Source organism: Gymnoscopelus microlampas, assembly GCF_963454915.1.
Source record: "Gymnoscopelus microlampas genome assembly, contig: SCAFFOLD_105, whole genome shotgun sequence".
NCBI lineage: Eukaryota > Metazoa > Chordata > Actinopteri > Myctophiformes > Myctophidae > Gymnoscopelus > Gymnoscopelus microlampas.
The window spans coordinates 4,489-76,577 of record NW_028155706.1 but is presented as its reverse complement, the minus strand read 5'-3'; the positions used below and the strand labels follow the sequence as shown (position 1 = coordinate 76,577).

Here is a 72,089-nt window from a genome sequence, read left to right as displayed (position 1 = left end):
CGGTGGTTGCCGTTTTTGGTGTGTCTCCGATCGGGGGACGGTTCACGGGTCTCCAAGCAAATGCTGTAGCATTCACTACACTGATGGCTCGCAGACTGATACTTAGACAATGGAAATCAAAGAAACCTCCCTCATTCCAACAATGGGTCAAAGAGGTACTCTTTATGTTACCTCTAGAGAAATTGAGGTATAATCGTAGCGGCTCCAAAGATAGATACATTAAAACCTGGACCCCTTTTGTAGAATTTGTTGAAAACATACCTTTCACTTAAATGCATACTCCTTTATACAATTGATGACGCCCAACAAAGTCTGACCATATCAACCTCTGGCCGGAGGCCCACAAAACAGAGACGGCTGGATACAGAATATTTATTTTCTCATGTATTTTTTTATTCACCGATTTCAATAACAGAAATATCTACCTTGACTCAAAAAAGTACAACATATCTTGACGAGAGTTGAACTGTTTGACCTGTCTGTCTGTCCGTTTGTTTGTCTGTCTTGTCTTTTTCCTTTTTGGTAAGGTTTTTTTTTTTTTTTTATTATTATTATTATTATTATTATTATTTATTTTTTTCTCATTTTTTGCAATGTCCTGTCTTTTTTTTTTTGTCTTACGACCTTGGGGGGAGGGTTGGGGATTGGGGGAACAAGTTGTCATATATACGACTATTTACCTGTATCTTATGTATAAAAATGAAAAATAAAAACAAAGTGTTAAAAAAAAAAAGAAATAGGTAAGCACCTGCTGATAATAATATATGTAATAATAATAAAAAACAGAATCACACATTATGTTTTTGTTTGACAGGAAGCAATTAATGTCAAACTAGTCCAATAACAACATAGTACAATGTATGGCTGAACCTGTGAATAGACATTGGCCGGGTTTCCCTAAACTGGCTTCAGGCAACACCATCATCGTAGGTTCTCAAGTGCACAGCGTTACGTGTCTGCTGAACTAAATTCGGGAAACAGCACGCACGTAAGACCTCCTGGACGAAGCATATGTAAACTACGTAGTGCTGTCGTAGGCTACACAGCAGTTGAAACACCCTTTGCGAATATATACAGTGAAATGGATCATAAAAATACCACACACACACGCACACACACACACACACACACACACACACACACACACACACACACACACACACACACACACACACACACACACACAAGTATGCAAAATGTCCCATTTCCCAAGTTTAATATCTATTAAAATCTTTTGAAAATAGCAGATCTACAAGCTTGTGACGCATTGTGAGCTTGTAGATCTGCTATTTTCAAAAGATTTTTTAAACATTCATAAACATGGCGAGCGCAACAGCTGTCACTTTGTGAGAGGAACTGGGGACTTTCATCATAACGTTTAACTATAAAACTTCGAAATTAAGGAAACATGTATAGCTCAGCATCATTTATATACCCGGTCATATGCTTAACATTTAATTTAACGCTGTGCTCTTGAGAACCTACGACGATGGTGTTTCCTGAAGCCAGTTTAGATAGCACATAGCACACAACCAGCTGCTACTAATGAGGGTAGAGCGTAGATTTTGCCGGTCCCAGCTGTGCTGGAGGCTCTTACACAAGCTGCGTATCCTACGCACGACCTGAAATCACTTTAGGAAAACCCGGCTCTTACGTGCCTGCTAAGGTACTGCGCAGCCTGTGTGGACGCATGTAGACCCTTCGTAGGACCTACGCAGCATCTCTACGCAGCATCTCTACGCAGCATCTCTTTGGGCAATGACATGTATGAATGGTGATAGTCCTTTAACAGAAACAGTAATGGTGTAACTTACATTACAGATTTAAAGTTTATAGGCTGACCCATGGAGGTGTCACTTCTCATAGACAGACAGCTAGGTGCAGGGGACACTCTCTCCGGTTTTGCAAAGTGAACGTCACTGAAACAAAGCATAAATGTATGTCAACCAAAACATCAACAATAACAATGATGATGATGATCTAGTTGTGTAGGCAACCATTAAAATACACAACTAGATGTTACCAGATGTTACTACAAGTTTCCAGTCACTTTTCATGGACACATAACTGACAGAAGAAGGTGACACCCACACCCCCACCCACCCCATCAGTTCTTCTTCTCCAAATAAAAAATAACTGGAAAAAACACGTCCCCCTCACACATTCAAAGTACAATATCAGTCACCAGTTAGGGGCTCAGTGTCTTGCTCAAGAACACCTCGACAGATTGCCGGGGCTCGAATGGGACCTTCTGTTTCCTAGGCGGGCTCTCTATTCATTCAGCAATGGCCGCCCCAAAACATACAAGGTTTCAACTTGACAGCGACAATATCTAAGAAGTGAATTATGTGGGATAAGGAATAAAGAAAAATAAATAAACCCTGAACATGCTGTGGTCCAACCTGTTTTCTGGGATCCTGGTGACTGTGTTGAAGTTATCATGTGGAGCCATAGACGGTTCACTCTCCACAACAACATCACTGCTGGCAGACATCTCTGTTCTCTGCCCTTCAGTCTCCTGGATGATGCTGTGAATAACATTGTTTATGTTTTAGTGTTCATACAAACAATATATTTAATCTCATTCTGTATCCCCAAAATGACGAAGAGATTTCATACAAACATGAAATCTAAACCTCCACTGGTCTGAGGCCATAGCACCAACATAATCTGCTATACTAGATGTAAATAGACTACATGCAGTACCTCTAGGCAACCAATAGGTGTCCTACCAGACCACAGGATCTAAATCAAACGACCATGCTGTTATTACTTTACTTATTACTTTACTTTATTTATTTATAAAAGAACTCAAAGTACAGCGGTGGTTGGATGTGGATGTTGTATTATTGTATTATTAACATACTCTACCATGTTTAGAATAATGTTTTATTCACTACAAAACGTGTGGATTTCTATTCAGTTTTAAGATGTTGACTCTTTCAACACGTTCAAAAGAAACGTTACATTTTTATGATACAATTATATATTGACAGTAAAACTGCCAATTTTTAACCTCTGTTTAACAAATAAAATACTACATTCACAAATACGAAAGGACCCCATGCAACTTCCCCAGAAGTAACGTGATTTCCAGTTCTGGGAAAAGTACAAAATGTTTTTTAAAGTATCTAGGTATTTAAAGGCTGCATGTCTTTACTGTTTCATACAAGTAAGATTCCACAAACAATGGGATGGATGTAATGCTTTATTCATTGATATAAACAACGTTAAGCTTTGACGAAGTGAGCTCCACCCACTTCCTCAAACAACATCTGCCGTCGGGGACGCGCAGGAAGCCAGTCAAACCGGGGAGGCAGATAATATGGAACACCGGATCACACAGGTTCATTCACAACTCACCTGATTCGGATGCTATCAATGCATTGAATGGGACATTATCACCTTTTATTAGACCACTACGCTATCATTGAAGATTTTTTTCTGGTCTAATTCGGTCTAATTCGGGTCTAATTCGGTTCTATTTGACCAATATAAATCAACCTTTTTTCGGGTCTAATTCGGTCTAATTCGGTTCTATTTAAGGTTCTAAGTTAAGTTCCAATGAAAGATGGCCTTTCAAGAACTAATGAAGGATAAATCATTTGTACTGTTTTAACTTTGATAACATAAAAACGAACATATATTTACATAAATAATAATTATGAAAAGGGATAGAGCTGTCCAAAATAAAAAATAAAATAAAAATATAGCTGCAAGCAGCGATAATACGGGGCCAGTGAATAGAGAGAGAGAGAGAGAGACATGGAAACGGAATAGATTGAAGAGAGAGAGTGTGACATGGAAACAATAGATTGATGAGAGAGAGAGATGGAAACATAATGGTTTGATTGGACATCTCAACCTACTGCCATTAACAGGATTCGAACTCTCAACCTTCAGACTAATAGGCTGCAACACTACCTATAGTACTATAGCTTTGTCCAGGCTGATATTGTCTGTTGAAGATCATAAACTCTTGCCTTCTTTCATGAACCAAGCCCCTGTTTCACTAACACTAAGATCACTCGTTCACAAACCATTTACCAATGAAGAAATTGTACATCTCCTCAGAACCAAAACTAGTGAAAGTAGCCGATCTACAAGCTCACAAACCATGAAAAGTTGTGAGATTGTAGATCAGCTATTTTCAGATAAAGTATGTCATGCGTTGAAAAAACGTACTCTCAAATAAGCATTTCAGGTTATCTTTACCATTTGCACATGTATTCATTGATACAGTCATGTTGTTTGCAATTCAACTTAAATTAAGTCTGCATCAAGTGAGGCTTGAACTGGCGACCTTGAGATTGTGAGGCATTCATTTAAGGGAGACGCCATTGGCCCAACAGACTATGAAAAAGGAGATCACACATATGATACAGTTTCACGCAAATAGCTGAAAAATCCTGGGTTTAAGTGTTTTTCAAACTGCTCAAAATTGCGGACAATCTAAGGGCGGAGCTTACTGGTCAAAGCGATAGATGTGTTCCTCATGAGTCAAGGCACAAGTGTAAGCAAGTTTCACGACTTTCGGCCAAACGAGGCATGACTTTTGCCTGTTTAAAGTTTGCATTTTCAAAAAATTGCTATAGAGCCCCCCTTTGGCCAATTGGAGTGAGATTGGTTTCAGTGATATTTGGAATGACTCTCTACATTACTGCAACGTTTCAAAGAAATGTGAGTCTTGCATGTATGTGTTAGGGGCAGATGAATAATTTTCATAAAACTGCAATAGTTAAAATCTATTTCCTCCTGGGATTTTTGAGCAATCTGCACGAAACGTTTAACACTTGAACTTTGGACCACTGCCTACAAAAATTTCCAACGGATTTTCCATAAGTGAAAAAATGCAGAAGTTAGGAGCCAATGACTGTTTTTCATATAATTCAAAATGGTGGGCGATCTAAAGGTCAGAGGTCAAAAGTCAGACCACGAAAGTTGTCGGGCATGAAGAGACGCATGTGTGTATCGAAGTTTCATGGTTGTAGGTCAAACAGGGCATGAGTTGTACCTGTTCAAAGTTGGCACTTTCAATTGAGTGCTATAGCGCCACCCTTTGACGAATGACTGTGAGAATTATTTCTTGGTAGTTTTTCATGAGCATCTACCATATGGCCGAGTTTCGTAAAAGGCGTATGCACGGTTAAGCCAGAACTGGCAAAAACAAGTATTTTTCAAACTTCACGACTTTCGGCCAAACGAGGCATGACTTATGCCTGTTTAAAGTCTTCCTTTTCAAAAAATTGCTATAGCGCCCCCTTTTGGCCAATTGGAGTAAGATTGGTTTCAGTGATATTTGGAATGACCCTGTACATTTCTGCAAAGTTTCAAAGAAATGTGAGTCTGCATGTATGTTTTAGGCACAGATGAATAATTTTCATAAAACTGTAATAGTTAAAATCTATCTCCTCCTGGGATTTTTGAGCAATCTGCACGAAATTTTTAACACTTGAACTTTGGACCACTGCCTACAAAAATGTCCAACGGATTTTCCATAAGTGAAAAAATGCAGAAGTTAGGAGCCAATGACTGTTTTTCATATAATTCAAAATGGTGGGAGATCTAAAGGTCAGAGGTCAAAAGTCAGAGGGTGAAAGTTGTTCAGCATGAGGAGACGCATATGTGTATCCAAGTTTCATGGCTGTAGGTCAAACAGGGCATGAGTTGTACCTGTTCAAAGTTGTAATGTTCAATTGAGTGCTATAGCGCCACCTTTTGACGAAAGATTGTGAGAATTATTTCTTGATCGTTTTTCATAACCATCTACCATATGGCCGAGTTTCGTAAAAAGCGACAGCACAGTTAAGCCAGAACTAAGATTAGCCTTGAATTGAGAGGGAGCGAAAAACAATTCGTAATATAGCTGCAAGCAGCGATAATACGGGGCCAGTGAGAGAGAGACAGACAGACATGGAAACTGGAGAGAGAGAGAGAGAGAGAGAGAGAGAGAGAGAGAGAGAGAGAGAGAGAGAGAGATGGAAACTGGAGAGAGAGAGAGAGAGAGAGAGAGAGAGAGAGAGAGAGAGAGAGAGAGAGAGAGAGAGAGAGAGAGCCATGGAAACGGAATAGATTGAAGAGAGATTGATGGGAGAGAGAGATATGGAAACAGAATGGATAGATTGGACATCTCAACCTATTGCCATTAACAGGAATCGAACTCTCAACCTTCGGACTAGGATAAGGATAATTCCTTTTAACAGGTCGTTCATGAAAGTCCTTGTGGTCTTGTTTCCAATGAGAACCTGTGAACAATTAGGGGTTAAGAGTCTTGCTCAAGGACAAATTTAATTTCATCGACGCATATGCTGGTATGGCCTGGAATCGAACCTGGGGCAACCAGGGGCCTGTTCCTCAAAAGGGAATTAGAGCTTAAGCCTGGCTTTAACACCTATCCTGGCTTAATTTAGTTAGGATTAGGGCTGAATCGGTTCCTCAAAAGCTGAATTAGCTTGAAGATTAGTTTAGCCAGTTCACCCTGGCTAAGTTTAGCCATGACCCGATTCCTCAAAAGAGAATTGAAGCAAGCCTACCTTAGTTACCATGGCAATTTAGCTGTGAAGTTAGCCTGGTCAGGAGCAGGCTAACAGCCAAGCTTACTTAATCCAGTGCCTTTGTTCTTCAAGTTTTTCCACAGTTAATTCAACACATGTGTTTGTATGGACTAATTTGAATGACCCTGCATTCAAATAAAATGAAATAAATACAATAAGATATAATCAAATGAATTATATTACTGAAATAGTGTGTGACCATGAATCATAATTGTTTCACAATGACTCAAGTGATATGGCATTGTCACTCTATTAACACTATAGTTCATATTGTTGTTAGATGTTTGATAATATATTACAGATTTTTAAAAATATTATACAAAATGTCTGATATATATATATATATGTATATATATATATATATATATATATATATATATATATATATATATATATATATATATATATATATTAGTATTAGTAATTATTAGTTACGGGTTTAAAAGAGCCTCTTCACTGAATGTAAGTGAGGAGCATATTTTAAATTATCAATTTCTAGTCAATATGGAGGAACATTTTTTTTATTTCTTGTCCACTTTTGGAGTTACATCATGATGGCAAGGTAACTACACAACCCAAACCTCGACCAAAGTGGTCTTGCAAATGTGGGGTTATTGCGCGTCAAACCCCCCCCCCCCTTCTCCGTGCGTCCCGTCGCGCGTCCCGTCACGGCCCCCGTCGCGGTCACCCCCCCGCGCCCCCCCCCCCCCCCCCCCCCTTCTCCGTGCGTCCCGTCGCGGTCAACCCTCGTCCCCGGGCGTCCCGTTGCCCACCCGAGCCCCGTTCCGTCGCAACACACACACACACACACACACACACACACACACACACACACACACACACACACACACACACACACACACACACACACACACACACACACACACACACACACTTTGCCACGCTTTCTCCCTGGATCTATTTACTGCGGTCGCGTTTCCTTTATTGCTTCATACATTTTACTTCCTTGTACGATTTCATGAGCTGCTGCAGTGCTGCTGTACAGCCACAGAGAAGAACGCCACTCTGGTTTTGGCTCCATGATTGGTCAAGTTCAAGGATTCTGCTATCGACTTTCATGGTCTTTTATAGAAATACGTGAAGCTTGGCTTCATTATCCTGGCTGGACATAGCCTGCCTTGACAAGGCCTAGCTCGACAAAGTCGCTCCTTTTCAGCCTGGCTTTGCTTCGAGGAACGGAATAAACGAGGCTTATATGGACCCGACTTTGTCAAGTCTGGATTTGGCTTAAGTCCAGGCTTAGTTTATTCACCTTTTGAGGAACAGGCCCCAGGGCCTCTGGTTCCCTAGGCGTGCTCACTAACCACCCAGCTATGGCCGCCCCATGATAGGCTAGTAGGCTGCAACACTACCTATAGTGCTATAGCTTTGTCCAGGCTGATGTTGTCTGTTGAAGATCATAAACTCTTGCCTTCTGTCATGAACCAAGCCAACACTAAGATCACTCGTTCACAAACCATTTACCAATAGAGAAATTGTATGTCTCCTCGCTACCGAAAACAGTGAAAGCAGCCGATCTACAAGCTCAGAAACACGTTGCTATCTGAAAAGTTTTGAGATTGTAGATCGGCTATTTTCAGAATGAAGTATGTCATACGTTGAAAAAACGTACTCTCAAATAAGCATTTCAGGTTATCTTTACCATTTGCACATGAATTCATTGATACAGTCATGTTGTTTGCAATTCAACTTAAATTAAGTCTGCATCAAGTGAGGCTTGAACTGGCGACCTTGAGATTGTGAGGCATTCATTTAAGGGAGACGCCATTGGCCCAACAGACAAGTAACTGTGAAAAAGGAGATCACACAGATGATACAGTTTCACGCAAATAGCTGAAAAATCCTGGGTTTAAGTGTTTTTCAAACTGCTCAAAATTGCGGACAATCTAAGGGCGGAGCTTACTGGTCAAAGCGATAGATGTGTTCCTCATGAGTCAAGGCACAAGTGTAAGCAAGTTTCACGACTTTCGGCCAAGCGAGGCATGACTTTTGCCTGTTTAAAGTCTGCCTTTTCAAAAAATTGCTATAGCGCCCCCTTTTGGCCAATTGGAGTGAGATTGGTTTCAGTGATATTTGGAATGACCCTGTATATTTCTGCAAAGTTTCAAAGAAATGTGAGTCTGCATGTATGTTTTAGGCACAGATGAATAATTTTCATAAAACTGTAATAGTTAAAATCTATCTCCTCCTGGGATTTTTGAGCAATCTGCACGAAACATTTTACACATGAACTCTGGACCACTGCCTACAAAAATTTCCAACGGATTTTCCATAAGTGAAAAAATGCAGAAGTTAGGAGCCAATGACTGTTTTTCATATAATTCAAAATGGTGGGCGATCTAAAGGTCAGAGGTCAAAAGTCAGACCACGAAAGTTGTCGGGCATGAAGAGACGCATGTGTGTATCGAAGTTTCATGGTTGTAGGTCAAACAGGGCATGAGTTGTACCTGTTCAAAGTTGGCACTTTCAATTGAGTGCTATAGCGCCACCCTTTGACGAATGAGTGTGAGAATTATTTCTTGGTAGTTTTTCATGAGCATCTACCATATGGCCGAGTTTCGTAAAAAGCGTATGCACGGTTAAGCCAGAACTGGCAAAAACAAGTATTTTTCAAACTGCTCAAAATTGCGGAAAATCTAAGGGCGGAGCTTAATGGTCAAATCGATACGTGTGTTCCTCATGAGTCAAGGCACATGTGTAAGCAAGTTTCACGACTTTCGGCCAAACGAGGCATGACTTATGCCTGTTTAAAGTCTGCCTTTTCAAAAAATTGCTATAGCGCCCCCTTTTGGCCAATTGGAGTAAGATTGGTTTCAGTGATATTTGGAATGACCCTGTACATTTCTGCAAAGTTTCAAAGAAATGTGAGTCTGCATGTATGTTTTAGGCACAGATGAATAATTTTCATAAAACTGCAATAGTTAAAATCTATGGAATCCTGGGATTTTTGAGCAATTTACACGCAACCTTTTACACATGAACTTTGGACCTCTGCCGATAAAACGATAGGAGTGGATTTTTTCTAAGTGAAAAAATGCAGAAGTTAGGAGCCAATGACTGTTTTTCATATAATTCAAAATGGTGGGAGATCTAAAGGTCAGAGGTCAAAAGTCAGAGTGTGAAAGTTGTTAAGCATGAGGAGACGCATATGTGTATCCAAGTTTCATGGCTGTAGGTCAAACAGGGCATGAATTGTACCTGGTCAAAGTTGGCATTTTCAATTGAGTGCTATAGCGCCACCTTTGGACGAAAGATTGTGAGAATTATTTTTTGATCGTTTTTCATGACCATCTACCATATGGCCGAGTTTCGTAAAAACCGACAGCGCGGTTCAGCCAGAACTGCGAAAAGTGGCAGAAGTGACAGAATAATGCGAATAACAATACGTGTCCAGAGCAGAGCTCTGGCCCCGTAATAAAAAATGTTTTTTTAAAATATATTTCTTTTTTCCGTGGGGGTCCGCGGACCCCCTGCTGGGCCACTGACCCCCTGGGAGTGTTGGGACCCCCGGGGACTCCCCTGGAACATGGCGGACCCCTTCGGCTGTTTTTTTTTTCTTCATGAGGGTGGTTGCTTGTTTCTGTCGCTTGTTTTTGAAACCTGGCATCCCGACTGGCAACCCTGGTGTGTTTACCCTTACCAGATGCAGTAACGGAGCGCGCTGTAGTTGTTTTCCACGCTCGCGCTAATGAAACACTAAACGGAGAAGCTTATGATTGTGAGGTTGAGCGTGAATGTATTAGCATTGTAGTCACCTGAATTGAGCGTTGAAGCAGAAGACACGGTGAAGGAGAGGTGAAGGAGCCGCTTCTGTTGTTGTTATTCTGGCGATGGAGAGAGCTGCGGAGTTTCAATGGCGGCCGTTCGTGTTGTTTCGGCGAAACCCGTCGGCGTTCGGTGTCGGTGGTGCGCACGGTAAACGGTACGAAGCTGTTTCCCCTTCCGTTTTGTCCGAAATGTGGTGAGTAGAATTAATTATGTTGCGAGGTGGAAAATGTGTAGTGAGCAATGAGAGGTGCCCTACGCCACCCGTAAATTCCGCGCGCCCGCCGTGGCGACAGTGGTGGCGAGATATGGTGTGTCGGTGTTGTGTTTACTCGATTATTATAATCGCGCGGAAGTCACTCGCCGATTATATAAGTAGATTGAATGGGCGAAGTAGGCGACCTACTTACCTACCCGCGATTTATCAGACCATTCATTGGGTGTTATCAAGACATACTGACTGACTTAAATAGTTCAGTTTCGGTTTTGGTTTTGGTTGTTTTGGTTTCGGACCATGACGGAGGCGCGCAGTCTCAGGCGAGCTGGAGCCCCGCGAAGGACCACCGAGGGAGCTAAAGCGACCGAGTTGCCGTCCTGAGCAGTCCGACGCTCGCCTGAGCCTACTCAGCGCCGTTGGAGTTATGTACCGATAGGCACAGAATCGTAAATATTGTTGTGGGGACTGCTCCGCCTCCAAAGTAGGTCAGTAGCTCCTGATTACGCCCAATGAATGGTCTGACAAATCGCGGGCAGGTCCGTGTATCGCCTACTCGTCACCTACTCGCCCATTCAATGGTCTGATAAAACGTGATAATCTCCCATTCAATGCATTGATAGCATTAGAAGCCGGTGCACAACTAGAAAAAGTGCTCCTCGGAGCACAGGTCTCCGCCAGGTCAGGTAGGTTATTATGGGCCAGCAATGTTGGGAATCGGCCAATCAGGATGGAATATAAAAAAATGGACAGAACCATCTTGCTCACGTGACTATAGAGATAATGTGTACCGATTTGCATGATGTTTGGACACAATTTGTAGGAGTAATATAAGAAAGAAAACTGTTGCAAAAATTGGCCTAAAGGTGGCGCTATAATAGGGCAATGTTAAAAGGGTGGCATTTGTTCCTCAACGTAGTGTGAATGTGCGTGCAAAGTTTCACTGCAATCGGACGCTGCATTCATGATTTGCGGCATTTTGTTCAAAACGGGCCACTCCTGCAAACTTTAGATGTCAATTTTAGCCAAACAGGATGGAATATGAAAAATCTAACAGATCCGTCTGGATCACATGACTATAGAGATCATGTGTACCGATTTGCGTGAAATTTGAATAAAATCTAAAGGCTTACAATCAAATTTTTTTTTTTACATAAGTCGGCCTCCTGGTGGTGCTATAAAAGGCAAATGTGAAAAATGCAGGGCAAAGGTTTTTCCTTGGCCTCTAGAGTGTGCATACAAAGTTTTACACAGATCGGTGCAGTTATAGGCAAAAACACAAATCGGCCTGTTATAGCGCCACCATGAGGCCGATTTTAAAATTTTCAAGTGGCATTTCTTCCATGGCGTAGTGGGAATGTGTGTGCAAAGTTTCACGGAAATTGCATGCTGTGTTCATTTTTAGAGGCATTTTGTTCCAAATGGAGCACTCCTGCAAACTTTGGAAGTCAATTTTAGTCAATCAGGATAGAAATTGAAAAATCTGAAAAACTTGTTTTGTTTAATGACTATAGAGATACTGTGTACCGATTTGCGTGATGTTTGGACAAAATCTATAGGAGTACTGTCAAGAAATGTGTTTTGCACAAATCGGCCTCCTGGTGCCGCTATAACAGGCCCCTGTGAAAAATTTGCAGAGGTTCTGCTCTGGCATCCATGGAGTGTGTGTGCACAGTTTCGCTGCGAGCAAGCCAATGGTGCCGGAGATTAGCTGTACACAGACAGATCGAATGACGGACGAACGGACGGACGGACGGACAGGGGGTAAAACATACTCTCTCGCCATGCCTTTCGGCCTGGCGGAGACAATAAAAACTTTCAACGGGAGCTGTGGAAAGCCTGCTGAGGCGTGGCCTTGATACAAGACAGTCTTGGAGTTTTGTTCAAAATAGTCTTTGCACGTTTTCCCTTTTTGGTCCATGCATCTACATAAATGTTCTGATTTCAAATGTAAAGTGCTTACCTCATGGCCAAGGATGTTAAAATTATGTACGGGCCCTTAAAAGTACCCGTATCTTCCGTATTGTTCAATAAAAAGCATTTAAATCCGATCGATGGCCATTTTCTTCGCCTTTCAACGGCACAACCCTACTGGTTTGGAGGTGTATTGCACTCTGATACATTATAACTCTATGAGAAAATGGCCATCAATCGGATTAAAATGCTTTTCATTGAACAATAAGGAAGACACGGGTACTTCTAAGGACCCGTACATAATCATAACATCCATGACCATGGGTTAAGCACTTTATATTTGAAATTTGAACGTTTATGTAGATGTACGGACCAAAAAGGGAGAAAATACAAAGACTATTTTGAAACAACTCCAAGACGGTCATATCATTATGACCGATTACGGTCTTGATCCAAATGTCATAGCCTACTCTATGTTTTACAGGACAGGCTACTAAAGCTACATGTCACTTAAAGCATTAAACATTCATAATGGTCAACATGTTCTGCTGTCTTCTACATATTGTGGTGATGACATAACCACCACAGAGAGAGAGAGAGAGAGAGAGAGAGAGAGAGAGAGAGAGAGAGAGAGAGAGAGAGAGAGAGAGAGAGAGAGCGGAACTCTCTGAGTGTGTATTAAAAAGTGTTTGTGTGTGAACTAACAACAACCAGGTGGTTGTTGTAGTATAATAAAAGTTCTTACCTTACATTAATCTGTAAGCTTGGGTTCTTTATTTGCTTTGTTGTGTCGTGTTAATGTCGAGACTGTTTCCTCGTGTTAAAAATGGCTCTGTGTGTCTACTTACTTTAGTTTCTGTTTCATAGTTGATCCGCCCCCTCAGTAGCTGACAGTACATATTTGGTCAACACAGTCTTACTGCCTTTAAACATAGACCCCTTAACAGACGACGTCACACTGATAAGAACCAGTATGCGTGCAACCAGTATGCGCGCAATGAAACCCATTCTATCAGGTCTCGCTAGGACGCGCCTCACTAGCCAACAGTGTTGGGATAGTTACTAAAACATAGTAATATGTTACTTATTACATATTACTTGTTTAAAAAGTAATGTAGTTACTTTACTTATTACTCCCTGCCAAAAGTACCTAGTTACTTATTACTTTAGTTACTTTTTTTTTCTCGCCCCCAGTAATTTGCATCCTTTCTCCCCAAAAGTCTGACTTTGCATTTTCAACATTAGCAGTTGTTTTTTTTCTCTTTTCTGCAGCCTACATTGTAAAATCCTCATTGTACACTCATTTGAATTATATTAACACTAAGACTTTTACAGTGTATGAATTCATAACTTACAGACTAAATGAAAACCATTTGACGACTATGAATTGAATACTAAGGACCTCAATGGAAACAAGTATTTTAAATGTATTTAATGTATTTTTTGCCTAATAAAATATTCAAATTCAAACACCTGGGCTCAAACAGATAATGACTCATCATGAGACACAATCTGCGTCAGACAGAAAACAGACGTCAAACAGTCAGTGACCTATAGTATATATATATATATTGAAAATAGCCGACCTACAAGCTTACGGCGCATCTTCATCGGTTAACAAGTCGCTTATAATAAGCAGACATGGCAACACTGTTTGTTCCGGTTTAAGGGCGGCCCGCCCTTCCGCAGCTGATAATAATTCACACAGACAAGTGCGCAACGTTTCCGTATCCGCTCTAGACCGGATCAGCAAGCAGCCTGCATAGCAACTCGATCCCAACCAGTCTATCATTATATCAATGGACCAAAAACAACACAGGATCAAATAAACACACTCAAACCCAGAGTACCACCGAGGCTCGTGAAAAAAAGTAATAAGTTACTTTTTGAAAAAAAGTAAAGGTAATATTATTACTCAAAACGTGAAAGTAATTAGTTACGTTACTAGTTACTGGGAAAAGGTAATAATATTACTTTAAGTTACATATTACTTTAGTTACTTCCCAACACTGCTAGCCAACACACAAGAGGGGGTTGGGGGTGTGCTGAAACCAGCGCACCCCGAAAAAACAGGTTGAGAATTGATTGCGTGAAACAATCACCTGTGTGTCCAGTCTCAATGTTGGTAAACAAATAATTGGTCTATACAAACAAACATATAGCCTACACCTCCCAACAAAGAACACAATGATAAGGGTAATAATAATAATAATAATAATAATAATAACTAGAAAAAGTGCTCCTCGGAGCACAAGTCTCCGCCAGCAGACTTGTGTTGGGAATGTTGGGAATGTTCTAATTCTTATGTCCTAATTCTTACAAAAAATAGAACATGTTACTGTGTCATAGTAACATGACACAAGTGTCCTATCCGTCTGTATAACTGTCCTATCCGTCCTGTCTGTATAACTGTCCTATCCGTCCTGTCTGTATAAGTGTCCTATCCGTCCTGTCTATGTAAGTGTCCTATCTGTCCTGTCTGTGTAAGTGTCCTATCCAATTGTTACAGTATCCGCCATTGCTCAGCCATTTCGTGATTATTCCTGTCTTACCTCACTTTGAAAGAGGCTAAGACTCTTTCAAAGTGACACATGTATTTATAGGCCGTTATACGTCACTAGCCAATCAGATCACACTATTTCACCGTATTGTCACGTGTCACGTGAGGCTTGACCAATGTTAGCTTGGCTGACGGAAAGTGAAAACAAAGTCTCCTGGCGGAGACAATAATAATAATAAATATAGCTGCAAGCAGCAATGAGCGGTTTCGAGAATAATGGCAGACTGGCAGACTGGCAGACTGACAGAGTGGCAGACTGGCAGACTGGCAGACTGTGACAGAGTGGCAGACTGGCAGACTGGCAGACTGTGACAGAGTGGCAGACTGGCAGACTGTGACAGACTGTGGCAGACTGGCAGACAGACAGACTGTGGCAGACTGGCAGACTGGCAGACAGACAGACAGTGACAGAGTGGCAGACTGGCAGACTGTGACAGAGTGGCAGACTGGCAGACTGTGACAGAGTGGCAGACTGGCAGACTGGCAGACTGTGACAGAGTGGCAGACTGGCAGACTGGCAGACTGTGACAGAGTGGCAGACTGGCAGACAGACAGACAGACAGACTGTGACAGAGTGGCAGACTGGCAGACTGGCAGACAGACAGACAGTGACAGACTGGCAGACTGGCAGACAGACAGACAGACAGTGACAGAGTGAGAGAGAGAAAGAGAGAGAGAGAGAGAGAGAGAGAGAGGAAAGAGAGAGAGAGAGGGAGAGAGAGAGAGAGAGAGGGAGAGAGAGAGAGAGGCAGTGAGAAAGAGAGGCAGTAAGAGAGAGAGCGAGAGAGAAGAAGTGAACATGCATTAATTAACAAAGTCATGATTTTTGTTCAGTAAATTATATTTGGACCGGTTAAATTGGGGTTTGAACCAGGGACCTATAGACTTGTGGGTAGACAGTGTAAAGGATAAGGATAATTCCAGGTCCGTTCATGAAAGTCCTTGCGGTCTTGTTTCCAATGAGGGCCTGTGAGCAATTAGGGATTAAGAGTCTTGCTCAGGGACAAATTTCATTTCATCGACGCATTTGCTGGCCTGGCCTGGAATCGTACCTGGGGCAACCGGGGCCTCTGGCTTCTTAGGTGGGCTCACTAACCACTCAGCTATGGCCACAGTACAGACTGAGCCATTGGATAGACAGAATTGGATTTCATATGTGGTAAGTTATCATACAGCATGGGTTGCTTATTATATACATACAAGCTCATAACGCGTCACATTGTAGATCGGCTGTATGTGGTTACTGTAGGTGTTGTATTAATAATTACATCTGCAAAGTAACAAGTAACTAAAGCTGTCATCTGCTGTAATTGTAGTAGAGTAGAGTAGTAAAGTAAAAGTACCTAAAAATTGTACTGTGCATGTGGCAGGTGTGATTGGTGATGAGTGAGAGCAGGTGAGAGGGGTGGATCCAATCCATGGGAATAGGGGGAATTCCAAATGATGATCACCTCAACGCATTCTTGGGGACAGGGATCGAACCAGCGACCTATGGATTCACAGGCTGCCTCTCCTCATTGAGCTAAAGATATGGCCTCCCTGATGGTGTCTGTTGATATCTATAGGTTTTTCCGTCCTATAGGTTCTTCCGGTGTGAGATTGTAGATCAGCTATTTTCACAAGAAAGTATGTCATACATAAAAAACAACTACTCTCAAAAGCATTTCATGTTATTGTTTAAAAATTGCACATGTCTGAATTAACAGGGTCATGTTTTGTACAATGCAATTTAAATGTAAACTGTGACGAGTGGGGTTTGAACCATGGACCTCTGGCACATGAGACTAACAGTGTATTGATCAAGCTATTCAATGCACAGCCTTAGTCAGTGAAAAAGGAGAATCCAACAAAACAAAACAAAAGAGGGAATGAAGTACGTCATACATTGAAAATAACTACTCTCAATAAGCATTTCATTTATCAATTGCATGTTTATTCATTGATACAATCATGTTGTGTGCAATGCAATTGAGTTGAAGTCTGCATGACGTGGGATTTGAACCGGCGACTCTGTGGTATCAAGGCAGATGATTAAGCCATTGGGCCAACAGACCTGTATTAATGAAAAGGGAGTTCACACACATGACACACTTTCACGCAAATTGCTCAGAAATCCTTGGTTTAAATGTTTTTCAAACTGCTCAATATATTTCGGAATGGAAACTAGTGGAAAATAGTCGATCTACAAGCTCACAACGCGTTTTTTTCACAAGAAAGTATGTCATACATAAAAAACAACTACTCTCAAAAGCATTTTGTGTTATTGTCTAAACATTGCACATGCCTGAATTAACAGGGTCATGTTTTGTACAATGCAATTTAAATGTGAACTGTATTAAGTGGGATTTGAACCAGGGACCTTCGGCACATGAGACTCACACTCTACTGGTGGAGCTATCCAATACACAGCCTTAGACAGTGAAAAGGGAGAATCCAACAAAACAAAACAAAAGCGCGAATGAAGTACGTCATACATTGAAAATAACTACTTTCAAGTATGCATTTCTCGTCATCTTTAACAATTGCACATGTATTCATTGATATAGTCATGTTGTGTGCAATGCAATTATAATGAAGTCTACCTGAGGTGGGATTCGAACCGGCTACCCTATGGTTTCAAGGTAGATGATTAAGCGATCAAGCTATTGAACCAACACACCTGAACCTGTGAAAAAGGGCCTCAAACATGTATTTGACACAGTTTCACGCAAATTGCTCAGAAATCCTGGATTTAAATGTTTTTCAAACTGCTCAAAATTGCAGACAATCTAAGGGCAGAGCTTACTGGTCAAAGTGATACATGTGTTCCTCATGAGTCAAGGCACATGTGTAAGCAGGTTTAACGGCTGTCGGCCAAACGAGGCATGACTTTTGCCTGTTTAAAGTTTGCATTTAAAAAAAATTGCTATAGCGCCCCCCTTTGACCAATTGGAGTAAGATTGGTTTCAGTGATACTTGGAATGACCCTCTACAATATTGGAAAGTGTCAAACAAATGTGAGTCTGCATGTATGTGTTAGGGGCAGATGAATAATTGTCATAAAAGCTGCAATTTTCATTGGCTTATAAAAGCTTAACGTTTTCACTTATGGAAAATCCGCTTGCTTAGTTCTGTCGGCATTGGTCCAAAGTTCATGTGTAGACAGTTTCGTACAGATTGCTCAAAACTCCCAGGAGGAGTTTGATTTTTACTGCTTTTTACTGCTTTTCATAGAATTCGAAATGGTGGGAGATCTAAAGGTCAGAGGTCAAAAGTCAAACAGTGAAAGTTGTTAGGCATGAGGAGACGCATGTGTGTATCAAAGTTTCATGGCTGTAGGTCAAACAGGGCATGAGCTGTACCTGTTCAAAGTTGGCATTTTCAATTGAGTGCTACAGCGCCACCCTTTGGCCAATGGTTGTGAGTTTCGGGTTTTCGCCGTTTGGCATAGCCCTCTACCATATTGCCAAGTTTCGTAAAAAGTGACCACGCGGTTAGGCCAGAACTGGCAAAAGCGGCGGAATAATAATAATAGTGAAAGCCAAGCAATGCAATAAGGCTTCGAAGCCTTACAGGCTCTCGAAACCTTAATAATAATAAATCCATTCTCGTTCACAACACCTTAATTACTTATAGTTATTAATTACTACTGATGGTTCCAAAGTCTGGATTTCTCACTAAAGGTCACAAGGGCTGTGCAGGTAGACCAAATGTGGGCACCCCTGCTGACACACAGTCACAGCAGCTTATTTACAGTGTAGCCTAGGCAGAGACAATAACTTAATAAAAAGACTGGCCAAACAAAGTTAACAAGAAAATAGGGAATAGAAATAAACACTAAACTAAACTAAGAAATACAACAAACCAAGAATTTAAGAGACTGAAACAGGCAAAAGGCCCTGGTACTTCTCCCTTGGTGTTGTTACTTGGCCTCAAGCCAAACTAACCACTCCCTCTCCCCCTGCAGCCTCCTTCTTATAGGAGGTGAAACAAGCCAAACCAGTTTCAATAAACAAATATTGTTTAAAACACTTTGCAGTCCTTGTGTTCTTAACAAGATATCCTGTTATATTAGTATTATTAGTATATACAATGTTTGATACCAAGGATAGTACAATGACATCACAAACAATAGGAAGTGTGCGTATATAGCCTTTAGCCCTTTTTACCGTCTATGCTTTAGCCGAAGCCCTCACACAAGAAGGTGACATCACTGCCGAATCCTTGTGGTATCTTTTGTTCTACATTTTCTAACCAACCTCATTTTATAATCTGCAGTGACAGTGTCGCTTGTCAAAAATAACTGATCTACAAGCTCTAGCTCTAGCAGCACAGAGCCCATCCAAACGTGTGTCCTGCCCACCCAATCAAAATGTAAATCTTTAGGACAATGGAAAAACTATGCTATAGCCACTATGCGCAATGGACTTGAGGAACTTGGGGGTATGAGGGTATGGAGGCGTCATCATCAAACTGTTGTGTTGTATGCCCAGTATCTCACAATAACACTAACCTGGATGTAATTCTGTCTTCAGTTAACGCTAATTTGTGTTTTTCTTTTCGTGTTTGATACTTTTTTTTTCACGCACACGCACACGCACACGCACACGCGCACACGCACACACACACACACACACACACACACACACACACACACACACACACACACACACCGAAATAAGCAACTAGGTCTATGAAATGCAGCATGGAGAGACATAATAGGGCTCTGACGATGTGTTCAGAAGTGAGGAAGCTCTATACCAAGAAGACAGGAATCACACTCACAGTAGGCCTACACATACATGATCATAGGGGCTGATTGAACACAAAGCTTTTCCTGTGTAAGAGATTATATATCAATGATAAATAGATTACCACTGGAAAGATGTTCATTTTAAAGTACACGTCTGGAAAAGTGATATCATGTATGAAAAGCTGTTATAGATGGAAACATAACATGATGTGTGTGAAGCGGACACGCAGAGTCACACACACATTCACAGAGTTGCAGATCTAATACCGTTAATGATGAGGATCATAATAGTATGAATAACGTAATTTAATCAACATGATTGATTATGCTGAAGTGTGAACTGAACTAAATACATTGCATACAAGTGTCAGTGACAAAATGAGCTATATTTATTATTTGATTATTATTCTTTTGAAGGCTAGAGAAACAGTAACTCGGTGAAACGTTAATCTGGACATACTGTACGGTAGGTCAAGACAGAGGATGTGACCAATGCTTATGAAAGCAGAAGTCAGGTAAACATGATCTCCCCTTAACTTCGGCCTGGCGTAGATAATAACAGCCACTTATGCTCTCTTGGGTCCCTGGGATCTTGGGCTCCTGGCTGGGCCTGGGCTTGGTAGGCCTGTTCAGTAATCCATCCTTGCTACTAGCATACAGACACACCAGAGTGGGACAATACAGTGAAAAGATTAATCCACCACAGAGGACTGAAGTGTCTCTGTGCAACCACAGGGTTGTGACTCTCATCACCTTGTCAAACACATCAAACAGCTTCTCTCTGCAAACGTTTTATTATAATACATTTAACAACAACATTAACATCAAGTGTAAACCGTCTTTCTTCTGAGTGGTTCAGCGATATAGAAGTGTACACATTACACTTCATAGCTGTGATATACGCTCATCATCATACCACAGCTCTCAAACAATCAGATTGTCATTTAAGATAATTGCATAAACACTATTAAAAACAAAAAAAATGCTGTAAAGTTATTTGAAAGTTAATCGTGTATACTCTGCCATACTAACGATATAAAAGATAACAAGTGTTTTTATGTTATGCTATTGATGAGAGAATGCTTCAAAAACTAAGTAAGACTTCATAAAAGTACAAAATAAGGAACTGTTACTTCATGTTTAATTTGAACAATGCATAACAAATAGTAATTTTTGATTGCTGTAGAAGAATTGAAACTGACTGAGAGAGAGAGAGAGAGAGCAGCATACAGAAGAATGTTTTTAGTGCTGAAATGTCTGCATCCATCATTTCTCCCTGCTGAATAAAGAGATCATAATGGACTAAGTTTGTGGAAAGATACCAAAAGGTCAATATGGGGTGCCAGACGAAACCTTTAAAGTAGCACTAGTGAACAATAAAGTAAAATGTGAAAGATGAGTTGTGTGGTTTAGTGAAAGCTGTTAAATTCATTTAAATACATGACCCTGTTCTTACTGTAAACTGTATAAATGATTATGATTATAAATACACATGAGCCCTGCTACTGCTTTTGCTGCTGCTCCAGTTAGGTAGGATCATTACCTTCTCACTCAGTGCCTCTTAATTCGACTGCTCACGGCACACCAGTAGTATGTAATTGTCTCAAACGTTGTACATATGGAAGTCAAGTGTTGGGACATTCAATAGGCTAGCTTTCATCCTTTCAACTATCATCACTTTTTGTTTTACTTTGAATAAAGGTCAGATTGTTGCCCACATTTTGGCCAGTGGGCGGCTGGCTCCACTGTGTACATGCGCCATCTACAGGCAGCTAGAGAGAGCACATGCCCCCATTCACATCAGCAGAGCTCCACTGGAAACTGAGCAGCTTCAGATTCCACATCTGAAGCGGCTGGGGGCTTACAGGTAGTAACTGCATGGAAGATAGTGGTGTGTGGGGGGCTTGGGGGTTATGACAATGTGGGGGTTATGGGAGTGGGGGTTATGGAGGCAGGGGTGTTGGGGTGTAAGGGAGTGGATGCTATGGGAGTGGGGGGGGGTATGGACTTGAGGGACTTGGGGGTATGAGGGTATGGAGGTGGGTTGGGGGCTTTGGGGTGTGAGCTGGTGGTTGGGGGGTATGGGGAGTTGTGGAGGTGGGGGAGTTGGGGGGTGTGCAGGGCGCTTTTTTCTAGTCATTTGAACGGATAGCAGTGTCACATTGACTCCAGCATTCTTACCACTGGCTTATTTCTCCATCAAACCTTTGTGGTGAGTGCCAACTGCCCAGTATCTCATAACCCTAACCTGGATTGCACTTCTGTCTTCACTGAAGCCCCATTTTATACTCTAAAAAATGTTCAACATGCAACGCATTGTGAGATTGTAGATGGCTAGTTTCACTATCAAAAATAAATAAATAAAAATAATAAAATAAAATAAAATACATTTCATTGACTGACTGACTGACTGACAGTTTTTGCCTGTAATGACAGGCCCAAAATAGGGACACCAGGTTAAAAGAGGGTAGGCTATAAGTATAAACATACTGGATGACTCTGTCTATCCATGGTGCCCAGCAAAAATAAGACCATTACTGCGTCAAAGGTAATCAACAAACTATACTATAGAAAATTGTCAAATAGTTACAAAGAAAAGGCAAAAACTAATGGCAAATGACAATAGCCGAGCTTGTAGATCTGCCATTTTTCGTGGCCTGAAAAGTTTGAGAACCATTGGTTTAGAGCCCGGTTCTCAACGTGGGGTCCGGGGACCACCAGGAGTCCAAATGGACCCTTTATTGGTCTGTAATGCAGAAATGGACCAAATGGACCCGTAAGAGTCTGTAACTCTGTAACTCTGAGACTGTGAGAGAATGAAATGGACCCGTAAGGGTCCAATTGGTCACAAGTTGGATAAACATTCATGGTGGGTGTGACTTATATCAAGGTTCAAGGTTCAACTTTATTGTCAACAATACCAATTACAAGTAAAAGACACGTGAAATTCATTGTGCGTTAAAAACCAACACAGCAGCTACAGTCTCAGGAACACCACATTCAAGACTCAATGTCAAGGTGTTATATGTTAAAACTAAGCTGCTTAATACAATCATTATATAAGATCTAAACTACCCAAGTGCAAAAAGCTCAAGTGCAAACTGCGTTGTCATAGGTCCAATGCATTAGCCACAGACATATGGCCATAACGTCCGGGCCATGTAGTGTTCAGTGTGTGTTTGTGGCACCGCTAAAACGCAAATGTGAACAATGGACTTTTATTGAAATTATTTCCTAATTACAGTGGCATCTAAAACAGCCAAACACAACAATAAAATGCCTATCTAAAAACAAACTAAAAAGGGCCCACTAACTAAAAATAGAATAAAACAACAAAAACAAGCAGTGAAGAATAAAATGATGGGTAGAGCACAGCAGGTAGGGGTCTTCACACACCTCCTCAGCCCCTGTGGAGGACAAAAAGACTGGGGCAGATCACTGGTATACTGGCTATTTAAGCTTGTCGTAGTGGCATAGCCACACCATGTAGGCCAGGCGCTGTATAGTTAGAGACCTACCGACGAGGCAGAGTCATAGACCCTGCCGCTGCGGTTGTTGCGTGTACAGCACTGACGTCTCCCCACGGCACGGTGTGTGTCTGTCTGCTGGTCCGGTCCGCTCTCCCTCTGTTTCTCCTCGCCGTCGCACCTGCGACCTGGCCATCCTCGGGCAGCCTCCCACGGACAAGGTCCTCCCGCAGGCAGGCAGGGCACACCCCGCCGGCCGCATAGCAGTTTAGGGGGTCGTGGCTCCCACTGGCCCCCCACCGACTGGGGTGTCCCTGCCCCCCCAAACCCCAGTCCGTGATAGCCGCCCGTGCTCAGGCCAGGCCGCAGCGCTTGGCTTCCTTCATCTCCCACAGCAACCTCTCCCTCTCTCAGTTGCTCACTTCCTCTAAATATTTCTTCTGTCTCATATTATATAAGTCTCTTAATCAGGCTGCCACACCCAGAATCAGGTGCAGGTCCTTATCATTCAGCCTATAGGGTTAGTGCAGGTCAGTGGAAAGAAATATAAAAACATGCAACTCAACACACTCAGAAATAAATCATAGCAAAAGTAAATATAACAAAACTCAAAGCATATATCACTCGGAAAACAATTATCTCACTGAAAAAATATTAACCATAGAAAATATAACACAAAATCACATAATAAACCAAAAACACAAAGCACAATCACATTTTCCACCGGCTCACATGTTCATAAGTCTTAGTTTATTGTTTGTCTTAGTTGTTTCCACATTCTACCCAAGGCTTCTTTCTGCCAGCAGTAACAGCAGGCGATAGTTTTGAAGAGATGTTGGCTCGAGCGAGCCGTGGCAGTTGCTAGGCAGATTCATTGAGCAGTTTATTGGGTGGAGGCCGATGTTCAGAACTCAGAACTCTTTGGTGGCAGTATGAATTACTTTTGTCCTCCAATCTTGAATACCAGTCATTTCGCCCTTTCCGCACTTCGCCCAAAAAGTCGGACATTTCGCCCGGACACTTCGCCCCCAAAATGCGGACATTTCGCCCGGACATTTCGCCAATTTTTGCGGACATTTCGCCCGGACATTCCGCCCATAGATAGTGAAGCTAGCTGGCCGTTTGTGTGCGAGAATGAGAGAGGGTTATGGTTAGATAAAATCTCTCTCTCTCTCTCTCTCTCTCTCTCTCTCTCTCTCTCTCTCTCTCTCTCTCTCTCTCTCTCTCTCTCTCTCTCTGTGTGTGTGTGTGTCCCTTTTAAGGACCCCAATTGACATAGATGCACACTCATGATTTCAATTTATAGAAAACATCTTGAAGTTTTAGTAGATGTTTAGATTTTACTTCCATCTAATTTTTCCTTGCCTAGAGGTCAACATAAGTAAAAAGTGGTTCATCTTACCCCGTTCTCCATATACCGCTGTGAATGCGGAGCAAATAAAAAACAAAATGCCAATCAAAAGACAGGATATAGCTAAACTGTCCATGCATCATTATGTTTTTTATTAATTTCTGAAGCCTTTAGGAATAACATTCCTAAATCTAATTTGTTTTCAAGTGTAATCATTCAGAAAGAATGATTCAAGCCAAATCTAACAATTACAACAATTTAGGCTGGGGATAGATTATATTATCGACTCAGTGGCCTGTTTTTCAGTGCATTGTTTGATTGATTTACGTGTCATGCTTGATTCCTCAGACGAAGATCCAGCAGAATCTAAATGTTTGTATTCTGTCAGTTCTGGACTGGGTTGTAGACATGTTTTAGGCCTATTTGTAAAACAAGCCAACGGTGTCTGTTTCTCATGACATAGGAACAGTGGAGATGACTTCTGACGTGCAGCAGCGGTGAACAGGTTTGCCAGGAGTCATACACACACACACACGCTAAGACAGGAGAAAAGGAACATTTACATTTGCAATACTTTTTATTCTCACAGAGGCAGGTCACATTCCATTCCTTTGTCTTGAAATTTCAATAGACCTAGATCCAGGAGGTGCGGAATGGGCCATCTGCCGCCAATTAAAGCAATTAAAGTACACAGATAGCTGGTGATCAGTTAAGGCGTTTGTACCTTTTCCTATGCAAACTGCCATCAATCAAACAGTAGAACAAGTTGTAAACGGAGCTATGCACAATATAATTGCAGGGCGAAATGTCTGGGCGAAGTGTCTGGGGGTGGGCGGGCGAAATGTCTGGGGGTGGGCGAAATGTCTGGGAAAAACGTCTGGGGAGGGCGAAATGTCCGGGCGAAATGTCTGGGGGTGGGCGAAATGTCCGCTCAAAAACGGGGGCGAAATGGTTTTAGGGCGAAATGTCTGGTTACCCCAATCTTCCTTTGTATCAGCAAGCCAAAAAAAGGTTTGTGTTCGGTTGGAATCTCAGTGAAGTATCATCTTACCACATAAAGGCTATAGGACTTCTTGCTAAAGTCAACAGACAGAGAAAATAGAATCAGTTCCACTGTGAACTTATCAGCCAGTCTCTCTGTCTCTCTCTCTGTCTCTCTCTCTGTCTCTCTCTCTCTCTCTCTCTCTCTCTCTCTCTCTCTCTCTCCCAGCAAGAGTTTTTTTTCACAGCAATCCAGTGTTAGTCGATGATTTGTATGGATGGGTATCATTATGATTTTATTCATTGATTCCACATTTCGGTTCCATGATGGATAAAAAAAGGTAAATAGTGTACTATTACTACAGCAAACTGTATTCGTAGTATCTGAGCCAATGCTGAAACTTTATTGTCCTGGAATATTTAATTAACCAAACACAATTATCCCTTAAAGTAATGTTAAAAGTGTTTCGTTCAAAGGCTAAAGCACTATATTCTGATCATAATCATTGCTATTGAGTATTTTCAGGTGGGTGGCCACATTTCTGCCAATCAGGAAAGAGAACCCATTCATTAGCTTCAATGTTATAGTATTCCGGTTCCAATTTGGTCTGCTCATTTATTTGTGTCATCTTCCATCTTCATCAAAAAGAAAATAACTTTCAGTAACTTAAAGGGATATTTCACTTTCGTCTACTCACGCTTCTGTGAACACCCCAGACCGTTTTCTAGTTGCTTGATTCAGTATTTAGATATTTGATATTAATTTTGTCAAACACGCCCCCCTTCCTAAACAAACCCATTGTAACTTCAAACTCCATTTTAACCATGATAGATTCATCGAAAACACCCATCCTTAAGGTTCTGGTGACTTATACTGCCATCCTAATATGTATAAAAATCAATAAAATACAATTTCACAGAGGCTTCTTTGTACATATACTGTTATGTCTACCATCTTCAAGTAGTGAACATTTATGAACAAGTAATGTTCATAAATAAAATAATAATAACATAAAAAACAGACATGGAATATTTTTTTTCGCAAAGATGTGATTCTGAAGATATTCACAATAAGTGAAAAATATAATGAGCTTTTCCCCATGTTGACAACAATGAAAATACAATATTGTCCTGCTTAAAATGGGCAGCAAACATGAGAGCAGGATATGATCAATTAACCCAAAATATTAAACTGAATGGTTATTTACCTCCATCGTGTGGACTTATAGAAAACTACATCTACTCTTACTGTTTTATGTGTACTAGATTTGAACCACAGAACGGAGTGATGCATTATGTCAGGGCTTGGCAACCTTAGGCACGGGTGCCTGGCACAGGGGAGGGTGATCACTGGCACACTTGAGGCTTTTTCTTTTAAGATAAAATATAAAAAATGTAATGTAGTCAATTAAATTAAGTCCCTTCACATCTGTATGCAAATTACATCCTGCACATAATTCTACATTCATTCACTCATTCAAACTCTAAACTCTAACTGGGGAGGGAGTCTGATGCTCATTACAATGTCCTGATGTGAAAGAAAATATCTGTTGGACATATTTTATTTTGATGTGCTGTCATAATTACATTTAATGTTGATTGACTATCAAGAAAAAACATGACACTTCATGTCAAAAAGGTTGCCGACCCCTGCATTATGGGAACCAATCAAACATTACCAACAGTCTCCTCAACATTTACACTGATTTGAGGATGATTGTGTTTTGGTGTCAGAGACACACAGCAGGGGTTCACATTTCACAATCTTTTCAATTTCAAGGATCCTCAGTAAAATCCTCAGTGTTTCTCTTAGTCTGAGAGTGTACAAATGGATAAGGGTTAATCTGGACCCTTTTTGGTCCCCGGACCCAATGATTTGAACCAGTGTGAAAGCATACATTCTAGAATAGATTCTGCAACAAAGAAGCATCTTCCATAGAAACCATCCGTTCTGTGTAAATGAAAACAATTGTTCAATACATTTATAAAACAAAGAACAATCAATTATTTTAAAAATAAGTCTTTGAGAACTGTTAATTGTAGTTATGCCACCGAATCCCCTGAACAATCGAAAACCCATTGAAAACATGGACACTACCTTTGATGCCAATGGTCTGCATATTGTTCATCTGAATGTGAACAGTCTTGCTGGGCCTACACTCAAACTGGCCCAAATCAGAAATACTTGAGGGGTGCTTAGCCAAGGAGAACAGTGCTGAGACAATTCTTATTGGAGATTGGAACAAGGACATGCTCCGGAAAGAAGCATCCGTCTTCAAATCCTTCAGTAGGTTTTGTGATCTGCACGGCCTCCATCAGCTAATTACTCAACCTACAAGGGTGTGTGATTTTACTAAAACCACCATAGATCTCATCAGACGGGTCCAAAATCTCCAAGAGTGGGATTATTGTATGCGGGCTAAGTGATCATTATTTGATCTTTTATACCCGTAAAAACAAAAACCTAAGGCCGGTTGTCACAAAACAGTCGTATTTAGATCCCTTAAAACCTAGGCTACTCTAGTGAGGCCTTTGATCACGGACTGGAGAGACTGGACTGGTCCGATAAACTCAGCAGTACACAGGTAGACGAATCATGGCTTGGCTTAAAAACCAAATTCCTATCAATATTGAATAGCATGGCTCCCATGAGAACCATCAGGGTTAACCTTATTTTTAACTCTATGGGGTTAACCCATTAAGACCAGGAACGCATCTGTGTCATTTTAAGATTTCTTTGGCTATTCAAAAAATAGCAGATCTACAAGCTAGATATGTGTTAAGACGATCATTTTTAACTCTGATCTGTGCTTCTGGGGGGTCCCTGGAACAACATATTTTGGGATGGGGGTTCCGCAGCCAAATATATATCATTTTGGGTGATCCTTGACATGGAAAAGTATAGCAACGTTAGGATTTAGAAGACATTTGTAGAATTCCGAGAAGCAAAGATTTGAGTTACAAATGTTTGCTTAAAAAAAAAATATATATATATATATATATATATATATATATATATATATATATATACATATATATATATATATATATATATATATACATATATATACATATATATATATATATATATATATATATATATATATACATATATATATATATATATATATATATATATATATATATATATATATATATATATATATATATATATATATATATATATATACATACATATATATATATTCAAAGATTTGCACAAATTTTCCACAATTTTTCAAAAAATAGCAGATCTACAAGCTCATGGCGCGGCACTCAGTGCTGAAACATCGATATGATATGCCGCCAAATGCAATATATAATGTACATTATGTACAAAATGAACCACTCCTCCACTCACGTGCACACATGAAATTAAAGGTTCTGAAATGGTTCTTTAAAAGGCTATAGTACAACAAAGAACCATCACTTACCAAAGAACCATTTTATTAAGTGAATGGTTCTTCCTCCCAAACTTTTTAGCTGAAGACCCAAAAGAGAAATTAGATGTTTGCCCGGGACCCAAACAAGTGAAAATAGCAGATCTATATATATATATATATATATATATATATATATATATATATATATATATATAAACGAAAAAACATCACATGGATGCACCTGGGACGTATCATCAGTGTTGTAGCCTGGGGTCATAGGATGTTTCGGGTCTCGCAACATACATCCTCGCCCAGGTGACCCAGCCAGGGTTGATCAAGCCCCGACTTACGTCCCAGGTAGCTACCCACGGTCAGTCCTAAATAGGGAAAGACAGGGCCACTCAATACGCTTGTCCGAAACTACTCTGCCAGGAATGGGGGAGAGCGGAGGCTCTGGCACGTGGAGGGGCTAGGCTCTGTGGATGGCCTCCTGGCCGGGCTCCTCCTCCGTCTCACCAGGTCCAGGACCTGAGCGTTGCACCAGACTCCCCCGCTCCAAACATTTCATTCTGGTGTGATGGTGTCTTGGCCCGTGGTGGTACTGCAGGCTCCCTTTGCGTCTTGCTTGAATGGTCCTCCTAAAGGCCTCACCGTGGATTTGTTGGGCTTCTTCCTCACGGAAGACACAGACTGGGGCGCCAACCCAAACTGCTCCCGGATGCCGTCTACATTCCGGCTGTCACCCGTCTCTCCGGTGTTCACCAATCTATTCCTGGTTGTCACGTAGTCTATAAATTCCTATGAGCCACTATAAATAGAATAACTATAACGAAAAAACATCACATGGATGCACCTGGGACATATCATCAGTGTTGTAGCCTGGGGTCATAGGATGCTTCGGGTATATATATATATATATATATATATATATATATATATATATATATATATATATATATGTAGGAAACGAAAACAAAAGGGGGATATTTACTCACAAACTATATTAATTGGTCTGTGACCCAAACATGGGTTTGGGAAACAGTGATGTAGAGAACAGTTCTAGAACCAAACATTTTACCAAGAGGAATCATTTCTGATGGTTCTTTGAGGCACCGTTAACCACCTAGCATCCCAATTTTGGGCATATCTTAATAGGCAATACGCGCACAACGCGACACATTGCGATGCGTTGTGAGCCATTATTGATTAAGAGATTTGGTGTTGAGGGAACAAGGAGCCCTGGGAGAAACCAGTTAATGAAGTGGGTTTAAGTACTAAAGGGTTGATTCTAGAACCATTAAGTTCTTGATAGTCAGACATTGTTGTGACAGTATGTTACATTATTCAGAGTTTTCAAACTGAGATTAACAATTAACGGAACAGTTTATTCTTCTCACAATCACTGGAGCACTACTGGTCCTTTCTCACCTTAATATGTGTGTTAATCAAAGTAGGAATAGAACATAGGAAACTACTATATGTAAGGTTGCTATTGTGCACTGTAAAAACACATGTATGAATCAAAATGTTATAGCATGATTGAGCATAGCATAAACAGGTGATCGTAATCTTGTTACAATTCACTGTAAAAGAAAACCTGGGAACTGCCAAAAGACAGCACCAAAACATGAAGACAATGATGACTTTGGGTAAAGGTGATGGACGCAAGGAAAGTAATCGGCCTGCTACCGAGAGGCTCCGACAGCAAACGCAAGAAGGTCATGGCATTGGCATGGCATGGACGGTGGTGGGTAAAGTCCTTGAAATTTGAATATTCCTCGTAGAAGTCAGGAAAGGTGCATGAGGACCTTTTAGGTATTTTTTAGTGTCTATGTACAAAGTAAAGTCCTGTCCTGTGGTCCTCAGATTGAACTGCTCTGTATCTTTTGGTAAAAGCTGTTGTGGATGCTCCAGAAATCGTCTGGCGTTGCAGATAGTGGGACTGGGACCCCCAGGTCTGTGTACAACATGGGCAGGTCTAGTTCATCTGACTCTGAAACTAAACAAAGCAGAAAAAAGCTGTCAGGATTGCACACAAAATCAACAGACACTTTTGATATGCAACTCTGACCAATCATCTGGCAGCATTATTTACCTGAGGAAGTGTCACTGCTGCCTTGGCTCCCAGGGGCTGCTTGGCCAGTGAATGCTGTTGTCCCAGTTGCTGAAAGAGCAATGCTAGAGTCAGTATGGTTGCATTTTGGCTGGGCATTGACCAATGTTTTGGATTAGTAACACAATCTGAAAACGCTGAATATTAGGCCAACATACCTGACAATGACAAAAGCATGCTAGTAACCAGGAAGGAGAATAAAAGCCAAACCTACCTTAATAAATTTGTTGTATTCTGGAAGATCGGAGGGTGGAGAAAGAAGGGGGAAACAAACAAACATGAGTCTGGCACGTTTAGGATGATACAGTTTTCAAATGGTGTTAGATCTCCAAGTACCTGGAGTTTTGTGACTGCACACTTTTTGTTTGTGCTGACCTTTAATTCAATTTCCATCAAGCAAATAAATGGCACTGTATTGTTTTAATCTTTGCTTTGTAAACCTTTTTTGTTGTACAACTTTAGTATGAAGATACTGTGTGACTCTGAAAACACCTCCAGTGACAAAACAGCAAAACATTTCTAGTCGTGGTATTGCTGACATCAACCGCTCAATGTCAGATTCACTCATGTATGAGTATGAGTTATCATAGGAAATGACTCTAGTTCCAATCAGTTCTTAATGAATGAAAACACATTCTGGAAGATCAGAGGGTGGAGAAAGAAGTGGGAAACAAACAAACATGAGTCTGGCACGTTTAGGATGATACTGTTTTCAAATGGTGTTTTCCAAAGCTTTGTGACTGCACACTTTTTGTTTGTGCTGACTTTAAATTCAATTTCCATCAAGCCAATAAATGTCACTGTTTTGTTTTACAACAACTTTAGTATCCCTACAAGTTACAACACTAGCATGCTAACCATACAAGCTAAGCACAAGATACTGTGTGACTCTGAAAAAAACTCCAGTGACAAAAGAGAAAATACATAATTTGAAGGAGAGTTTAATCCAAAATACTCTTACAGAATGAGTATTATGTAAGGTGGAAGTAAAGCATCTGCCAAAAACAACTGTTATAATTTGTGGTATCACAGTAAGGTTATATATAATCTTACCGTGGCTGAGGCTTCGTAGTCGTTTTGCTGACTTCACATGTTCCATCCCAGATTCACTCCTATATTTGAGATCTATGAAGCAGATAAACATTCAATCAGCATGGTTGCTCGAACTTTCTCCACAGAGGCATACATTAATGAATGAAATTACTTTTGCCTTTTGCTTGAATCTAGTTTAAAAAAAGAACAGAAAAAGACCACACTTTCATAAAAACAACTCAAAGGCATGCTTAAGAGAGATCATCTTTGTGTAGCAGTAGTGGCTCAGAGCCTCTGCCTGATAACCTAAAAGTCTAATATCTCCCCCGGCCTATAGACGAATCCACAGAGTTATATCATTAGTGTGCTGTAAATCTACTTTAAATGGAATTACAGTACATTATCAGTAGTGTAAAAGTGTATTATTAAAACACTTGTATCATATTAATAATACTTTTCAAATGTACTTTTTAAGTGTCCCATTTAGTTTATTTAAAATGTATTAAAGTATATTTTTAGTATGGATGTACTATTTTGTGACAAGTGACAAGATGGTGACAAAAACGGAACAGTTGATTATGTCATAATCACATGACTGCAAATTTGAAAGGCAGAGCCAATGGCTCTGCTGAAAGGTAACCCTGTGACTCTGACCAATCACAGGGAAGCCAGTGCAGCATGCAGTCTCAGGATTGATGAGACGAATGTATTTAAATTATTCTACACTTTAATAAAGCATATTAATAGTATATTAAAAAGGATTTGCAAATAATCATACTTTTTAACTACACTAAAGCTAATTTTAAAATGACCTTACATTAAAATAAGCATACTTAAGTACATTTCTAACTGAGTAAAATTAAAGGGCACTTTCATAAAGCATACTTATAGTATGTTACACAAGGCGTGAAAATAAGTGTACTTTTCATAAGTGCACTAAATTAACACAATAGGTATTTGCAATTTGGTATAATTTTTAAAAGTGCACTAAAATACAACTTAAAATTATTATAGTGCATTTTGTATTATTACAATTAAATAAACATATAATGAAGTTAAATTAAAGTATACTTTAATGAAGCATAGAAATAGTGTATTATAACATTCTTAAACTACACTTAATTCCTAATATAAGTATTCATAAGTTAGTATACTTTTTCAAAGTACACTGGCATATCATTTTAATATACTAACATTAAAGTACAGTTATTTTAAGTATATTTAAATACATTTCTAATTGAGTGCAATTAAAGTACACTAAAATAAAGTATGCTAACAGTGTATTACAAATGTCTGAAAAATAAATGTACTTATGTTAAGTATACTAAAAGCACACTTATAAGCATTAGTAGTTTATTATACTTTTTCAAAGTACTCTGGCATACAACTTTCAATGTTCTTACATTAAAGTACACTTATTTTAAGTATATTAAATACATTTCTAATGGAGTGCAATTAAAGTACACTTAAACAAAGTATACTGACAGTGTATTACAAATGACTGAAAATAAATGTATTCTTCTTAAGTACACTAAAAGCTCACTTATAGGTATTAGTAATTTAATATACTATCTCAAAGTACACTGATATACAACTTTTTAATATACTTACATTAAATTACACTTCTTTTTAGTACATTAAAATACATTTGCAATGGAGTGCAATTATAGTACACTATATTAGACTAACAGTGTATTACAAATGACTTTACTATAAATACACTTTTCTTAAGTACACTAAAAGTACACTATTAAGCAGTTTCAATTTAGTGTACTTTTAAAAAGTGTGCTTACATTTAATTAATACTTTGCATAAAGTACACTTTGGATAAATACATTAAAAATACATTTCAAGTATTCCATAATTAGTATAATTATTTTTAGTACATTGAAGTTGAACTTAATTACATCTTTTTTTAAGTATACTTTGTATAAGTTTATTTTTAATATGCTTTTAAGTACAAAAATCCAAAGTATACTTTTAATAATATTAGTACACTTATATTATATTTTGCATATAATAAAGTATACTACTTTTTTACCTGGGATACCATGAGTTATCATAGGAAATTACTCTAGTTCTAATCAGTTCTTTATTTATTCAATGAATAAAAACACATTCTGGAAGATCGGAGGGGGGAGAAAGAAGTGGCAAACAAACAAACGTGAGTCTGGCACGTTTAAGATGATACTGTTTTCAAATGGTGTTTTCCAAAGCTTTGTGACTGCACATTTTTTGTTTGTGCTGACCTTAAATTCAATTTTCATCAAGCCAATACATGGCACTGTTTTGTTTTACTACAACTTTAGTATCCCTACTAGTTACAACACTAGCATGCTAACCATACAAGCTAAGCACAAGATACTGTGTGACTCTGAAAACACCTCCAGTGACAAAACAGCAAATACATCATTTGAAGGAGAGTTTTATCCAAAACACTCTTACAGAATGAGTATTATTTAAGGTGGAAGTAAAGCCTCTGCCAAAACCAACTGTTATAATTTGTGGTATCACAGTAACGTTATATATAATCTTACCATGGAGGAACTGGCTTTGCATTCGTATTACTTTGTCGACGAGGCTTTGTCGTAGTGTTGCTGACGTCGCCCCCTCCATCTCAGATGCACTTACATTTTTGAGATCTATGAAGCAGATAAACATTCAATCAGCATGGTGGCTCCAACTTTCTCCACAGAGGCATACATTAACGAATGAAATTACTTTTGCCTTTTGCTTGAATCTAGTTTAAAAAAAAGAACAGAAAAAGACCACACTTTCATAAAAACAACTCAAAGGTATGCTTAAGAAAGATCATCTTTGTGTAGCAGTAGTGGCTCAGAGCCTCTGCCTGATGAACTAAAAGTTTAATATCTTCCCCGGCCTATAGACGAATCCACAGAGTGGCGATCATAACTGCGGTGTCAAGCGGGTGCCTCTCCGCACCACGACACCGCAGCTACAGGCGCAGTGCTCTGTGGATTCGTCTATAGGGCCTGGCAAAAAACCCAAAAGGGGGCGTCAACATGTACCACATGGAAGCGGGGGCCATGTTTTGGGTCAGAGACTACATACTAATGATACAGATTGACGTGGATCACAGTGTTTGTGATGGAGCTTGTAAACAGTGACTCTTCCTTGCTATTACATACTTTATTGACTTACAATGGTGCAGACTTGCTCAGTTTATAAGTCCTATAACAGTCGCGTTGAGGGAATGAGGTAGATAAAGGAGTTCGATTTTTCAGCTTTCCTTGCTTATAATGTCACATTACATCAATTCTCCGAAAACAGCTGCATAGGATGGAATCCAATTTTGACTGAGCCTGGCCGATGCTGTACGGGCCACATGCGCGCGTGCGCACAAAATTCGTATTAATTAATTCTCATTTTTGCCTTCAATTTTCTCAAAATATTAAGTCAGGTGTCTTTGAGATTGTCACGTCCCGTTGATTCCCAAATATAAACTATAATTCAAACGACCATAAAACAACTGTTACAACACACTGTCCCAGCCTTTACTATTACCATAATACTGTGTTGATAATCTACTGGTTCCGTGTCAACTTCCGTGGGTGCGCAAGTGAGCGCACACACACACACACACACACACACACACACACACACACACACACACACACACACACACACACACACAGGATTGTAATCCCTGAAGCTGAACAACACGCTTGGTTAATCGATAACATCAAATGGAACTCCCCACAATAATCGAGTAGCCTACTGGACAGCTGTCCTGCAATTTCTTTTCCCGAACGCGCCAATACTGTCATAACCCTCCAATAACACTCTGCTGTGTTGAGAGACGGAATCAGACGTTGCTTGAACTTGATACTTTTCTCTTTTGAAAAAGAACTAGACACTTTTTGGATTGTGATGACATTATCAGGGGTTTCAACTTTTTGTATCGGCAAAAGATTAAAAGGAAAACGAACCACGGACCAATTTCAATACTTTTTACACCCACCCTTCGTTTGTTGTACAAACGGGTGAAACAAACAAACAAACAAACAAACAAAAACTTCCAGTTGGCAGGGAACATGGAGGGTTTTGGTAAGAAAAATATGTTTTTTTTAACGTCTGTATAGACATCAGGTGATCTTTCACATCAGAAAGTTTTATGAGGTCACCTTTCTCTTGTTCAGGTTGTAGATGTGTGGAGACATTCTTTAAGTCAGAATGCTCCAGACTGCCATGCTGGAACATCTCATCTTCATTTATAACATCCATCTTCCTCCTCTTACATGCAACCTCCTGATGCTCTTCAGACTCACCATCCACAAACGATTCCTTTTAAGAATAATGATCACAAGCTTATTTAGTTATGCATTTGATCTAAATTTGACAGACATGGATTTGATTGCAAATATAGACTAAATACAGTACACACAGACACATAATGGTTCTTTAAAAGAACATATGGTTCCACGAAGAACCATCACCTCCTAAAGAAACATTTTATTTAGTGAAAGGTTCTTTGTGTTCCTCTTATGGTTCTAGAGAAGAGAAACATCATGATTTGTCAAATAACCATTTTTGATGGCACCTTTAACCACTTAAACCCTAGCATTCCAATTTTAGGCATGTCTTAATACAGTAGGTGAACATTCGTCATAAATAGCAGATCTACAAGCTCACAACAAGTCACAATGCAACGTGTTGTGAGCTTGTAGTTCTGGGAAAAAAGAGCGGTATATAGGGTTTAAGTGGTGATGGGAACTAACTATAACCATTTAAATAAATGGTTATTTAATGAACTTTGTCTGAAATAGTTCTTCTATGGCATACCGCTAAAGATAATTTTCGTCTCCAGTTAGCACTTTTTTTTCCTGTGTAGCTCTACATTCTAACCAGTTTCATAATTATGTTTCAAAGCAAAAGAGAAGCTGTTACACAGCACACATTAAAGCCCTAATAACCCCACAGGTGTGTACAAACATTACTTTCACCTCTTTGATGTCCTCCATTCTCCCAGAGTTCTCCTCCCACTGTGAGAGTCTTGTGTCTTCATTGACCTGGACCAGGGTGTGTTTCTGCAGTGCTGGAGCAGTGTAGTGATGCCTGACATGCTTCTCACAGTAGGAGGCGCTACATGTCACACAGGTCTTGACGGCTCTGAGCTTGAGGCTGGAGCAGATATCACAAGCTACATCTCCAGGTCCAGCCTGTGGCAGAGTGGGACAGGCTGGACTAAAGCCTTTCTGCTGATGAACCTGCAGCATCCAGTTCAAGGCTACGTTAACAGAGAGTCCAGGACGGGTTGGGTAACTCTTGTTACACAGTAGGCACACATAGTCTCCTGTAGGGCCTGGCTGGGACCAGTGAATATTGATGCAATGCTCGCAGTAACTGTGTCCACAGGGAATGGAGACAGGATTTGTCAGAATGGAAGAACACAAACTGCACCTGACGTAGTCTGAGGTCAACAGACTGGAGCTGCACTCACTGAGAGAGGGGAGAGAAGTGTTCGAGAGATTGTTTGATTGCGTTTGTTTGTAAAACATCTTTGTATGACATTCTACAAAAAGTAATACTGTCCTCTAGTATCAGCTTCATGTGGAATAGGGATTGATCATTGAGCTATGGGGTTGACAGATGTCAGTCATCAATATTAGTGGTTAAAATTGTCAGGTAAGATAACGTAATGGCTTTGTAGAAAAGGTAAACAAACATGACATCTAAAATTAAGGCATCAATGGGAAGGTTTGATGTACAATAAATGGCTGAACCTGTGAATAGAGAATGACATGTATTAATGGTGGTATAGTCCTTTAACAGAAACATAGTAATGGTGTAACTTACTTTAGGCATTCTCTAAAGTTAATAGGCTGACCCATGGACTTGTCACTCCTCATAGACAGACAGCTAGGTGCGGGGGACGCTCCCACACTGAAACAAAGCAGAAATTATTATCAATATTATTATGTGATTAATATGTAGTTGTGCAGGCATTAGACAACCATTTAGTTTCTATAAGTGTGAAGCATTTTTGTTCATTCTCACCCTAAGTCTGGAGTAGTGATTTCTCTTTTAAAGTTACCAGGGTGATCCATGGACCAGTCACTTCTCATAGACAGACAGCTAGGTGCAGGGGACGGTCCCACACTGAAACAAAGCAGAAATGTATGCTGGTAACCAAAACATCAACAATAACTATTATTCATAGTATTATTATTTATTATCTAGTTTCTATGACTGCAAAGTATGTTTGTTCATTCTCACCCTGAGTCAGGAGTAGTTAGTTCTCTTTTAAAGTTACCAGGGTGATCCATGGACCAGTCACTTTTCATGGACACAGTACTGAGAGCAGGAGACACCCCTCTACCCTGCTTCATCCTGTGTGTGACACACACACACACACGCACGCACACACACACACACACACACACACACACACACACACACACACACACACACACACACACACACACACACACACACACACACACACACACACACACACACACACACACACACACACACACACACACACACACACACACACACACACAGAGAGAGCTCTAATACACAGGAAGGCTTTCCTCTACATATGCTGATGTATTTCCTATTGCTTCTTCAGCCAATCAGTCCCCCGGGGGCTGGGGCTATGGGATTTAAACTCCTGCATGTTGCGTTGCAACGTAAACAAATGTTTACAAATGTTAACTTAGCTATGTTTGCTTGTAAAGCTGTGTCCACCAGTATGTATGACCAAAGATGGTATTTTTGTTTTGAGTAACACTGCCCTCTAGTGTCTCAGCTTCATGTGGAACAGGGAGTGACCATTGAGCTATGGGATTGACAGTTGTTAGTCTCAGTCATTAATATTAGAGGTTGAAATAGGTTTGCACTTGCTGATGTAATCACTTATGTTTCTGTTTGACAGGAAGCAATTCATGTCAGACAAGTACAATAAAAATATAGTACAATATATGGCTGAACCTGTGAATAGACAATGACATGTATGAATGGTGTAGTACTTTAACAGAAACAGTAATGGTTTAACTTACATTACAGATTTAAAGTTAATAGGATGACCCATGGACGTGTCACTTCTCATAGACAGACAGCTAGGTGCAGGGGACGCTCTCTCTGGTTTTGCAAAGTGAACCTCACTGAAACAAAGCATACATGTATGTCAACCAAAACATCAACAATAACAATGATGATGATGATGATGATCTAGATGATCCATTTGCCTACACAACTAGATGTTACCAGATGTTACTACAAGTTTCCAGGCTGATCCATTGACCTGTCACTTTTCATGGACACAATACAATGGAGCCCCATGGCTTAAATGAAAGAGTAGATCTCAGCTCGTTTCTATGTTTTTAAAGTTTTCTCTTTGCCCTGTATAAACATGTGTATCTCTTAAAGGCTGTGCTGCCCTGTATGTCGACAGTCTATGTTTCACTCCATGTTTACATTCCTGATCTTTCAAAGTATTCTACAACAGCCCGTTCAGGTTGTGCCTATTGTGAATTTGCAAAGCTAGTTTGTATAGCTTGTCTTCTATAGATAACCCTAACCCTGTACATATGGGAGTCTTTTTGCACCATTGTGTTTTTTTGGTGGATTTATGGGACCCTTTATAGTACATCTTGGATGTTGTGTACTCCTCTTCTTCTCCCAATAAGAAAATAACTGGAAAAAACAGGTCCCCTTGACACATTCGATGAACAATATCAGTCACCAGTTAGGGGTTCAGTGTCTCAGGGACACCTCGACAGATTGCCGGGGCTCGAATGGGACCTTCTGTTTCCCAGGCAGGCTCTCTATCCATTCAGCTATGACCGCCCCAAAACATACAAGGTTTAAACCCAACAGCGATGATATTGAAGAAGTGCATTATGTGGGAAATGGAATAAAGTAAAAGAAATAAACCCTGAACATGTTGTGGTCCAACCTGTTTTCTGGGATCCTGGTGACTGTGTTGAAGTTATCATGTGGAGCCATAGACGGTTCACTCTTCACAACAACATCACTGCTGGCAGACATCTCTGTTCTCTGTCCTTCAGTCTCCTGGATGATGCTGTGAATAACATTGTTTATGTTTTCATCATCATCATCATCATCATTATAATCATTATTATCAGTACCACTGTTTATGATTATTCAATGTTTTACTCAGAGGGATGATGCTGTGAATAACATTGTATCTGTTTTTATTATCATTATTATCATTACCGGTGTTCTGATTATTCAATGTTAAACTAAAAAATATATATATATATAATTGTGTCCAACCTGCCATTCTTGTCATCAGAATTTTCATGATCCATGACTTCAGTGGTCCTCAACTTAATAGTTAACACTGTCTGTCAACACCGTACGCACACGCACACGCACACGCACACGCACACACACACATACACATTGACTAATTAATTTATGGTTGAAGACAATACCTGTCTATAACAGTGTTCATACAAACAATATTTGTAATCTCACTCTGTATTCCCAAAATGAGATTGATGTACAGAGATTATACAAACATTAAATCTAAACCTGGTATGAGGCCATAGCACCAACATATCGGCTATAATAGACAACATGCTGTACCTCTAGTCAACCAATAGGTGTCCTACCAGACCACGGGATCTAAATCAAACAACCATGCTGTTGTTACTATATTACTTTACTTTATTTATGTATAAAATAACTCAAACTACAGCGGTGGATGGACGTGGATGTTGTATTATTGTATCATTAACATACTCTACCATGTTTAGAATAATGTTTTATTCACTACAAAACGTGTGGGTTTCTATTCAGTTTTAAGATGTTGACTTTTTCAACACTTTCAAAAGAGACATTATATTTTTATGATAAAATGATATATTGACAGTAAAACTGTCCATTTTAGAATAAAAATAAAATGAAAAATGGAATACTGCATTCACAAATACAAAAGGACTGACATAATACCATAAAGAAAACGTCACCCCATGCAACTTCCCCAGAAGTAATGTGATTTCCAGTGGTAGGCAAAGTACTAAATTCTTTTACTTTACTAAATACTGCAATGTAAAACACTGTGACAAGTAAAAGTCCGGTAATCAAAATGTACTTGAGTAGGCCTAAAAGTACAAAAGTATTGGCATCAAAATGTACCAAAAATAAAAATGCTCAATACGCAGAATGTCCCATTTCACAAGTTTTCATGTCTAAAATGTATACAAATATTTCAAAAATAGCAGATCTACAAGCTCGACATGTTGTGAGCTTGTAGATCGGCTATTTTCAAATAGCCGAATTATACATAGGGCTAAGTGTGTGTTTTGTAATAATAATCAAAATCTACAAAGTGACTAGTAACTAGTAGTTTTCAAATAGTGGAGTTAAAAGTACATTTGCCTCTGAGATGTAGTGGAATAGAATTACAAGTATTGACAAATGCAAATACTCCAGTAAAGTAAAAGTACCTAAAAATGTATTTAAGTACACGTACTTGAGTAAATGTACTCAGTTACTTTCCACCACTGGTGATTTCCAGTAAACTGCAGAAGGGTAGACTAGGATCATGTTGCTGATCCAGTCTGGGTCTAGAGCGGATACGGAAACAGTGTGTGCATGTATGTGTGAGTGTAAATTAGAGGCTACAATAGGCGGGCTCTAGACCGGATCACACTGGTTCATTCACAATGAAAACTTTCAACGAGAGCTGTGGAAAGCCTGGTGAGGCGTGAACTTGATACAAGACAGTCTTGAATTTTGCTCTAAATAGTCTTTGCACGTTCTCCCTTTTTGGTCCGTACATCTACATAAATGTTCTGATTTCAAATATAAAGTGCTTACCTCATGGCCACGGATGTTATAATTATATACGGGCTCTTAGAGGTACCCGTATCTTCCGTATTGTTCAATAAAAAGCATTTTAATCCGATCGGTGGCCATTTTCTTCGTATCCTTTCAACTGCACAACCCTATTGGTTGGGAGGTATATTGCACTCTGATGCATTATAACTCTATGAGAAAATGGCCATCGATCGGATTTAAATGCTTTTCATTGAATAATAAGGAAGATGCGGGTACTTCTGAGAACCCGTACATTATTGTAACATCCGTGGCCATGGGGTAAGCACTTTATATTTGAAATCTGAATGTTTTTGTAGATGTACACGGAAAAAATGCAAAAACTATTTTGAAAATCATTATTTATGACCGATTACGGTCTTGATCCAAGGCGGTGACACGAGGTTCTAGACTCTTGTTTTGTGGAGTGACAGTCAGTTGTAATTACATAGCATGTATGTATGTTGTAGATGTATGGACCAAAAAGGGAGAAAATGCAAAGACTATTTTGAAAAAACTCCAAGATGGTCATATCATCATGTCTTGATCTAAATGACATAGCCTACTGTATGTAGGCAACTACAGGGCAGGCTAGTACATGTCACTTATAGCATTAGATAAACATTCATAATGGTCAACATGTTCTGTTCTGTCTTCTACATAATTGTGAATACAATGGAGAGAGAGAGAGAGAGAGAGAGAGAGAGAGAGAGAGAGAGAGAGAGAGAGAGAGAGAGAGAGAGAGAGAGAGAGAGAGAGAGAGCGGGAGAGAGAGCGTGAGATCGAGAGGAAGAGTGGGGGAGGGTAATAAAGTGGAACTCTGAGTGTGTATTAAAAAGTTTTTTTTGTGTGAACCAACAACAACCAAGTGGTTGTTGTTGTATAATAAAACATCTTACCTTACATTAATCTGTAAGCTTGGGTCCTTTATTTTCTTTGTTGTGTCGTGTTAATGTCGAGACTGTTGTTGTGTCCTCGTGTTAAAAATGGCTCTGTGTGTCTACTTACTTTAGTTTCTGTTTCATAGTTGATCCGCCTCTTTGTACAGGTAGCTGACACTCCATATATGGTCAACACATTCCCGTTCACAACACCTTAATTACTTAGTTCAGGGCCCTATGGTTCCAAAGTCTGGATTTCTCACCAAAGGTCACAAGGGCTGTGCAGGTAGACCAAATGTGGACCCCTGCTGACACACAGTCACAGCAGCTTATCTACAGTGTAGCCTAGGCAGAGACAATAACTTAATAAAAAGACTGGCCAAACAAAGTTAACAAGAAAATAGGGAATAGAAATAAACACTAAACTAAACTAAGAAATACAACAAACCAAGAACTTAAGAGACTGAAACAGGCAAAAGGCCCTGGTACTTCTCCCTTGGTGTTGTTACTTGGCCTCAAGCCAAACTAACCCCTCCCTCTCCCCCTGCAGCCTCCTTCTTATAGGAGGTGAAACAAGCCAAACCAGTTTCAATAAACACATATTGTTTAAAACACTTTGCAGTCCTTGTGTTCTTAACAATGCATAAAGATATCCTGTTATATTAGTAGTATTAGTATATACAGTGGGTGACCATTGACTTTGTCGTTTTTTTTCATTCTTCTCATGCGTTTCATGCAGGGCATGTATGATTTCCACTCTGTGCCACTAGGGGCAGCAGCGGTCTACTGCCTACAGCCCACAGCAGACAGCAAGAATATATTTGTTACTAGTTACTGTATATCCTCTCCAAACTGTACATACATTACTTTACACTTTTGTATTATGTTTTGACACTTGCTTTGGAAAATGTAAACGTATGTTTTATCATGCCAATAGCTCATTTGAATAGCAAAATTGTTTGTTTTGGGGTTTTTAGGCACTGTTTTTCCTAGAAAGACAGAGAAAGATCCTGTATGTTGCTTACAGTACAAGATGTGACATTTATATTAAGCAAAATATTAAGCAAATAAAGTTAGATAGCATGATGCTGCGCTTAACATTAGTTTAATTTTAACGTCTTAATTGATAAAACGAGACGGGAAAATAAACGTATTTTTTTCTCTTGCCAATAGATTGGGTTTTCTGTTCAGCGTCGGGCAGTCAGGAACGCATCTCTGTCATTTTAGAAATGTTCAGACACACATTGGTTTCTGTCTGTCTGTCTCAAAAGTCTGTGGAGAGAGAGAGAGAGACAGACAGACAGACGTCTTATATGTTTTTTTTTCTCGCATCAATTGTTGTGTAGTAATATTCCAACATTTTCATCTATAAATGAAACAGCCCAGCTAGTGTAGCGGTTAAAACTGATGTCCGGTGATTTTTCGACCCGTGTTCGAATCCCACGCGATGAGCATACAAATTATTCATTCTCTTCTATTAGTTTGTATTGGCCAGTGCGTTATATATATATAATGTATGTATAATGGATTAATATTCATAAAACCAACAGACAGACTTTTATTTTAAAACATAGCAGATCTACAAGCTCGCAAAGCATCATGGTGCAACACTTTGTGAGCTTGTAGATCGGCTATTTCCACTACTACTTTATGGGACACTGCTCTCTCTCTCTCTCTCTCTCTCTTTAGTTTGATGAACATTGAACCTCATAATAACATCACTCCGTTCGCGACTGCATACAGAACGTGTGTCGGCTCTGATGTTTATTAGACAGCATGGACCTCCGCTCAGGTCCTGGAATCCAGAGCCTTATGTCAAGACTTGGCTGCGAGCACATCGCACGGCAGAAAGCACAAAAACCAAAGTGGCACAGCCTGTCATGTCAGATAACCCCGAGCCACTTTGGCAGTTTTTATAAGACAGGGGTTATTGGCGTCTTTTTGGTTTGTTTTATTTTATTTCCTCGTTTATAATTATTTCCTCCTCAATATTGTTTAAGAATTAATGTGCTATCCATGACATGCTGTCACCAGTTTACCAGTTCACTGTCTGTTATTTAATGATGATCGAATATTGGCTAAATGTTTACAATTTCTTCTGTCCAAACAATGAAAAGCACTTAGAAAAGGCAAGTGAGTCTCTCTTTAATTAAGCATGATGAGCCATGTGTTTTCCACAAAACAATTGAATATCATTGAATATAATGGCACCCTTGTCATACTACTATGTTATTATAGCTTTCAGTTGGCCACCACAGGCACAGACAGTGCGTTTTAGCGCAGCGCGGCCTGGCGCAGCGCGGCGGAGTGGTTGCGTGCGGGGGGTCGGGGGGCTTTCGTGGGAGGGGGGGACGGGTGGATCAGAGCTTAACCCTAAAACCGAAATAAAGTAACAAAAAAAACTCCAATCCGCTCAAGAACCGCGCTCCCCCACTTCCAAAATTAGCACTAGCCTACAACACTGGCCCAGTCTCTTGCCAAACCGGTTATGTTAATGTATGCAGCCTATTCCAAATAAGCCAAGTGAGGAACTCTGCTATCAGGTTCCCCCTCCCCCCTACAGTACCTCTGTAGGCCTATCTCTTCTATCAAAGTATTTGTTCAGATACAAATTCAGAGCGGCCAATTTTGATATTTTTAATGCGCCTACATGAAGTTAGAGGGATGGGCAGAAATGGTGTAGGGTGTAGGCTATTTTCAACTGTTAATGGGTTTTTCTTTCTTCACAAATGAATTCTACTTTGTTGTACAACAGTGTACATATTTTTCACCCTTCATACTTCATACCAGTAACCTGTAAACTGATTGTATGACATTCTGTATAGTAGTGTGTATATCTGTCTGTCTCTTATATGTCAACATGATTTGTGTGCATGGGGATCTCATCTTAAACAAGCTACGTGCTTAACTGAGCTATCCAGTTTAGTAGACCTTGTATTGCGAATTTGTACTTCCATGTACTGTTATGTACTGCCATGTACTGTTCTCATGTCTTACTAAATAAAGAACATCAATCAATCAATCAATCAATCCCATAAAAGCTCACAAAGTGTTGCATCATGATTTGAATTCCGACTGAAAACGCCACCCTTGCGTCTCCGTGTGTACAACCAAATACGCATCTTTCCTGCACCGATGACGCTTGGGGCTTTTACAGCGCTGCTCCTACACTACCACGCACCGTCAGCAACAAGTGGACATGGAGTAAATGTACTTAGTTACTTTCCGCTTAGTTACTTTCACGTGCATATAAATGAGCCACGCGGTTTTATAAGAATGAAAACAAACGCCTCGCTGTTGGCCATGGATCACATGACGGTCGTCTGTTACGGTCATGGATGAACTCAAAATGTTACTTGAGTTCAATCAAAGTAAAAGTACAAAAGTATTGGCAAATATACTTAAAGTACTGAAATATTTGAAAATAGCTGATCTACAAGCTCACAATGCGTCGCAATGCGTTGTGAGCTTGTAGATCGGCCATTTTCAAATAGACTATGTGAAATAGGGCAAATAATGTATGTTTTATAATGTAATGATTTATATCTGCAAAGTAACTAGTAACTAAAGCGTTCAAATAATGGTAGTGGAGTAAAAGTACAATATTTTCCTCTGAGATGTAGTGGAGTAGAAGTAAAAGTAAAAATAGCAGATCAGCATGCTTATAGCGTGGGATTCGAACCCGGGTCGTAAAATCACGCGATATCAGTTTTAACCGCTACACTAACTAGACTATTTCATTTACAGAGGAAAGAGGTAGAATGATACTATACAGAAATTGATGCGAGAAAAAAAAACATAAGACGTCTGTCTGTCTGTCTCTCTCTCTCTCTCTACGGACTTTTGAGACAGACAGACAGACAGACAGACAGACAGACAGACAGACAGACAGACAGACAGACAGACAGACAGAAACCAATGTGTGTCTGAACATTTCTAAAATGACAGAGATGCGTTCCTGACTGCCCGACGCTGAACAGAAAACCCAATTTAAACGCTCTAAGCACACGTAATTATTGCTAGTTATTATTATTATTATTATTATTATTATTATTAATATAAGACATCTATCTGTCTGTCTGTCTGTCTGTCTGTCTGTCTGTCTGTCTGTATGTATGTATGTATGTCTGTCTGTCTGTCTCTCTGTCACAAAAAAAGTGACTCCAAAGCGGCACCTTGTGGTAGTATTTGGAACTTAAATTTACTGCAAAGCGGGTGAGGCAAATGAGTGAAGTGATTCTCTTATGAAAAGCGACAAAGTCAATGGTCACCCACTGTACAATGTTTGGGACCACAATCTATACACTGTAAAGTCCTCAGTGTTAATGTAACCCTGAGAGTGTACAAATGGAACCAGATGGACTTGTACGGGTCCATTTGGTTCCATTTGTACACACCAGTAAGGGTCCCGATGCTGAGAAACAGTTACACTGTGTAGGTTCAGCCGACATGCCAGCCTCCCCCAACCAGCTGATGTTGATACCAAGGATAGTACAATGACATCACAAACAATAGGAAGTGTGCGTTTTACGGTCTATGCTTTAGCCGAAGCCCTCACACAAGAAGGTGACATCACTGCCGAATCCTTGTGGTATCTTTTGTTCTACATTTTCTAACCAACCTCATTTTATAATCTGCAGTGACAGTGTCGCTTGTCAAAAATAACGGATCTACAAGCTCTAGCTCTAGCAGCACAGAGCCCATCCAAACGTGTGTCCTGCCCACCCAATCAAAATGTAAATCTTTAGGACAATGGAAAAACTATGCTATAGCCACTATGCGCAATGGACTTGAGGAACTTGGGGGTATGAGGGTATGGAGGCGTCATCATCAAACTTTTGTATTGTATGCCCAGTATCTCACAATAACACTAACCTGGATGTAATTCTGTCTTCAGTTAACGCTAATTTGCGTTTTTCTTTTCGGGTTTGTTACTTTTTTCACACACACACACACACACACACACACACACACACACACACACACACACACACACACACACACACACACACACACACACACACACACACACACACACACACACACACACACACACACACACACGCCAGCTTTGGGAATGTGGTGCGTTTGTGTACCGGAAGTTGAGAGCTGGTTAAGTCCCGGGAAAGACGCACTGTGATTGCCCAGTAGTCACTTTGAGTGGCAGTTGGGGCAAACACAGTGAGTGGGGCAAACGCAGTCCCCACCAATATTATTTACGATTCTGTCCCTATCGGTATATAACTCGGACGGAGCTTAGTCGACTAGCAGACCATCGGCTGGTCGTTGCGGGCACTCGCACCTGGAGGTGCTCGGGCGCAACTCCTCAGCCTCAAGGTCTGCTGAGTCGGCGCGCCTCCGTCATGGTCCAAAACTATAAAGTTGTCCGCGGATGACTGAAAAAGTTTATCCCAAGCGGGAGTCGATCCCACACTCCCAGTGGTAGTGGGTTGGGAGTCTAATGATTAGCGAGGTGCGCCACTGTGGTCAGTGCCGAGATTGGGTATTTTGGTTGTATTAGAATGTGACGTCTTAACTCTTCTATTGTAGAAGAAAGAAGTCCCCGCCCGCGCCCCCGCCCAAAAGGGGGAGCCTCGCCATACGCACCACACTTAGATAGCTGGCCACACACACACACACACACACACACACACACACACACACACACACACACACACACACACACACACACACACACACACACACACACACACACACACACACACACACACACAGAAATAAGCAACTAGGTCTATGAAATGCAGCATGGAGAGACATAATAGGGCTCTGACGATGTGTTCAGAAGTGAGGAAGCTCTATACCAAGAAGACAGGAATCACACTCACAGTACACATACATGATCATAGGGGCTGATTGAACACAACGCTTTTTCTGTGTAAGAGATTATATATCAATGATAAATAGGTTACCACTGGAAAGACATTCTAAAGTACACGTCTGGAAAAGTGATATCATGTATGAAAAGCTATTATAATTGGAAACATAACATGATGTGTGTGAAGCGGACACGCAGAGTCGCACACACATTCACAGAGTTGCAGATCTAATACCGTTAATGATGAGGATCATAATTTTATGAATAACGTAATTTAATCAACATGATTGATTATGCTGAAATGTGAACTGAACTAAATACATTGCATACAAGTGTCAGTGACAAAATGAGCTATATTTATTATTTGATTATTATTCTTTTGAAGGCTAGAGAAACAGTAACTCGGTGAAACGTTAATCTGGACATACTGTACGGTAGGTCAAGACAGAGGATATGACCAATGCTCACGAAAGCAGAAGTCAGGTAAACATGATCTCCCCTTAACTTCGGCCTGGCGTAGATAATAACAGCCACTTATGCTCTCTTGGGTCCCTGGGATCTTGGGCTCCTGGGCCTGGGCTTGGTAGGCCTGTTCAGTAATCCATCCTTGCTACTAGCATACAGACACACCAGAGTGGGACAATACAGTGAAAAGATGAATCCACCACAGAGGACTGAAGTGTCTCTGTGCAACCACAGTGTTGTGACTCTCATCACCTTGTCAAACACATCAAACAGCTTCTCTCTGCAAACGTTTTATTATAATACATTTAACAACAACATTAACATCAAGTGTAAACCGTCTTTCTTCTGAGTGGTTCAGCGATATAGAAGTGTACACATTACACTTCATAGCTGTGATATATGCTCATCATCATACCACAGCTCTCAAACAATCAGATTGTCATTTAAGATAATTGCATAAACACTATTAAAAAAAAAAAATGCTGTAAAGTTATTTGAAAGTTAATTGCGTATACTCTGCCATACTAAATATATAAAAGATAACAAGTGTTTTTATGTTATGCTATTGATGAGAGAATGCTTCAAAAACTAAGTAAGACTTAGTAAAGTAAAGTAAAGTACATAATAAGGAACTGTTACTTCGTGTTTAATTTGAACAATGCATAACAAATAGTCATTTTTGATTGCTGTAGAAGAATTGAAACTGACTGAGAGAGAGCAGCATACAGAAGAATGTTTTTAGTGCTGAAATGTCTGCATCCATCATTTCTCCCTGCTGAATAAAGAGATCATAATGGACTAAGTTTGTGGAAAGATACCAAAAGGTCAATATGGGGTGCCAGACGGAACCTTTAAAGTAGCTCTAGTGAGAGCTTCAAGTAAAATGTGAAAGATGAGTTGCGTGGTTTAGTGAAAGCTGTTAAATCCATTTAAATACATGACACTGTCTTTACTGTAAACTGTATAAATGATTATAAATACACATGAGCCCTGCTACTGCTTTTGCTGCTGCTCCAGTTAGGTAGGATCATTACCTTCTCACTCAGTGCATCTTAATTCGACTCCTCACGGCACACCAGTAGTGTTTATTGTCTCAAACGTTGTACAAATGGAAGTCAAGTGTTGGGACATTCAATAGGCTAGCTTTCATCCTTTCAACTATCATCACTTTTTGTTTTACTTTGAATAAAGGTAAGATTGTTGCCCACATTTTGGCCAGTAGGCGGCTGGCTCCACTGTGTGTACATGCGCCATCTACAGGCAGCTAGAGAGAGCACATTCATATCAACAGAGCTGCACTGGAAACCGAGCAGCTTCAGATTCCACATCTGAAGCGGCTGGGGGCTTACAGGTAGTAACTGCATGGAAGATGGTGGTGTGTGGGGCGGCTTGGGGGTTATGACAATGTGGGGGTTATGGGAGTGGGGGTTATGGAGGCAGGGGGGTTGGGGTGTAAGGGAGTGGATGCTATGGGAGTGGGGGGGGGTATGGACTTGAGGGACTTGGGGGTATGAGGGTATGGAGGTTGGTTGGGGGCTTTGGGGTGTGAGCTGGTGGTTGGGGGGTATGGGGAGTTGTGGAGGTGGGGGAGTTGGTTGGGGTGCTTTTTTCTAGTCATTTGAATGGATAGCAGTGTCACATTGACTCCAGCATTCACTGGCTTATTTCTCCATCAGACTTTTGTGGTGAGTGCCCAGTATCTCATAACACTAACCTGGATTGTACTTCTGTCTTCACTGAAGCCCTATTTTATACTCTAAAGAATGTTCAACATGCAACGCATTGTGAGATTATAGATGGCTAGTTTCACTATTAAAAATAAAATAAATAAAATCTATTTCATTGACTGACTGACTGTAATGACAGGCCCAAAATAGAGACACCAGGTTAAAAGAGGGTAGGCTTTAAGTATAAACATACTGGATGACTCTGTCTATCTATAGTGCCCAGCAAAAATAAGACCATTACTGCATCAAAAGTAATCAACAAACTAAACTATAGAAAATTGTCAAATAGTTACAAAGAAAAGGCAAAAACCAAAGAAAAGAAAAGGCCAGGCCGCAGCGCTTGGCTTCCTTCATCTCCCACAGCAACCTCTCCCTCTCTCAGTTGCTCACTTCCTCTAAATATTTCTTCTGTCTCATATTATATAAGTCTCTTAATCAGGCTGCCACACCCAGAATCAGGTGCAGGTCCTTATCATTCAGCCCATAGGGTTAGTGCAGGTCAGTGGAAAGAAATATAAAAACATGCAACTCAACACACTCAGAAATAAATCATAGCAAAAGTAAATATAACAAAACTCAAAGCATATATCACTCGGAAAACAATTATCTCACTGAAAAAATATTAACCATAGAAAATATAACACAAAATCACATAATAAACCAAAAACACAAAGCACAATCACATTTTCCACCGGCTCACATGTTCATAAGTCTTAGTTTATTGTTTGTCTTAGTTGTTTCCACATTCTACCCAAGGCTTCTTTCTGCCAGCAGTAACAGCAGGCGATAGTTTTGAAGAGATGTTGGCTCGAGCGAGCCGTGGCAGTTGCTAGGCAGATTCATTGAGCAGTTTATTGGGTGGAGGCCGATGTTCAGAACTCAGAACTCTTTGGTGGCAGTATGAATTACTTTTGTCCTCCAATCTTCCTTTGTATCAGCAAGCCAAAAAAAGGTTTGTGTTCGGTTGGAATCTCAGTGAAGTATCATCTTACCACATAAAGGCTATAGGACTTCTTGCTAAAGTCAACAGACAGAGAAAATAGAATCAGTTCCACTGTGAACTTATCAGCCAGTCTCTCTGTCTCTCTCTCTGTGTCTCTCTCTCTCTCTCTCTCTCTCTCTCTCTCTCTCTCTCTCCCAGCAAGAGTTCTTTTTCACAGCAATCCAGTGTTAGTCGATGATTTGTATGGATGGGTATCATTATGATTTTATTCATTGATTCCACATTTCGGTTCCATGATGGATAAAAAAAGGTAAATAGTGTACTATTACTACAGCAAACTGTATTCGTAGTATCTGAGCCAATGCTGAAACTTTATTGTCCTGGAATATTTAATTAACCAAACACAATTATCCCTTAAAGTAATGTTAAAAGTGTTTCGTTCAAAGGCTAAAGCACTATATTCTGATCATAATCATTGCTATTGAGTATTTTCAGGTGGGTGGCCACATTTCTGCCAATCAGGAAAGAGAACCCATTCATTAGCTTCAATGTTATAGTATTCCGGTTCCAATTTGGTCTGCTCATTTATTTGTGTCATCTTCCATCTTCATCAAAAAGAAAATAACTTTCAGTAACTTAAAGGGATATTTCACTTTCGTCTACTCACGCTTCTGTGAACACCCCAGACCGTTTTCTAGTTGCTTGATTCAGTATTTAGATATTTGATATTCATTTTGTCAAACACGCCCCCCTTCCTAAACAAACCCATTGTAACTTCAAACTCCATTTTAACCATGATAGATTCATCGAAAACACCCATCCTTAAGGTTCTGGTGACTTATACTGCCATCCTAATATGTGAGGGGTCATGTTTTTTCAATTACTTTATTTTTTTCCTTAATTAAAAAAAATCAATAAAATACAATTTCACAGAGGCTTCTTTGTACATATACTGTTATGTCTACCATCTTCAAGTAGTGAACATTTATGAACAAGTAATGTTCATAAATAAAATAATAATAACATAAAAAACAGACATGGAATATTTTTTTTCGCAAAGATGTGATTCTGAAGATATTCACAATAAGTGAAAAATATAATGAGCTTTTCCCCATGTTGACAACAATGAAAATACAATATTGTCCTGCTTAAAATGGGCAGCAAACATGAGAGCAGGATATGATCAATTAACCCAAAATATTAAACTGAATGGTTATTTACCTCCATCGTGTGGACTTATAGAAAACTACATCTACTCTTACTGTTTTATGTGTACTAGATTTGAACCACAGAATGGAGTGATGCATTATGTCAGGGCTTGGCAACCTTAGGCACGGGTGCCACCTTTGGCACAGGGGAGGGTGATCACTGGCACACTTGAGGCTTTTTCTTTTAAGATAAAATATAAAAAATGTAATGTAGTCAATGAAATTAAGTCCCTTCACATCTGTATGCAAATTACATCCTGCACATAATTCTACATTCATTCACTCATTCAAACTCTAAACTCTAACTGGGGAGGGAGTCTGATGCTCATTACAATGTCCTGATGTGAAAGAAAATATCTGTTGGACATATTTTATTTTGATGTGCTGTCATAATTACATTTAATGTTGATTGACTATCAAGAAAAAACATGACACTTCATGTCAAAAAGGTTGCCGACCCCTGCATTATGGGAACCAATCAAACATTACCAACAGTCTCCTCAACATTTACACTGATTTGAGGATGATTGTGTTTTGGTGTCAGAGACACACAGCAGGGGTTCACATTTCACAATCTTTTCAATTTCAAGGATCCTCAGTAAAATCCTCAGTGTTTCTCTTAGTCTGAGAGTGTACAAATGGATAAGGGTTAATCTGGACCCTTTTTGGTCCCCGGACCCAATGATTTGAACCAGTGTGAAAGCATACATTCTAGAATAGATTCTGCAACAAAGAAGCATCTTCCATAGAAACCATCCGTTCTGTGTAAATGAAAACAATTGTTCAATACATTTATAAAACAAAGAACAATCAATTATTTTAAAAATAAGTCTTTGAGAACTGTTAATTGTAGTTATGCCACCGAATCCCCTGCACAATCGAAATCCCATTGAAAACATGGACACTACCTTTGATGCCAATGGTCTGCATATTGTTCATCTGAATGTGAACAGTCTTTGCTGGGCCTACACTCAAACTGGCCCAAATCAGAAATACTTGAGGGGTGCTTAGCCAAGGAGGACAGTGCTGAGACAATTCTTATTGGAGATTGGAACAAGGACATGCTCCGGAAAGAAGCATCCGTCTTCAAATCCTTCTGTAGGTTTTGTGATCTGCACGGCCTCCGTCAGCTAATTACTCAACCTACAAGGGTGTGTGATTTTACTAAAACCACCATAGATCTCATCGGACGGGTCCAAAATCTCCAAGAGTGGGATTATTGTATGCGGGCTAAGTGATCATTATTTGATCTTTTATACCCGTAAAAACAAAAACCTAAGGCCGGTTGTCACAAAACAGTCGTATTTAGATCCCTTAAAACCTAGGCTACTCTAGGGAGGCCTTTGATCACGGACTGGAGAGACTGGGCTGGTCCGATAAACTCAGCAGTACACAGGTAGACGAATCATGGCTTGGCTTCAAAACCAAATTCCTATCAATATTGAATAGCATGGCTCCCATGAGAACCATCAGGGTTAACCTTATTTTTAACTCTATGGGGTTAACCCATTAAGACCAGGAACGCATCTGTGTCATTTTAAGATTTCTTTGGCTATTCAAAAAATAGCAGATCTACAAGCTAGATATGTGTTAAGACGATCATTTTTAACTCTGATCTGTGCTTCTGGGGGGTCCCTGGAACAACATATTTTGGGATGGGGGTTCCGCAGCCAAATATATATCATTTTGGGTGATCCTTGACATGGAAAAGTATAGCAACGTTAGGATTTAGAAGACATTTGTAGAATTCCGAGAAGCAAAGATTTGAGTTACAAATGTTTGCTTAAAAAAAATATATATATACATATATATATACATATATATATATATACATATATATATATATATATATATATATATATATATATATATATATATATATATATATATATATATATATATATATATATACATACATATATATATATTCAAAGATTTGCACAAATTTTCCACAATTTTTCAAAAAATAGCAGATCTACAAGCTCATGGCGCGGCACTCAGTGCCGCACCATGAGCTTGAAACATCGATATGATATGCCGCCAAATGCAATATATAATGTACATTATGTACAAAATGAACCACTCCTCCACTCACGTGCACACATGAAATTAAAGGTTCTGAAATGGTTCTTTAAAAGGCTATAGTACAACAAAGAACCATCACTTACCAAAGAACCATTTTATTAAGTGAATGGTTCTTCCTCATAATGGATCTAGAGCAGTGGTTCCCAAACTTTTTAGCTGAAGACCCAAAAGAGAAATTAGATGTTTGCCCGGGACCCAAACAAGTGAAAATAGCAGATCTATATATATATATATATATATATATATATATATATATATATATATATATATATATATATAAACGAAAAAACATCACATGGATGCACCTGGGACGTATCATCAGTGTTGTAGCCTGGGGTCATAGGATGTTTCGGGTCTCGCAACATACATCCTCGCCCAGGTGACCCAGCCAGGGTTGATCAAGCCCCGACTTACGTCCCAGGTAGCTACCCACGGTCAGTCCTAAATAGGGAAAGACAGGGCCACTCAATACGCTTGTCCGAAACTACTCTGCCAGGAATGGGGGAGAGCGGAGGCTCTGGCACGTGGAGGGGCTAGGCTCTGTGGATGGCCTCCTGGCCGGGCTCCTCCTCCGTCTCACCAGGTCCAGGACCTGAGCGTTGCACCAGACTCCCCCGCTCCAAACATTTCATTCTGGTGTGATGGTGTCTTGGCCCGTGGTGGTACTGCAGGCTCCCTTTGCGTCTTGCTTGAATGGTCCTCCTAAAGGCCTCACCGTGGATTTGTTGGGCTTCTTCCTCACGGAAGACACAGACTGGGGCGCCAACCCAAACTGCTCCCGGATGCCGTCTACATTCCGGCTGTCACCCGTCTCTCCGGTGTTCACCAATCTATTCCTGGTTGTCACGTAGTCTATAAATTCCTATGAGCCACTATAAATAGAATAACTATAACGAAAAAACATCACATGGATGCACCTGGGACATATCATCAGTGTTGTAGCCTGGGGTCATAGGATGCTTCGGGTATATATATATATATATATATATATATGTAGCAAATATGCCTACTTACTGGTCGTAACTTCAGCATGGTACAGGACGTAATAATCCATAAATCATATAAATATAATTTATGAATTATTACAATATATATAATATATTGAAACTTACGTCACTGTAATAGTAACGTGAATTCTTGTCAGACTTGCAATAAATATCCCAATAGTATTACTGTAAACAGAGAAATAAGAAATGACACACGCCTTCTTAATAACCGTAGTCTCCAAATTTATTAAGGTAAATAACTACACAAAATTGATCCAAAATGTCAATGCATTTCCTTGTACGTCATAACTAAGTGATCTATGTGTTCTTTCATTCAACGTTTAATGACAGGCTGGCGCTGTCATCAAAGGTCATGACTTAGACCTATTGTAGACCATATTTTGAGAGAGGCCGGTATGTAACACCTTCTCCATCAATATATGTCAACTAGAGGACCAGTTAGATAACTTAGAACCAAAAGCAAAGTATTAGTTCACCCACTGAAATGAGGGCTTAAGTTTTAGTAGTTAAAGTGTAACATAGGATATCGTGTGGGAGAGGAAAGAATTGAACAGAAATTAACTACCACGCTGCCTGGAAAAATGACATATCATGGGGCCCTTTAGGAAGAAAGAGACCGACACATACATACAGCCTATCATCAATTGTTTGCCATAACGTCATGTGTTCAGAGTCATACGACCTGGGAGTCCTTTTGTGACAGTCTTTTCCAGAGTCCAGTGAGCGGTCAATGTCTGCCAGGGGTACGGTGGGAGAGCTAGAGTGTCCGGGCGCTGCGGCCCTCACTCTCTCTCCCCCCCCCTGGGCCTTTGGGATCAAGTCAGGCTGGGTTGAGGAGTAGCAGCGAGGAGAAGCAGGAAGAGAGTGAGAACTGGCTGACCAGTGCTTCTTATAGTTAGAAGGAGGAGTCTCCATCCTTCTTGGCCCATTGGGGGGGCGTGTTAGAGGCAGCTGTGCGGGTGGCCACTTCCCTTATTACAGTATGAAAACTACATTTCTCTGCTAACTTTCTTGGGGACCTTCTACTACTACATTCGGCCGGATATTGGAAATCACGATGAATTTAGAATTGTCTAGGTACTAGACGTGAAGGCTTTACGTCAAATAGAAAGCAGGATAAGCATCAAAGTGTAATTAACAAGGAAAGCATCCCTTTAAAACACCAAAGTACATATTATTGTTGTGGTCACAATACAGGACAATAATTATATATATTTTAACGTCACAGAACATAACACGTAATCAGTTTATTCACATTTCTTTTGCTCACTGATACTTGTGTGTTCCGTGGGTCTGTGTGTATGATATTGTGAGCGCTTGCCAAGACATTCTTCCAGGTCATAAAAGTTGCAGGTTACATCCTTATCTTGAAGGTTCAGGACAGAGAGCGAGGGAGAGAGAGAACCAACTAGGAAGTGTGTCTTTGCAGACATTCAAGTGAGCAATAAAGGTCTCTCCTTATCTCAAAGCCTGTTGTATCCTCAGGGAATCTGTGTTCCCTCTGGATGAAAAGGGGGGGGGTGGGAGAAGATGAGCCAAGGGGTCCATTTGGTTATGACAACCGAAAATCATTTTAATTAGCTTTCTTATGTCCATACCTTGGCCGATACTACTACAGAACACCCCTTTGTTATCAAGCTCAGACGAAACAAAACGTTGACGTCACGACCTTCGATAACACAAAATAAAAGGTTAGAGGACAAGTCACAGCACATATGATGATATGGGTTCTATTACCCATTTCTAGATGACACACACAACATATGCAATGGTTCCTTTCTTCACCCAACTGGGGCTAGGCTTGTTGGCATTTGGTTAAGGAAATAGTATTTTCACAATGTCTTTGTCCCATTGTCCTAGTGGGGAGGAGAGGGAGAGAGAGAGTGTGGGTGTGTGTGAGATGGCATGGCTGTCTCTTACATCCATTTCCTGTATGTCATGAATAACACAGGCCTCCCTCCCATTTACGTCCAAGGAGTGGGGAAGCTGGAGGCAGAAGGAGAGAGCTTTAGTAGACTGGTAACAGGAGATCTGGCTGACATTCCTTCCTTATCTCTACGGCCCTGTGGGGGCTCAGTGTTCCGGGGACCGCTGGGGTGAAACCAGTCACTGTGATCATAGGTCAACAGGGGTCCTGAGCCTTGCTTCTAGTCTTTATGCTGTGTCAGCGTGTGGGGGCGGGAGCCCGATACATCTCTTCAGCATCCAAACATGCACCCTTCTGCATAAGTCCAATTCTGGGATGGTCTGATATTGCTGTGATCACTGCCGAAATCCATCATCATGGTTGCTGGATCTGTGATATCATCAAGGATTCATCAGTCTATGAAGACAAAGAAAAAGAAAAAGCAGCAGGGCAAAAACCCAATATGGGACGCGGCCCAGAGATCTTCCGGCCTCTGTGATCCGTAATCATCTGTACATGTCATTATGGCAACACTTCACACATAAAGTCACACATACCAAGGTTGAGAAGCACAGAGGTGAAAAGCAAGAGGATGTCTAGAATTTAGGGGTCTATACCTATACCTAATATCTATTGTATACCTTTCTACTTTCCTTATTCAGAGTACAGGCTGCTCTTTGTGTGGGACCATGATAATGGTACATCATACTAGGGGGGACACATATAAAGGGGCATGCATAGTACTCGTGTCTATGGTGTTGCCTCTGAGAGAAACATTAACCTTGTAGTGGAAGGATGAAGCAAAACAGATGTCTACGCCTATCAACTTCTACACTAGAGGACTAAATGACCTTCCCTGACTTTTATGGAAAACGGGCAGGGGGTAGCATGCAGTCAGAGTGGCTTTTGTGAAAGTGGGCCTACTTCAATGAGTTTTTTTCTTTGAAAGAAAATAAAACTAAAACCATCAAAAACATAACGGCTCTTATCCCATTCCTAATATGTGTGGGAGAGAGTTTTGGTTTTTAATACCCTATTGGCATTTGTCTTGGATCTATGTAGAAAAACAGACAAGCAAAACAAATAAACAAAACAAAAGAAACCTTCGAAGCATTATTGAAGTCATTGAATGAGTCCTAACACTTGACTTGCCATGCAAGGGTGGTCTTCTCTGAATGTCTAAAGGATGTTGTTAGTTTCCGATCCGATTCGTGTCAGTTTCTGAATCAACACATGCCTTCAGCTATTTCTGCCCGAGTAGCACTAACAGTGATGTGGCGATGGTTTAATTTAGACACTGGTGTCTTAAGTTATGGTTTCAGCAACCTTTGTCAGGTTTGTCTTAACCAATGGCCTAGCTGGGCACGGGCACTAAGTAGCTGTGACTTATATAGCACATTGTCACTCGTTTAGGGAGAGATCGGAGATTTTGTTTCAGTGTGTTAACTGCAACCATACTACAGTAAAGAACTACAAACATGGCGACCTCTAATTAGTTACCTAAAGTCAATATGTCTATTTGGGCACCATGCTGTCATGGCTGTTGAGCCTTGGTCCATTGTCAAATAGGTTTAGTTAGAAAACAACTTACACGTGGTCTTAGGGTCACCCTGGGGGTCCCTTAAGCTATCATTAGATAGGCAGAGATGAGCACCTTGTGACAGCATTCAGCACTGCTGTCCCTGAATTGTGTCTAACAGACTTGGTCAACAGTTGGCAATCTTAGGGTGATATCATTGTTTATGACTGACCCCCTTGATGCGGAGTTGATGAGTCACGGAGGCCTGACGGAGTGATTTATCAGCGCCGCATTATAATGTCACACCTGAAATTGCCAAGTTTTGTATCACCTAAAGGGTGGGGTCTGTGAAGTGGCTTAGCATAGCGAGCCACTAAGTAGACTACATGGGCGGGAAACAGAGTACCAGTGGTCAGGGTGTCTGTGTAGACGTGGTGGGTCCCCTGAGGGCCCACATTTTAAGTTACTAATAGCAAATGGCACGGGCTTAAGATGCCACGTGGAAAATGTCAAATGTGCTTAATTTATTCTGAGCTTCAACCATTCATTAAGCTTATGACCAATAAGGAGAAGAGCTTTATTGACAGGAGCTACAAAGGAAAAAAAAAAGTATATATAGCACTAATGCATGGGTTCAATCTTAATTGGACATAGTAACACTTTGATTAAACCTGTTAGCCTTAGCATAGGTCATCAGTATCATCGTACAGCGCCTAATCTGAATAATATTGATACTGAACAGTTGCATTAACAGATGCATATGGGAAGGTATGAATTGGATTCCATAAATTGTTCAACTTGACTAACAATAGAGGATTCATACTGGCTCAAGCCAAGATACCATAGTTGACTATAATGTTGTAATCAAATTATGTAAAGTCCAACAAATCGAATGCACGTATATGAATCCTGGCCGGATCATTCTTTGACAATTTGTTTAGGACTGACATAATTGTATTCTCAAATTGGAAGCCCAACCATAAATATGTGGTAAAGTATAATATATAGTATACAATAAGGATGTTGTTCATTTAGGATTACAACAAATAAACAGGAGAATAGACTTCTATCCTGCTTAAAATGTATTTTTGTACACATAAATTTGTATTAACTTTAGTCAACGATAAATTTGGTTGGATTATACAACATGCGGAAATAGTACATTAATAGACATTCACAAATGTCTTAAATTCAATTTATAGTCAGGGTCCATGGTATTACCTGATTGAATGTTTTCATTCAATGGATTATAATAATAATGATAGGTAATGTTCAAAACTGTTCCCACCACATCATAGTCCAGTATCAAAATTATACAAGCAGCAGAGGTACTATTTAAACTAGATTGTCTGTTAGATTCGGTTTCAATCCCTTCGTTCGGGAGACACTCAGATTAAACACACTGTGGCCTTCGCCCTGTCAGTCAGGAACAGGTAGAAAACATGTGTTTTAAACTAACACCATGGTCAGCTTAGCAGCTTTGATTAAGCAGCCAGGGGCAAACAATATAGACAAAATGTACATCTTACAGCTGCGTTTTGGGACAGATAGCCAGAAAGTGGCTGGAAAAGCAATGCCACCTTCACGCTGTGAGGAAAGTGGGAAACACTGTTTTGGCGTCAATGGGCCGTGTTACGACCTTGGGTGTATAGGGATTACAACGTGTTTCAATCAATTATGAAACCACAGAATAAGCGTGATCAGTCTGCAAAATTCCCTTGGAGAGCAGGCAATTAAAAAAAAACCCTTCCATTAGCCGAGAGCCTTTTACAACAGTCCAAACTTATTGTGTCGTTCTAAAGAAGAAAGAAAGACCTTTTAACACCGCATGGGCCTGAAGTTGAATCAAGCAGTTAACTTATTAACACCTATGGGTTTTGGGTGACCACTATATTGGTTTGTATGGGGTGGTTTCTTACACGTTCGAAGTGTGCGTTCTCATACCACGCGTGCAAACCATATGCCCGCCTTACAAGCACAAAATATAGCAGACCACATAAGTTATTGATTATTATTATTTTTTTTTTATGCAGTGCCCAAAAATATATCACACAATTCCAACACTTATAAGTTCCGTCCGGGAGACTTATAGACTTGCATAAACCAAAAGGTACTAGGAATTGTTTAACCAACACCAATGATCATGGTCAGTTCAGCCGCAGTGGCTTACATGAGTTTAAAGACTAAGCACATCATTAACTGACCCAAAGGTGTGTCTTAGTTAGATAGCCATCATGGGGCGGTAACGTCACATCTGTGTGAAAATATACTACAAGCGTCAACCTCACGTTGGTTGCTATGACTACCAGTCATGCGTCATGGACAGGACCGGTTTCTTTCCATGGCGTCCCATGGAGAGGGTGCATTGTGCGCCTCACACAAAAACATGGCCCATATGTCTCATGGCATGACCTTTTGGAATAGACAAAAGTTGTTTAGTATAGCTTGCTTGGAATGTACACAAAATTAAGAGTCCCCCCTCAAAGCATTTGGCTAGGGTAGGATTTTTGGTGTTGGGTCACGGGAGGACGCGCATTGGTTTTCCGTGCGGTCTGTCTATCAAACCGTGACGCGACCTTGATTCTGGGGAATCTGACTACACTGCTATGTAGGGAGGTGCTAAGATACGGTTAGCGCTAACCATATGAAACAACATACACTCATAAAGTATAGTACAGTAGGTCACCGTTATGAAATTTGTAATGTGTTGTGATTTTTGGTGGAGACAACAAAACTATCTGTATATATCTCCCACAACTCTATCATCATCATTTGTCCGGGGGAAACTAGCAGATCAAAACTGCTTGTCCCCCATTATTAGGAAAGCAAAGAGGAGACAATGACTGAACAACAGTTTCCAACACGGTAGTTTGTGGTCTAACTGTCATTCTTGACTGATACCCAAAAACAGGTAAACTACGTCCCTTGAACTATGGCTGTTTATAAAAATCGCCATACCAACTGTTCTGGCTGTGACAGAGTATAGGGCATGACTCTATTTCTCTTGTGACAGGAGGGGACTTATTATAGCTCCAATTGTACAGGTCAGTTGGAGTAACCTGATATCTACACCTTGTTGAAGTGGTGGAGTCATGGCTCTCAACTCTACTCAATACAACTCACCTAGTCTTTTCTCAGTGCATTAATCACCTTGTGCTGGACAAATGTCTTTGTTTTGGGCACTCTCCTTTTTTTTTTTTTGGAGTGGTCAAAACAAACAAAATTGATAGCTCAATCTACTGCATGGGCAGGCAACGTAAACACTGTATCACTGAAAGGATACACTAGCGTATACGGAATTCTATTGAATGATCGTGATACTGTTACTGGATTTTTAACACTTGAGCGCTTGGTGAGCATGGCTAGGTTGCAAAAATTGCGTACGAGTGGCATACGACCAAGTACTTTTAGTTAATTAAAATATTTAATTTGGGTTTGAGATCACTTTACCCTAGATAAGCATTCTCAGACCCTTTTTATATTTATACAAACAAACTTAAAGTTAGAGGTTTGATCAATTATAGTTTTAGCAATTTATTTTTACTTAGAGAAACTAAGCCCTGGTTGAAATGAAATATTCACTTCCTATTAACATATTTCAGAAACGTTTGGGCTTTGAGTATGCAGTAGTGTGCAGTGACATTGTTTTCTCATTTAACTGGTAGTAAACAGGGTTGAAGTGGAATGCAATTTCACTCTCATCTTCCCAGAGAATCAGAGACCCGGAATAACCAAAACAACAGCATGGAACTACATCTCATACAAATTTAGGACTATGGGCCTAGTTAAGAATGGTAATCTCAGAGAAACGTGGTTTCTTAGGGAAAAAGGCAAAATGTTCGAGCTTACTCCAAAAGTCCAGACAAGCACTATTAGTGTTAAAACTCTACAGATTTAATCAACACCACACGTGAGTGCAAGCGTTACTCTAAATCAATTGTCCGTTCCTTGCCTTCTGACTTTTAAATAGTTTCTATCTCGACTCCACATTTTGATCAGGACTTGGGCAAGGTTTGACCTATAACATTGTTTAGTCCTTAATTTGAATTAAGGTGGAAACATTAAACCAATTATACTTAGGCTCCCATCAAATCATGGTGAAATTAGCAGTGGTCACCTACATTTTTTTTAAATGATAGGGCCTGTAATTTCTCCCGGGTTACATCCGGTACTTATAGTTATTCTGTCTCTTCTTTGTAATATACCTACCATATGGGATAACATATGCAAGTATAATACTTCGAAGATAAGAAAACTGGGCTTACATATATATCCTCCAGTTATTCTGTCTCCTCTTCATAATACACTTACATATGTTATCCCATATGCAAGTACATTACTTTGAAGATAAGAAACTGGGGCCACATACGTAACCTCTAGTTTTAATCGTCTGGCAACAGACTCTCATCATTTAATAGCCTAAGATTGTTTCCTAAATAGACGATTACAACTTTGAAATCATCAGGATAAAAATTAGAGAACTTAAAGTACATTACAATTTGAATCCTTATTCGAAAAGTTAAAAATGTTAACAGCAATTTAGCATGTAATTGTTTAAAATCTACACATTTTTGAATTAACCCCATAAAATGATGACTTCACGTTGAAACTCAATTCGATTAAGTCAGAACTTTGTCATAATTAAACCATCGTATGTAGTTGTTCTCTTAACAATTAACGAATCATGGCTTTAGATCGACAAAATAACGACCATGAATTCAAAATCAAATTAAATTAACTCAAAGGTAAAATTTGGAATAATCAAACAATCGCACCCAGTAGTTGCATGTCATTCATTTCAGAATTTTGGGCTCATTTGAAAGCCATGTAGCCACCGTAGGCTAGTATAAATTAAAGATTGTCCTGATCAACGTTTACTAACTCAGCTGTGTTGGGGATCAGAGGCTGAGATTGATTGAGATCAAATGGGAACTCGAATAGAAGTTTTGTCTGCGGGAATAGATTGGCTACAACCATCTTGAAACTTTTATTCAATAAATGATCAAAGTTCCTATGCTTGTCTTCAATTTAGGAGTAAGTCAACAACATTTAAGCTGATCGGTACTGATTGTCTCAGTCCTAGTACTCTACGCCACAAGTATCACAGTATCACGACATTCAACAGACATGCTTATGTCAAACACAAGCAGGGAAGGAGGAGGGGTGGTTTCTTGTCATTCATTTCCACGCCTGAATAAACATTTGGGTTTGCTACAGAGCTGAGTGGCAGAGCACTCACATGAAGTTGTAAAACTTCCCCCCCCCCGGATGACTGATGACTGGTACTCTGTTTTAGTTTCGCAAGCTGGTCTTGCACCATTTCTTGCTACTCACATAGGAGATGCCATTTTGCATTCAGTTAGAAAAACATCAGAGGTATTTTGAATGGGACACAAACACCCCCTACCTCCGGAAATAGTAGCCTGTAATTGCTACACAAATGCACTTTGAGGGACAACATCTCATGAGAAAGGAAGCCTTTTCATTCCCTCAGATTAAAGGTAGGGGCTTCACTCACCGTCCAAAGTGCTTAAATCACAGTGGGCTTTACCTATTAGTCCATAAAATTCAAGAGGGCTGTTTACTCTTTGTCTTGAATTGTTTGGAAATGAGTAGGTGTCTTATTGGAGCCCATGTGACTGAGATTTCACCCTGTAGACTTGGTCAGCCAGTCAAGATGAAATCACGGGCCAGTTGGAAAAATAAAGCAACTCATTATTTTTTATTTTTCCTTCTGGTCTGTAAGCTATATTTGGGATTCCCAGTGAGCATTAAGCATTATCATAATGATTCACTCGAATTTCCCCGTCCCTTAAGACTGTATTAAACAGCTTGAGAGGTGTACTAGAGCTAAAAAACCCGCTTAAGGTTTATTAACTCAGTCTGATCTGTAAGCTATATTTGGGATTCCAAGTGATAAGTAAGCATTATCATAATGATTCACTCGAATTTCCCCTTCCCTTTAGACTGTATTAAACAGCTTGAGAGGTCTACTAGAGCTAAAAAACCCGCTTACTGGTTTATTAACTCAGTTCAGTTTAGACCTAATTTCGCACTTGGTTATGCTTAGAAACCATTACCAAATTTGTCAGGATTAGAAGGGATCTCATTATCTAAGTAGCTAGTTTAGAAAAGTTTGAACAACCTTCAGAGTGCTGAACCCACATTTAAGCAAAACTTAATTTGTTTCCCGGGGGAGACAAAAACTCTTTTTACTGTGTCTCGCATTCGCTCCTGCCGAAACGTGGGTGACGTCAGTTTTAAAAGGGCGGATCAACTTGCACACAGATGTTATCAGCATGCGGTTTAACTCAATATTTCCAACAACTGCTTAAAAACAGTTCTTAGGAATCTTGAGGCTCTTACTTCTGCTAAATGCTACTCAACTCAGCTGTCCGTCTACTGGGGACAGCAGACCGGATTGTTTCAGCACAGATATAGTTATGATCAACTTAATTCACTAAACTTGATTACGAAAAAAAAAGAAAACAACAACAATAATTGGCCTATTATTATTGTTATTTTTACCCGAGAAAAAAAAATATGATTTTTTTTTTTTTTTTTTTTTCAAAAATATTATTTTTGATATCTCAGTGTTTACAGTATTGGGATAAGAGTCTGCCTCACACGGGGCACCACCTGTAGCAAATATGCCTACTTACTGGTCGTAACTTCAGCATGGTACAGGACGTAATAATCCATAAATCATATAAATATAATTTATGAATTATTACAATATATATAATATATTGAAACTTACGTCACTGTAATAGTAACGTGAATTCTTGTCAGACTTGCAATAAATATCCCAATAGTATTACTGTAAACAGAGAAATAAGAAATGACACACGCCTTCTTAATAACCGTAGTCTCCAAATTTATTAAGGTAAATAACTACACAAAATTGATCCAAAATGTCAATGCATTTCCTTGTACGTCATAACTAAGTGATCTATGTGTTCTTTCATTCAACGTTTAATGACAGGCTGGCGCTGTCATCAAAGGTCATGACTTAGACCTATTGTAGACCATATTTTGAGAGAGGCCGGTATGTAACACCTTCTCCATCAATATATGTCAACTAGAGGACCAGTTAGATAACTTAGAACCAAAAGCAAAGTATTAGTTCACCCACTGAAATGAGGGCTTAAGTTTTAGTAGTTAAAGTGTAACATAGGATATCGTGTGGGAGAGGAAAGAATTGAACAGAAATTAACTACCACGCTGCCTGGAAAAATGACATATCATGGGGCCCTTTAGGAAGAAAGAGACCGACACATACATACAGCCTATCATCAATTGTTTGCCATAACGTCATGTGTTCAGAGTCATACGACCTGGGAGTCCTTTTGTGACAGTCTTTTCCAGAGTCCAGTGAGCGGTCAATGTCTGCCAGGGGTACGGTGGGAGAGCTAGAGTGTCCGGGCGCTGCGGCCCTCACTCTCTCTCCCCCCCCCTGGGCCTTTGGGATCAAGTCAGGCTGGGTTGAGGAGTAGCAGCGAGGAGAAGCAGGAAGAGAGTGAGAACTGGCTGACCAGTGCTTCTTATAGTTAGAAGGAGGAGTCTCCATCCTTCTTGGCCCATTGGGGGGGCGTGTTAGAGGCAGCTGTGCGGGTGGCCACTTCCCTTATTACAGTATGAAAACTACATTTCTCTGCTAACTTTCTTGGGGACCTTCTACTACTACATTCGGCCGGATATTGGAAATCACGATGAATTTAGAATTGTCTAGGTACTAGACGTGAAGGCTTTACGTCAAATAGAAAGCAGGATAAGCATCAAAGTGTAATTAACAAGGAAAGCATCCCTTTAAAACACCAAAGTACATATTATTGTTGTGGTCACAATACAGGACAATAATTATATATATTTTAACGTCACAGAACATAACACGTAATCAGTTTATTCACATTTCTTTTGCTCACTGATACTTGTGTGTTCCGTGGGTCTGTGTGTATGATATTGTGAGCGCTTGCCAAGACATTCTTCCAGGTCATAAAAGTTGCAGGTTACATCCTTATCTTGAAGGTTCAGGACAGAGAGCGAGGGAGAGAGAGAACCAACTAGGAAGTGTGTCTTTGCAGACATTCAAGTGAGCAATAAAGGTCTCTCCTTATCTCAAAGCCTGTTGTATCCTCAGGGAATCTGTGTTCCCTCTGGATGAAAAGGGGGGGGGTGGGAGAAGATGAGCCAAGGGGTCCATTTGGTTATGACAACCGAAAATCATTTTAATTAGCTTTCTTATGTCCATACCTTGGCCGATACTACTACATATATATATACATATATATATGTAGGAAACGAAAACAAAAGGGGGATATTTACTCACAAACTATATTAATTGGTCTGTGACCCAAACATGGGTTTGGGAAACAGTGATGTAGAGAACAGTTCTAGAACCAAACATTTTACCAAGAGGAATCATTTCTGATGGTTCTTTGAGGCACCGTTAACCACCTAGCATCCCAATTTTGGGCATATCTTAATAGGCAATACGCGCACAACGCGACACATTGCGATGCGTTGTGAGCCATTATTGATTAAGAGATTTGGTGTTGAGGGAACAAGGAGCCCTGGGAGAAACCAGTTAATGAAGTGGGTTTAAGTACTAAAGGGTTGATTCTAGAACCATTAAGTTCTTGATAGTCAGACATTGTTGTGACAGTATGTTACATTATTCAGAGTTTTCAAACTGAGATTAACAATTAACGGAACAGTTTATTCTTCTCACAATCACTGGGGCACTACTGGTCCTTTCTCACCTTAATATGTGTGTTAATCAAAGTAGGAATAGAACATAGGAAACTACTACATGTAAGGTTGCTATTGTGCACTGTAAAAACACATGTATGAATCAAAATGTTATAGCATGATTGAGCATAGCATAAACAGGTGATCGTAATCTTGTTACAATTCACTGTAAAAGAAAACCTGGGAACTGCCAAAAGACAGCACCAAAACATGAAGACAATGATGACTTTGGGTAAAGGTGATGGACGCAAGGAAAGTAATCGGCCTGCTACCGAGAGGCTCCGACAGCAAACGCAAGAAGGTCATGGCATTGGCATGGCATGGACGGTGGTGGGTAAAGTCCTTGAAATTTGAATATTCCTCGTAGAAGTCAGGAAAGGTGCATGAGGACCTTTTAGGTATTTTTTAGTGTCTATGTACAAAGTAAAGTCCTGTCCTGTGGTCCTCAGATTGAACTGCTCTGTATCTTTTGGTAAAAGCTGTTGTGGATGCTCCAGAAATCGTCTGGCGTTGCAGATAGTGGGACTGGGACCCCCAGGTCTGTGTACAACATGGGCAGGTCTAGTTCATCTGACTCTGAAACTAAACAAAGCAGAAAAAAGCTGTCAGGATTGCACACAAAATCAACAGACACTTTTGATATGCAACTCTGACCAATCATCTGGCAGCATTATTTACCTGAGGAAGTGTCACTGCTGCCTTGGCTCCCAGGGGCTGCTTGGCCAGTGAATGCTGTTGTCCCAGTTGCTGAAAGAGCAATGCTAGAGTCAGTATGGTTGCATTTTGGCTGGGCATTGACCAATGTTTTGGATTAGTAACACAATCTGAAAACGCTGAATATTAGGCCAACATACCTGACAATGACAAAAGCATGCTAGTAACCAGGAAGGAGAATAAAAGCCAAACCTACCTTAATAAATTTGTTGTATTCTGGAAGATCGGAGGGTGGAGAAAGAAGGGGGAAACAAACAAACATGAGTCTGGCACGTTTAGGATGATACAGTTTTCAAATGGTGTTAGATCTCCAAGTACCTGGAGTTTTGTGACTGCACACTTTTTGTTTGTGCTGACCTTTAATTCAATTTCCATCAAGCAAATAAATGGCACTGTATTGTTTTAATCTTAGAACTTTGCTTTGTAAACCTTTTTTGTTGTACAACTTTAGTATGAAGATACTGTGTGACTCTGAAAACACCTCCAGTGACAAAACAGCAAAACATTTCTAGTCGTGGTATTGCTGACATCAACCGCTCAATGTCAGATTCACTCACATGTTTGAGTTCTATGAGGCAGATAAACATTCAATCAGCATGCTATTCATATGATATTCTACAGATTGACGTGGATCACAGGGTTTGTGACGGAGCTTGTTAACAGACTCTTCCGTGCTATTACATACTTTATTGACATACAATGATGCAGACTTGCTAAGTTTATCCCAAGTCCCATAACAGGTCGCATTGAGGGAATGAGGTAGATAAAGGAGGCAGGACGAGTTAACAAAGAGATGACGGATGGCTGGCTCGGATCTCAGCATATCTTTCTAATAAACGTTCTTGATATCTTGAAACATTGTCATTCATATGTAGCATACCATGAGTTATCATAGGAAATTACTCTAGTTCTAATCAGTTCTTAATGAATAAAAACGCATTCTGGAAGATCGGAGGGGGGAGAAAGAAGGGGGAAACAAACAAACATGAGTCTGGCACTTTTAGGATGATACTGTTTTCAAATGGTGTTTTCCAAAGCTTTATGACTGCACACTTTCTGTTTGTGCTGACCTTAAATTCAATTTTCATCAAGCCAATAAATGGCACTGTTTTGTTTTACTACAACTTTAGTATCCCTACTAGTTACAACACTAGCATGCTAACCATCCAAGCAAAGCACAAGATACTGTGTGACTCTGAAAACACCTCCAGTGACAAAACAGCAAATACATCATTTGAAGGAGAGTTTAATCCAAAACACTCTTACAGAATGAGTATTATGTAAGGTGGAAGTAAAGCCTCTGCCAAAAACAACTGTTATAATTGTTGGTATCACAGTAAGGTTATACTATAATCTTACCATGGAGGAGCAGGCTTTGTAGTTGTAGTATTGCTGACGTCACCCCCTCCATCTCAGATTCACTCACATATTTGCGATCTATGAAGCAGATAAACATTCAATCAGCATGGTGGCTCCAACTTTCTCCACAGAGGTATACATTAACGAATGAAATTACTTTGCCTTTTGCTTTAATCTAGTTTTAAAAAAGAACAGAAAAAGACCACACTTTCATAAAAACAACTTAAAGGCATGCTTAAGAAAGATCATCTTTGTGTAGCAGTAGTGGCTCAGAGCCTGATGACCTAAAAGTCTATTACCTCCCCCGGCCTATAGACGAATCCACAGAGCGGCGATCATAACTGTGGTGTCAAGCGAGTGCCGCACCGCACCGCAACACCGCAGCTACAGGCGCAGTGCTCTATGGATTTGTCTATAGGGCCTGGCAAACCCAAAAGGAGGCGTCAACATGTACCACATGGAAGCGGGGGCCATGTTTTGAGTCAGAGACTACATAATAATGGTGCTATTCTACAGATTGACGTGGATCACGGGGTTTGTGACGGAGCTTGTAAACAGTGACTCTTCCGTGTTATTACATACTTTATTGACTTACAATGGTGCAGACTTGCTCAGTTTATAAGTCCCATAACGGGTTGCGTCGAGGGAATGAGGTAGATAAAGGAGTTAGAATTTTCATCTTTCCAGCCTGGAGGCAGGACGAGTTAACAAAGAGACGACGCATGGCTGGCTCAGATCTCAGCATATCTTTCTAATAAACGTTCTTGAATATTGAAACATTGTCATTCATATGTAGCATACCATGAGTTATCATAGGAAATTACTCTAGTTCTGAATCAGTTCTTAATGAATAAAAACGCATTCTGGAAGATCGGGGGGGGGAGAAAGAAGTGGGAAACAAACAAACATGAGTCTGGCACTTTTAGGATGATACTGTTTTCAAATGGTGTTTTCCAAAGCTTTGTGACTGCACACTTTTTGTTTGTGCTGACCTTAAATTCAATTTTCATCAAGCCAATAAATGGCACTGTATTGTTTTACTACAACTTTAGTATCCCTTCATTTTTATCCCTCGATTTTGTAACCCTTTTTTCACCTGGTGCCAATTTGCTAAGTGATCCTGGGCACTACACAACTTCAGTATCCCTACTAGTTACAACATTAGCATGCTAACCATCCAAGCTAAGCACAAGATACTGTGTGACTCTGAAAGAAACTCCAGTGACAAAAGAGAAAATACATAATTTGAAGGAGAGTTTTATCCAAAACACTCTTACAGAATGAGTATTATGTAAGGTGGAAGTAAAGCATCTGCCAAAAACAACTGTTATAATTTGTGGTATCACAGTAAGGTTATACTATAATCTTACCGCGGCTGAGGCTTTGTAGTCGTAGCATCGCTGACGTCGCCAACTCCATCTCAGAGTCACTCACATATTTGAGATCTATGAAACAGATAAACATTCAATCAGCATGGTGGCTCCAACTTTCTCCACAGAGGCATACATTAATGAATGAAATTACTTTTGCCTTTTGCTTGAATCTAGTTTAAAAAAAGAACAGAGAAAGACCACACTTTCATAAAAACAACTCAAAGGCATACTTAAGAAAGATCATCTTTGTGTAGCAGTAGTGGCTCAGAGCCTGATGAACTAAAAGTTTAATATCTTCCCCGGCCTATAGATGAATCCACAGAGCGGCGATCATAACTGCGGTGTCAAGCGGGTGCCACTCTGCACCGCGACACCGCAGCTACAGGCGCAGCGCTCTGTGGATTCGTCTATAGGG

At 40.1% G+C, this 72,089-nt stretch overlaps 3 protein-coding genes across 3 annotated transcripts in view; all 3 read right to left on the bottom strand.

Moving 5' to 3' along the window:
• LOC311041316 (uncharacterized protein) overlaps positions 1 to 13,305 on the bottom strand; it is a 33,589-nt gene extending 20,284 nt beyond the window's left edge. Inside the window, exons 1-2 of the mRNA XM_084086217.1 lie at positions 13,214 to 13,305; positions 2,403 to 2,528 (exon numbers count right to left, since the gene is read on the bottom strand). Of these exons, the coding sequence (XP_083942343.1) occupies positions 2,403 to 2,494 (92 nt within the window). The 5' untranslated portion in view covers positions 2,495 to 2,528; positions 13,214 to 13,305. The remainder of the gene's footprint in view (positions 1 to 2,402; positions 2,529 to 13,213) is intronic.
• A 16,605-nt stretch (positions 13,306 to 29,910) lies between these two features.
• Positions 29,911 to 42,904, bottom strand: LOC311041317 (uncharacterized protein). Its single transcript, XM_084086218.1, has 15 exons — positions 42,805 to 42,904; positions 41,557 to 41,650; positions 40,353 to 40,419; positions 40,012 to 40,137; positions 39,113 to 39,217; positions 38,325 to 38,438; positions 38,106 to 38,207; positions 37,905 to 37,991; positions 37,046 to 37,547; positions 36,233 to 36,392; positions 34,625 to 34,729; positions 32,109 to 32,180; positions 31,270 to 31,289; positions 31,038 to 31,106; positions 29,911 to 30,941 (listed from the first exon to the last, which is right to left on the bottom strand). Coding segments are annotated over exons 2-15 (1,551 nt in total). The 5' UTR covers positions 41,558 to 41,650; positions 42,805 to 42,904; the 3' UTR covers positions 29,911 to 30,920.
• Positions 42,905 to 66,420: 23,516 nt separating this feature from the next.
• Positions 66,421 to 72,089, bottom strand: part of LOC311041318 (uncharacterized protein) — a 9,696-nt gene continuing 4,027 nt past the window's right edge. Inside the window, exons 3-7 of the mRNA XM_084086219.1 lie at positions 71,672 to 71,746; positions 70,302 to 70,379; positions 69,139 to 69,158; positions 68,907 to 68,975; positions 66,421 to 68,810 (exon numbers count right to left, since the gene is read on the bottom strand). Of these exons, the coding sequence (XP_083942345.1) occupies positions 68,790 to 68,810; positions 68,907 to 68,975; positions 69,139 to 69,158; positions 70,302 to 70,379; positions 71,672 to 71,746 (263 nt within the window). The 3' untranslated portion in view covers positions 66,421 to 68,789. The remainder of the gene's footprint in view (positions 68,811 to 68,906; positions 68,976 to 69,138; positions 69,159 to 70,301; positions 70,380 to 71,671; positions 71,747 to 72,089) is intronic.

Excerpts from the sequence above, each read along its gene's own strand:
- LOC311041317 (XM_084086218.1), bottom strand. Across the intron at positions 32,181-34,624 it reads GCAAAGCCAGTTCCTCCATG|ATCTCAAATATAGGAGTGAA; the intron begins GTAAGATTATAT and ends TCTGCTTCATAG. Across the intron at positions 31,290-32,108 it reads ACTACGAAGCCTCAGCCACG|AATACAACAAATTTATTAAG; the intron begins GTAAGATTATAT and ends CCGATCTTCCAG.